The sequence below is a fragment of the Cannabis sativa genome, chromosome 2, assembly GCF_029168945.1.
Source record: "Cannabis sativa cultivar Pink pepper isolate KNU-18-1 chromosome 2, ASM2916894v1, whole genome shotgun sequence".
NCBI lineage: Eukaryota > Viridiplantae > Streptophyta > Magnoliopsida > Rosales > Cannabaceae > Cannabis > Cannabis sativa.
This window is the reverse complement of record NC_083602.1, coordinates 69,552,784-69,624,872: the sequence shown is the minus strand read 5'-3', so window position 1 is coordinate 69,624,872 and position 72,089 is coordinate 69,552,784. Positions and strand designations below refer to the sequence as shown.

General features: G+C 35.9%; 4 protein-coding genes across 6 annotated transcripts; 3 read left to right on the top strand and 1 right to left on the bottom strand.

Annotated features, from left to right (window-relative positions):
* The first annotated feature begins 41,746 nt into the window (after positions 1-41,746).
* LOC115720754 (zinc finger protein GAI-ASSOCIATED FACTOR 1) lies at positions 41,747-45,492 on the top strand. The gene is made up of 3 exons (XM_030649931.2): positions 41,747-42,329; positions 43,477-43,876; positions 44,375-45,492. The coding sequence occupies exons 1-3, from the start codon at positions 42,080-42,082 to the stop codon at positions 45,381-45,383; spliced, it is 1,659 nt and encodes a 552-aa protein (XP_030505791.2). The 5' UTR covers positions 41,747-42,079; the 3' UTR covers positions 45,384-45,492.
* A 1,076-nt stretch (positions 45,493-46,568) lies between these two features.
* LOC115720755 (psbP domain-containing protein 7, chloroplastic) lies at positions 46,569-48,033 on the top strand. Its single transcript, XM_030649932.2, has 3 exons — positions 46,569-47,067; positions 47,177-47,390; positions 47,527-48,033. The coding sequence occupies exons 1-3, from the start codon at positions 46,725-46,727 to the stop codon at positions 47,837-47,839; spliced, it is 870 nt and encodes a 289-aa protein (XP_030505792.2). The 5' UTR covers positions 46,569-46,724; the 3' UTR covers positions 47,840-48,033.
* LOC115720752 (E3 ubiquitin-protein ligase JMJ24) lies at positions 47,973-54,305 on the bottom strand. Of its 3 annotated transcripts, none has more exons than XM_030649927.2 (14): positions 54,046-54,305; positions 53,155-53,744; positions 52,543-52,685; positions 52,365-52,464; positions 52,108-52,240; positions 51,954-52,008; positions 51,019-51,700; positions 50,529-50,858; positions 49,722-50,150; positions 49,554-49,626; positions 49,002-49,087; positions 48,565-48,684; positions 48,385-48,455; positions 47,973-48,296 (listed from the first exon to the last, which is right to left on the bottom strand). In XM_030649927.2, exons 2-14 carry the CDS (start codon positions 53,695-53,697, stop codon positions 48,197-48,199), a joined length of 2,865 nt encoding a protein of 954 aa, XP_030505787.2. In that variant the 5' UTR covers positions 53,698-53,744; positions 54,046-54,305; the 3' UTR covers positions 47,973-48,196. The 3 variants fall into 3 exon arrangements, with proteins under 3 accessions (XP_030505787.2, XP_030505788.2, XP_030505789.2); XM_030649928.2 differs by having other exon boundaries at positions 53,155-53,777; positions 54,046-54,257; XM_030649929.2 differs by having other exon boundaries at positions 53,155-53,747; positions 54,046-54,257.
* A 3,232-nt stretch (positions 54,306-57,537) lies between these two features.
* On the top strand, positions 57,538-58,043 carry LOC133034472 (uncharacterized). Its single transcript, XM_061109563.1, has 2 exons — positions 57,538-57,744; positions 57,846-58,043. The coding sequence occupies exons 1-2, from the start codon at positions 57,538-57,540 to the stop codon at positions 58,041-58,043; spliced, it is 405 nt and encodes a 134-aa protein (XP_060965546.1).
* Positions 58,044-72,089: the final 14,046 nt, after the last annotated feature.

The window sequence follows — 72,089 nt, the reverse complement described above, 5'->3', positions numbered from 1 at the left end:
ACTAACTCGGGACCCGGTACTTCCTTTCTCTGTCTCGTCCCAATGAATAGGAGAACGACATTTTCTACCATATAACATCTCATAGGAGCCATCCCTATTGTACTTTAATTATTTGTTGTTGTAGGAGAATTCAATTAAAGGCAAGTACTTACTCGCATGAACCACCGAAGTCCATGACACGGAGCTCGCAATAGGGTCTTCTAAAATGCAGCATAGTTCTTTCCGTGACCATCGGTACGAGGGTGAAAAGGCATGTACTAAACTTTAACTTGGTACCCATAGCCTTACGAAGACTCACCCAAAACTTCGATGTGAACTTTGGATCCTATCGATACAATAGATTTAGGGGCTCCATGGAGACGAACTATCTCCTTCACATTACAATTCAGCATATTGATCCACTTGAATATGTAACTTTCTTGGTAAGAAGTGAGGCGGACTTAGTGAATGCGTCCACGATGACCCAAGGAATCATACATTCGTAGTTCTAGGCAAACCCGATTCACGAAGTCCATTGTGATGTCCTCCCACTTCCATTCGGGAAGGACTAAAGGTTGCGATAACCTGCCGGCCTCGATGTTCGGCCTTAATACAACTGGCAAGTTAAACACTTGGACACGTAGTCCACCAGATCTCTTTTCATCCCATACCACCAAAAGTAGGGTTTCAAATCCTGATACATTTTGGTGGTTCCCGGATGCAATGAATAAGGCGTGGTGTGAGCTTCATCCAGTATTTCTTTTTTAAGCTCATCCACACTAGGAACACAAACTCGAGCTTTATATAGCAACATTCCACTGCTCGAGACTGTAAAACCTTTAGGCGTGAGCCGGCTACCACTTCATCTCGAACTTTAATTAGCTCGGGATCTTCCGGTTGTGCCTTTCGATTCTCTCCAACGGTCAGTTGGAGTGTTAAATTATGTAGTTTCCCGACCACGAACTCAATTCCTGCACTAACCATTTCCGAGGCTAGTTGAGGAGCTATCATAACCGTTGTACATACTTGACCGGGACCTTTTCGACTTAGAGCATCGGCCACGACATTGGCTTTCCCGGGATGATATAGTATTTCACAATCGTAGTCCCTAACCAACTCCAACCACCTTCTCTGCCTCATATTCAGATCTTTTTGGGTGAAAAAGTATTTAAGACTTTTATGATCAGTATAAATTTCACACTTTTCACCATAGAGATAATGTCGCCATATCTTTAAAGCAAAAACCACAGCAGCGAGCTCTAAATCATGAGTTGGGTACTTATTTGCTCATAATCCTTCGATTGACGAGAGGCATAGGCTATGACTACTGTCGGCTTACATCGAGAACACATCCGGACCACCGTACCGGATGCATCACAATACACAACAAATTTCTCTTGATGCGATGGCAAAGCTAACACGGAATGTTGTTATCAAACGGCCTTCAACTCTGAAAGCTTGATTCACACTTATCGACCACACAAATCTGCGATTTTTCTTAGTCAATTCGGTTAGGGGCATAGAAAGTTTAGAAAATCCTTCGACGAAACGTCGATAATACCTAACTAACCCGAGAAAACTTCGAATTTCCGTCACAGACCTAGGCCTCGGCCAATTCTTCACTGATTCCACCTTATTTGGATCGACCATAATTCCATTCTTCCCCACAATATGACCCAGAAAGGATACCTCGGACAACCAGAATTCAAACTTTTTGAACTTGGCATACAGCTTGTGATCCCTAAGTCGCTGTAACACCATTCGAAGATGATGCTCGTGCTCCTCATCGGCAGAGAGTATACAAGAATGTCATCGATAAATACTATAACGCGAGTTATCGAGGAAATCCTTGAATACTCTATTCATAAGATCCATAAAGGCCGCGAGGAGCATTAGTCAATCCGAATGACATTACCGAGAAACTCATAGTGCCCATATACGGTTCTAAAAGCGATCTTCGGTATATCCTCCTCCCGAATTCGAGTTGATGATAACCCGACCGTAAATCAATCTTTGAAAACACGAGTCTTTCCAAGCTGATCGAACGGATCATCGATCCTAGGCAACGGGTACTTATTCTTAATCGTCGGCTCTTGTTTAGTTCCAGATAATCAATACACATTCGAGGGAACCATCTTTCTTTTTTACAAAGAGAGCCGGAGCTCCCCGGGGCGATACAACGGGTCGAATAAACCCAATGTCCGGCACATCCCCTGAAGTTGCAACTTAAGCTCCTTGAGTTACTGCTGGAGCCATCCTATATGGAGCTTTAGAAACGGAGTTCGACTCCGGGTGCCAAATCAATAACAAAATCAATCTCTCGTTGTGGCGGCAATCCGGCAACTCCTCGGGAAACACATCGAGAAAATCTTTCACTACTCGAACTACCTCGAGGCCCAAATGTTTCGGTCTGCTTGGAGTCAAATACTACCGCTAGAAATCCTACACAACCATTGCATAGTAAATCCCTAGCTCTCAACACGAAATAACCGGGATCAGAGACCACGAACCGATCCCGAACATAAACAAATGGATCTTCACCTTAAATTTGAAAAGTCACCATTTTACGCCTACAATCTATCTTGGCCGAATACTTGGATAAGAAATCCATTCCAGTATAATATCAAACTCGGTTAGTTTCAATTCTATGAGATCGGTACTCAATTCCCTATCTTCGATCCTAATCGGCATAGACTAATGCGCCTATTAGAGATAACCAATTCCCGTAGGCATTAGGGTTAGAACCCTCTTTCTAAAATTTCACAAGGCCTACCCGAAAGATCAATCACTCTTGTAGCCACATATGAACGTGTAGCTCCCGAGTCAAATAATACGTAAATAACAAGTTGTTGACGGGAAGCGACTGTCATCTATGAAGAATTGTTTGCGGCGTCGGCTTGGGTAATGGCAAACACACGAGCGAGCAGGTTTCACCTCGGCTTTCGGCTCCTCTTTCTTTACTGCAGGGGCAATCTTTCTTGAAATGCCCCACCATGCCACACGGGAAGCATGTCTTCGGTTACACTCTCCGGATGGTGTTTCTTGCACCTTGGACACTCGGGATAAGAGTAACCCCCGGTGTCCCCCTGCCTTGATTCCCACGGGCCGCTTGCTTTGCCCCAGGAGCCACGGAAAATTTGGAACAACTTTTCTTTTCGCTCGGTGGTGGAGTCACCACCATCCCTACCATAAACGGGGAGTAGGAATAGTGGGGGTTCCACCAACACTCGGAGTCACCGGGCCTCACCGAAGGAACTTTACCGCACCCTCGGCTCTCAAAGCCTTTTCAACCATCTCCGCATAAGTGGTTGCCTCGGTAGTAGTAATAACCAAATCATGTCTAATTTTTGCACTCAAACCCGCCAAGTATTTCTCCTTCTTACTAAAGTCAGTTGGCACAATACCCGCTGCCAACTTGGCCAACCGGTCAAACTTTGTCGTATATTCGATGGCAGAGCATTCCCTCGGTTTGAACCGGATCGGTGAACTCTTCCGCTTTGCCTTTGCGGATTTGCTTCATTGTAATACTTGGAGTTAAACAACTCCTTGAATTCTTCCGAGTCATCGGCGTGACGTCTCGAGTGAGGGTTATTAACTCCACCACACGAGAGCGTCTTCCTGGCTTGGAAAGTGGCACGGGTTACCGGTCATTTCCAACCACTCCCATAAAATTGAGGATGCGTTCTATGCAGAAGCCCTTTGCTCGGCCTTCATCACATCGGGGCCTCCCGAAGCTCTTGAGGTGCACAGCTTTCGAAATCTTTCATACAACGGTTCCATACGGTTGCCAACGGCGGGTTGTTCTGCTGGCACGCGAGACAACGGCGCCTGCACCACTTGGGGAGGCACGGCGGGGAGGACCCTGCTGCCTCGGCCTTTGGATCTCTTCGTCTTCTTTGGCGGATTCTATCTTGCATCTCCCGCAAATCTTTGCTCCCAATCGGGAGGAGCTTGAGGTGGATTCTGAGGGCGACCACCACAGGCCACCGCCACGGCCACGGCGCGACCACGAGGATTTTGGGGATTCCTCGACCGCCTCGGTCTCGGCCATGCCACCACGACTTCTTGTATTTCGCGGGGCGTCCATTTAATAGGACTTAGCTGCGAATCCATAAACACGAGCGGAGTTAGACAGCGATCAAAATTAACACCGCTCTTAATAATTTAAAGGCAACACACTTTCTTTTCTTTTAAAAAAAACATATTTAATTTAAATCTAATATGCTTCCTAACATGCTTTCACATTCACATTTATTTAAAATACTAAACAAGTACAGGCTTACTGAACCGTGAACCGAGCTTTCTCTGATGAAGATTGTACATGTCATAGCAAGCTTCGGTAGACAAACCTGGCGGCTCTAATTTAAATCATGAGTTGGGTAACGCTGCTCATAATCCTTCAGTTGACGAGAGGCATAGGCTATGACTGCCCGGCACATCGAGAACACATCCGGACCACAATGCCGGATGCATCCTAATACACAACAAATTTCTCTTGATCGATGGCAAAGCTAACACGGGTTGTTATCAAACGCTGCTTCAACTCCTGAAAGCTTGATTCACACTTATCTGACCACACAAATCTCTGATTTTTCTTAGTCAATTCGGTTAGGGGCATAGAAAGTTTAGAAAATCCTTCGACGAAACGTCGATAATACCCTGCTAACCCGAGAAAACTTCGAATTTCCGTCACAGACCTAGGCCTCGGCCAATTCTTCACTGATTCCACCTTATTTGGATCGACCATAATTCCATTCTTCCCCACAATATGACCCAGAAAGGATACCTCGGACAACCAGAATTCACACTTTTTGAACTTGGCATACAGCTTGTGATCCCTAAGTCGCTGTAACACCATTCGAAGATGATGCTCGTGCTCCTCATCTGACCGAGAGTATACAAGAATGTCATCGATAAATACTATAACGCAGTTATCGAGGAAATCCTTGAATACTCTATTCATAAGATCCATAAAGGCCGCAGGAGCATTAGTCAATCCGAATGACATTACCAGAAACTCATAGTGCCCATATCTGGTTCTAAAAGCAGTCTTCGGTATATCCTCCTCCCGAATTCGAGTTGATGATAACTTGACCAGTAAATCAATCTTTGAAAACACAGATCTTTCCACGAAGCGATCGAACGCAGATCATCGATCCTGAGCAACGGGTACTTATTCTTAATCGTCGGCTTGTTTAGTTCCAGATAATCAATACACATGCGGGAACCATCTTTCTTTTTTACAAAGAAACCGGAGCTCCCCGGGCGATACAACGGGTCGAATAAACCCAATGTCCGGCATCCCACGAAGTTGCAACTTAAGCTCCTTGAGTTCTGCTTGGAGCCATCCTATATGGAGCTTTAGAAAGCAGTTCGACTGCAGTGCCAAATCAATAACAAAATCAATCTCTCGTTGTGGCGGCAATCCGAGCAACTCCTCGGGAAACACATCGAAAATCTTTCACTACTCGAACTACCTCGGGCCCAAATGTTTGGTCTGCTGGAGTCAAATACTACCGCTAGAAATCCTACACAACCATTGCATAGTAAATCCCTAGCTCTCAACACGAAATAGCAAGGATCCAGAGACCCACGAGCCGATCCAACATAAACAAATGGATCTTCACCTTCGTGAAAAGTCACCATTTTACGCCTACAATCTATCGGCCGAATACTTGGATAAGAAATCCATTCCCAATATAATATCAAACTCGAGTTAGTTTCAATTCTATGAGATCGGTACTCAATTCCTATCTTCGATCTAATCGGCATAGACCTAATGCGCCTATTAGAGATAACCAATTCCCCAGTTAGGCATTAGGGTTAGAACCCTCTTTCTAAAATTTCACAAGGCCTACCCAAAAGATCAATCACTCTTGTAGCCACATATGAACGTGTAGCTCCCGAGTCAAATAATCTTGTAAATAACAAGTTGTTGACGGGGCGGCGACTGTCACTATGAAGGAGCTGCGGCGTCGGCTTGGGTAATGGCAAACACACGGGCGAGCCGGTTTCACCTCGACTTTCGGCTCCTCTTTCTTTGCACGGGGGGCAATCTTTCTTGAAATGCCCCACCATGCCACACGGGAAGCATGTCTTAGGTTACACTCTCCGGATGGTGTTTCTTGCACCTTGGACACTCGGGATAAGAGTAACCACGGCGTCCCCCTGCCTTGATTCCCACGGGCAACGCTTGCTTTGCCCCGAGCCACGGAAAGGCTGGAACAACTTTTCTTTTACTGCTCGGTGGTGGAGTCACCACCATCCCTACCATAAACGGGAGTAGGAATAGTGGGGGTTCCACCAACACTCGAGTCACCCCGGGCCTCATACGAAGGAACTTTACGCACCCTCGGCTCTCCAAAGCCTTTTCAACCATCTCGCATAAGTGGTTGCCTCGGTAGTAGTAATAACCAAATCATGTCTAATTTTTGCACTCAAACGCGAAGTATTTCTCCTTCTTACTAAAGTCGGTTAGCCTGATACCATGCCAACTTGGCCAACGGTCGAACTTTGTCGTATATTCGATCGCAGGCATTCCCTCGGTTTGAACCGGATCGGTGAACTCTTCCGCTTTGCCTTGCGGGCTGCTTCATTGTAATACTTGGAGTTAAACAACTCCTTGAATTCTTCCCGAGGTCATCGGCGTGACGTCTCGAGTGAGGGTTATTAACTCCGCCACACGAGAGCGTCTTCTGGCTTGGAAAGTGGCACGGGTTACCGGTCATTTCCAACCACTCCCATAAAATTGAGGATGCGTTCTATTACCGAAAGCCCTTTGCTCGGCCTTCATCACATCGGGGCCTCCCGAAACAACGGAGGTGCGCTTTCGAAATCTTTCATACAACGGTTCCATACGGTTGCCAACGGCGAGTTGTTACTGCGGCACCGCGGGAAGCACGCAACGACTGCACCACTTGAGGAGGCACGGCGGGAGGACCTGCTGCCTCGGCCTTTGGATCTCTTCGTCTTCTTTGGCGGATTCTATCTTGCATCTCCGCAAATCTTTGCTCCCCGATCGGGAGGAGCTTGAGGTGGATTTACGGGCGACCACCACGAGCCTGCCACGGCCACGGCCGCGACCACGAGGATTTTGGGGATTCCTCTGACCGCCTCCGGTCTCGGCCATGCCACCACGACTTCTTGTATTTCGCGGGGCGTCCATTTAATAGGACTTAGCCTGCAGATCCATAAGCCGAAGCGGAGGTTAGACAGCGATCAAAATTAACACCGCTCTTAATAATTTAAAGGCAACACACTTTCTTTTCTTTTAAAAAAAACATATTTAATTTAAATCTAATATGCTTCCTAACATGCTTTCACATTCACATTTATTTAAAATACTAAACAAGTACAGGCTTACTGAACCGTGAACCGAGCTTTCTCTGATGAAGATTGTACATGTCATAGCAAGCTTCGGTAGACAAACCTGGCGGCTCTGATACTAAAATGCCCTTTAGACTTAAAACTAGGGTAGTTTTGAAACTAGGGGTAAAATGGTCAAATTCCATAACCCCGCTCAATCCCGATAATTTATTTTCTCAAAAATATTTCCCACTATGAAATAAGGTTCTAAACTTACCCATGTGATCAATCTAGCCATCCATCGCATTTTCCGTTGTCGCCAAACAAAAATTACAAAAATAACATATTGCACATACAAGCTAGATAATACCCCTAGAGTTTAATAAAATCTCCGAAATTGAGAAATTATAACTCTAATATTTATTTCTAAATATTGGGGTCCACATTTAAATTTAATTCACAAATAATAATAAAATAATAAAAATTAGTGCTAATTGCCTTTTCTAATCCATATTACTAGAGCGGTCATTACACCTTACAGTGGGTGCAGAAGAATATTAATGGCTCCTTCCACTCAGATCTCTAACCCTTGTATCCTGTCTGTAGCAGGGTATCACCAAGATCTGAGCCCGAATGTCCTTCTCTTGATTCTTGATTCTTCACAGTCTTACACACTATGATTGAGACCACTTGATGTGTGTGGGCACTCACTCTATCACTCAAGGTATGAAAATATGAAGAGAGAAAAAGAGGGGCTGGTTCGAAAATAATTGAAGAAGAAGGCTCAAGAAATTTTATTCTGAAGGTGACTTTTCATCATCTTTAAGTGTGAGCCATCACTATCTATTTATAGGAAACCACCTAGGTTTAGGTTACGAATTATTAGGCATTAAAATAATGAAGAAATTAAATGGGAATTCCTTCCCTAGTGGCCGGCCATATGATGTTTAGGCCCCACTTGGAATTTTTCATTTTATAACAATCTTTCCTTATTTTCTCAAAAATATCATTTTTCCAATTCTAACCACTTAAATGCCAAAACTATTTATTTAATAATTAAAATTAATTATCAAATAAAATTTTTATTTAATATATTTATTAATTAGACTTAATAAAGTTTCTTAATTAACAAATAAAACATAGAATCTCTTTTCTTCACAATTAAGCCCTTGCTTAGTGAAAATTCATAAACTAGACATAATCTAATTTTAGAATTATAATTGATTAATTAAAATCAATTAACTGAGTCTTACAAGAAGTATGGTCTCAACTAGTATGGGGACCATGGGCCTATACAACCGAGCTTCCAATAAGCAGAACTAGAATTTACCAACTAAATTACCTAACTTAATAATTCCTTATTGCATCCAACATAGAACTTGGAATTTCACTCTCAGTCATATAGAACGCTCTATATGTTCCACGATATAGATACGCTATAAACATTTAACCATCGTTCTAATCTCAATAATCAAAGATCCTCTATAGATGATTTACACCGAGTAGGGATAAATTTACCGTTTCACCCCTCAATGTATTTTATCCTTAAAACACTTAGCTTCCTATAAATGATGTTTCAATGAGCTAATATCATCACTGAAACAAGAGCTCTTCCATTTATCTCTATTAAGCCAAGCTCGAAGGAAATCATCGTTTCACTTCTATGTCATGATAGAAGCTATAGATTCCATATCTATGTTTAGCTCTCCCACTCAATTGTACTATCATGTTCCTAAAATGTACGTATCACCCTGACCAAAAAGTAGGCTTAACTAACAAATTAAAGAACATGAATAGCACTTCTGAGATTGAACATAAGCATGTCAGGATTAAGATCTTTTGATCTAAGATCAACCAGTGATATTGACTCAGAAAGATACAACTGTAAGATTATAATATCTTTACCAAGATCAATATCGGTCTCAGTCCAATGTATACTCCATACATCCGAAACTAGCATACTTTGCCAATGTTCTGGAAAGAACATAACACTTATCCAAGGTGTAAGTATACTTTATCCCTGATTATCACATCAGTGTAAATTCAGTGCACTGATGAATCAAGGGACATTAACCTTTGAAGCATATAATCACAATTACCTTCCACTGTGTTGACATCACTGTAATTGTGAATAACTATATTTACTTAACAGATTTTGTACACATTAAACCATAAACATGAATTTGCATAAAATCAGATTTTGTAAACATAAATGATTTCTAATCTTATATTGATAACAAATCATATTAAATTGAAATGGGTTTTATTTAGAGCATAAAATCCCAACAGTAAGTATTGGGAAGATCCACTTGGTGAACTTTAACGAACAAGTCAAAGAACATGAATAATACATTTAATCCAGAACCTAACCATCTCAAGATTAAGATCTATTCATCTAAGATCAACTAAGTGATATTGACTTAGGAAGATACAATGGTATGTTTATGATATCTTATCCAATATCAATATTGGTCCAGCCTGATGTATACTCCACACATCCGATACTAGCATACTTTGCCAATGCCCTGGAAAGGACAAACCACTTATCCAAGGTGTAAGTAAACTTTATTGCTGATTATCATGTCAGTGTAAATCCAGTGTGCTGATAAATCATGGGACTAAACTTTGAAAGATGTAATCATTATTATTTTTCACTGTGTTGACAACAGTATAATTATGAATAACTATATGTTCTAGATTCAATAAAAATTTATACAATAAACATATAATCATGAAAGTAATCATGTGAACCATGCAACATAAAATGATTTCTGATCTTTTATTAATTAGCAAATATGATTATATTGAAATAGATTTTATTTAGGGCATAAAATCCCAACAAACTCCCACTTCCACTAATATAAAATTAAAAGTGCATTTTAATTAATTGCACCATCTTGATGTCCAGATCAAGTGTAGTATGCAGTACTATCTTTGTATTAGGATCTGACAAGTTGTATTCAATACAAACTTTCTCCACCATTACATCTCCTTAGTCACAAAATCTTTGATATTGTGAAATTCCTTTCTATATGTTTACTACTCTTAGGGTATTGCATTCTTTACTATTTGGCAACTAAATCTGTGTTATTAGGAAGTAAAACTAGCAGTTAATCCATGACTGGAATAACGCCAAAAACTATGTAGAACTTTCCATAGGTTGAATAATTATCTAGTAGCCTTCTGGGCCACTCTAACATTCAGTCTCACTGGTAGAGTTAGAGACTTTAGAAAGATTTTTAGTCTTTTCCAAAAATTACTGATCCACCCCCAGAGTAATTTGGTGTAGTCTAAGAGTATTAAAATACCACCATTATCGACTTACATATAATTTCTCTTTTTATGGTAAGATTTATTTGAATGTCCTCCAATGTTTCTCTCCTAACTAATAATTACTCATAACTCTCACTCAATAGCACGTGTCTCGTCTAATGCATACCAAAGCATACATGAGACCTCTCACTGTTGATACTTAAAGAATTCTTTTCATGACTTTTATCTTTTCTAGAATAGTTGAAATTGTTCCTTAGATAAACTCTATGTCTAGGAGCCAAAAGGCTTCCTTTAGAATTAGCCATTAGAAAAATGCTTCAATATTTTACTAAAGTAAGTTGCTTGCACTAGAGTAAATAAATTACCAGACATACCACAAGCATAGGTTTAGATAATCTCAAACCTATGATACTAGGATCAGAAAGTTTTGTCAAGTCCATTGAATAGACTTATTATCCAAAAATTTATTTCGTGTCCTTGTAATAGAAAACTTTTTAGTTACTCCATATGAATGGTTTTAACCATTGTTTTCTCGGCTTTACTTCTTAGTTCCTTATTCTAATTATCCATTACTTGTTTAAACTAATAATGAACATAACACTTATCCAAGGTGTAAGTATACTTTATCCAAAGTGTAAGTATACTTTATCGCTGATTATCCCATCAGTGTAAATCCAGTGCACTGATGAATCAGGGACATTGTCTTTTGAAGCATATAATCACAATCACATTCCACTGTATTGACATCACTATAATTGTGAATGACTATATGTTCTAGATTTAACAGATTTTGTATATATTAAACCATAAACATGTAAACATAAATGACTTTTAATCTTATATAGATAACAAATCAGATTAGATTGAAATGGTTTTTATTTAGGGCATAAAATCCCAACAGGTTCGACCCCTCTCTCATCAAAAAGGTTTGGTCAGGGAGTTATAACGGTTCGACTCCACTTTTGTTAAAGAGGTTTAGTCGAGAACCTTTGAATTTCAAAAAAAAAAAAATTAAAATGACGGGTTTGCATTATACAATGTATTTCCAAATGAATTACGGTTAATCATACATAAATGCCCCTTAAGTAATTTTTAAAGAATGAAACTTTGTAATTACTTAATATAAATGATTCTCTTTATTCATAACTGAAGTTTAAAGTTTATATCAGTAATGCGAGTTACATCATTTATTTATTGGTAGTAGGGTCGCAAATGTTCTACGTTCCAGTAGTTTTTTATTAGCGAGTCGTTGAGTCGAGCCAATTTATAGACTCTGACTCCAACTATTGCTTCAATGACATATTGACCCTCCCAATTCGGATTGAACACTCCAGCTGATGCATCTCTCGTATTTACAAAGACTCGTCTTAGCACCAGGTCTCCAACATTGAATAGTCTTTTCTTGACTTTTTTGTTGAAGTCTCTTGTAACTCGGTGTTGGTATGCTGCGTTAGTTATTTGCGACTCAGTTTATTTTTCCTCAAGTAGATTCAAGGACAATTTTAAAAGTTCCTGGTTTTCTTCTTGATTATAAACTCTTCTGTGAGTCGATATGTTCACTTCAACAGGCGGTATTGCTTCCGAGCCAAATGCTCGCGAGAAAGGAGTGTGTCCCATAGCTGTTTTCTTGGTAGTTCTGTGGGCCCAGAGCACCTGAGGTAGCTCGTCAACCCATCTGCCTTTGGCAACGTCTAACTTCTTCTTGATAGTATCCTTTAGGGTTTTATTAACGGCTTCCACTTGTCCATTTGCCTGAGACCTGGATACTGACGAGAAGCTTTTGATAATTTTATTTCTCTCGCAGAATTCAGTGAACAAGTCACCATCAAATTGGGTTCCATTATCAGATACTATCTTCATGGGAATTCCAAACCTACAGATAATGTTCTTGACGACAAAGTCAATGACTTTCTTGCAGGTTATGGAGAAGATGGGCTCGGCCTCCGTCCATTTAGTGAAGAAGTCGACTGCTACTACTGCATACTTAGCTCCTCCTCGCCCAGTGGGTAATGCCTCAATTAGGTCGATCCCCCATATAGCAAATGGGTAGGGTAAGGTAATCATTCTAAGTTCTATTGGCGGTACACGAGGTATATGTGAAAACCTCTGACACTTATCAAATTTCCTGACAAACTCGTGTGTGTCCTTATTAATCGTTGGCCAGTAATATCCTTGTCTAATGATCTTTTCAGACAGACTTTGCCAGCCTGCATGATCCCCACAGAAGCCTTCATGAATTTCTCTAATGATTTCATTTGCTTCTGTAGGAAGAACACACCAAAGTAGGGGCATTGAATACCCTCTTCTATATAGTTTGCCTTCGATCATTGTGTAGCGAGGCACTGAATACAATAGTTTTCGCGCCTCGTTTTTGTCATTTGGAAGTTGACCATCGTGTAAATAGTTGATAATAGGTGTCATTCATGTTGGAGAGCTATCTATCATCTCAACGTCTTCAATTTCACATATACTTGGCTCGCTCAGCATCTCTACCGGAACTAGATTCAATTCATCCAGGTCATTCTATAAGGCCAGTTTTGCTAAGGCATCGGCATTGGAGTTTTGTTCTCTCAGAATTTGTTCTATTTTAAAGTAATCGAACCTTTCCAAGTTCTTTCGAACTTTCTCTAAATACTTCGCCATTTTTAAGCCTTTTGCCTAGTATTCCCCGAGGACCTGGTTTACGATTAACTACGAATCACTATGACAAATGAGATTTTTGACTTTCAATGCCTCTACTATCTTTAAGCCAGCAATTAAGGCTTTATACTCAGCCTTATTATTGGATGCGTCAAATTGGAACCTCAGAGCATAGTGAAACTTAAAGCCTTTTGGCGATATTAATATTACCCATGCATTCGAACCTTGCTCGTTGGATGCGCCATCCACGTATAACCTCCATGTTTCTGCGTCTCGCTGATCAGGTGGAACTTCTTCTGGAGTTATACCTTCTATCAAGAAGTCAGCCAAAGCTTGGCCCTTGATGGATGTTCGAGGATGGTATGTTATGTCTAACTGCCCCAGTTCAAACGACCGAATTATCAATCTTCCTGTTATTTCTAAATTTAATTATGAAAAATACCTAGGTTGTTCAAAAAATTGAAAGTTAATTATTTAGGGCTTAATACAGACTATTAACTGTGTTAGAATGGTTAGATTTGGTTTTCGATCATTTTTGTATTTTTCATGAATTTATTTAGTTAATACTTAAAATATTTATGAAAAATAGTTAAGTGATTCTAAAACAGTAAAATATATTTTTGTAATGCTATTTACTATCTATGGAACGAAACAAAAAGAGTTTTATAATTTATTGGTTACTGTAGGTATTTATTATAATTATTTGTGACTAATTAACTATTTAATTAGGTTTTAAATAGAATAAATATTAAAAATTGTGTTCACTGTTTGAGAACTGTCAATATGATGTTACAATATAATTCTAGTCTATGAAATAAATTTTAGACTAGGTTGAGATGTTTTGTTGTTTTAGTTATTTAATTAGTTAGAATTTTATATGTAATTTCAAGTGAAAATTAGTACATAAATATGGATAATAAATTGTACATGTTTCTAGATGGATTTAATTACTTTTATAATTTGTATAAATGATTAAGAAATATGCTAGCTTCTGATTTTGGTAAATAATTACATATTTGTATATTTTATTAATAAATGATATTTTATTAGTAAAATTTTACGTAAAAAGTGTTTGTATGAGGTCATGTTTTACGTTGAAAATATTCATGTGAGTACATGCAATGTGTTTGTGTGAATCAAAATGATAAATGATTATGTATGGTGTGGCATGCAAGTAAAATTGGCTTATGTGTTACGTATTTTTACATAGGTTTCTGTATGAGTACAAAGATTCATACTTGAATGTATTTTGAGTGTATTGTTGTGTTAATAAATATTTAGGATCTTATTCTCAACAAGAAAATTCATTGAGGTGCTTGAAGTAGCAAAAAGGTGTTCTCAACAACTGAGGTAAGAAGAGTGGACATATGTGCACAGGCTGTATGTTAAAACATACAACTGCATTATGGGATTGTATTTACATGTTTTATGTGAATTGTCATTTTATGCTAATGTTATAGTGTGTGATAGTGATAAGGCTTTTGACTGTTTGTGTGAAAATAACACTTATAGGATAGGTTTTCTGCTGCTGGTATGAGCATAGCACTGTAGGATATATTTTTGGCTGCTTGTATGGGTTTACTTGCAGGTTATCCTATCATGGGTGGGTACAACTTGTGATAAGGGATTACCCTATTGGATGTCGAGTGTGAGAACAGCACAAGGCAGGGTAGGTTACACTTCATGTCTGATCAACATGAGTGGGAGTAGATTATCGTATGTGAGGACAATGTGCGATAAGATACTGTGTGTTATGTGTGTGAGTATAGCATGCATTAAGAGTACACTGTGATATGATGTTATATTGTATGTGAGAATAATACGTGATATGATATGTTGATATATGTATGTTAGCATGGTATGAATTGATTTAATGTTGTGATATTGTTATACTTATGATTATGTTATCTAGTTGGGGGTTATGTCCTACATAGCTCTTCTTACTAGGCATTAGCTCACGGGTACTCTGTGTGCAAGTAAAGGAAAAACTAAACAGTGAGGATAGCAAGCTCGAGGCATGAATTACATGTTAGGGGATTGTCACGATGTTTTGGTTTAAAAATATTTCGTTAAAGATTATGATTCAAATAATTTTGTCAGGCTTTATATTTTTAAAGGTTATGAATAAATAAATGTTTTGTTTTAAAAATAATGAGATCTCATGCTTAGTTATTTTTATTAAAGAAGTCTTTTATTATTTTTATCTTAAATGGTTTTAAACGGACTAGTAAGTGTGACGTCTCAGGAAATTGGGGCGTTATAATCAGTACATTTCAATTAATCATAAATTCAATCTGTGCTTTTCAAACGTAGTTGCAGTCAATACTTTGGTGAATGGATCAGCTAAGTTGTCTTCAGTGTCCACTTTCTCCACCAGTACGTCCCCTCTTGCCACATATTCTCTGTTGATGTGGTATTTCCTCTCTATGTGTTTACTTCTCTTGTGGCTTCGAGGCTCTTTACTATTGGCTATAGCACCAGTATTGTCACAAAGTAAAACTAGTAGTTTTTCCATTCCAGGAACAACACCAAGTCCTGAGAAGAACTTTCTTAGCCAAACAAGTTCCTTAGCAGCCTCAGCGGCAGCTATGTACTCGGCCTCCATGGTAGAGTCTGATATTACAGTTTGCTTAGCGCTTCTCCAAACAACTGCTCCACCCCAAGAGTAAAAACCATCCCAGATGTAGACTTTCTGTCATCAAGACAAGCCTGAAAATTTGAGTCGGTATAGCCTATAGGATTTAAAGCACCACCCTTGTAGACTAACACATAATGCCTAGTACTTTTCAAATATTTCAGAATATGTTTAACTGCAGTCCAATGTTCCTCTCTTGGGTTTGTCTGATACCTGCTCACAATTCCTAGTGCGTAGCATATGTCAGGTCTAGTGCATATTATTGCATACATCAGACTCCCAACTGGTGAAGCATAAGGAACCCTTCTCATGTCCTCTATCTCTTGAGGATCAGTGGGACACCATTCCTTAGATAGACGGATACCAAATCTAGAAGGCATCTGTGCCTCTTTGGCATTGCTCATTGAGAATCTCTCCAAAACCTTATCAATGTAGGTTGTATGAGAGAGAGCAAGGGATCTGTTCTTCCGGTTTCTAATGATCTGAATACCAAGAACATAAGCAGCTTCACCCAAATCTTTCATTTCGAATTGAGTGTCAAGCTATTCCTTGATGTCAGTCATTTTCTTGATATTGTTGCCAATAATCAAAATGTCATCAACATAAAGGACTAGGAATACTACCACTTGATTATCCTTGAGTTGGTAAACACAAGGTTCATCTTCATTTTTTTGAAAGTCGTAGGTCTTGATTATTTAATCAAACCTTTTGTTCCAAGAGCGAGAAGCTTGCTTAAGTCCATAAATGGACCTATTAAGTTTGCAAACTTTTTTTTTCTTGCCCTGGAAGAACATAGCCTTCTGGTTGCTCCATATAGATGGTTTCTTCAAGAATTCCATTAAGGAAAGCTGTCTTGACATCCATTTGCCAAATTTCATAATCGAAAGCGGCAGCTATGGAGAGAAGAATTCGAATGGATTTGAGCATGGCGACCAGACTAAAAGTTTCCTCATAGTCCACACCTTCTCTTTGGGTATAACCCTTAGCGACCAGTCTAGCTTTGAAAGTTTCGACTTCGCCTCCAGCACCTCTTTTCTTCTTGTAGACCCACTTACATCCAATTGAACGATAATCATCAGGTGTGTCTACATATTCCTAGACTTTGTTCTTTTTCATGGAATCCATTTCTGAATCCATGCCGGCTGACCATTGTTTCTGTTCCGGACTTGCCATTGTCTATTTATAGGTTAATGGATCGTCATCAATACCGTCACCAACGACCATATTGATTTCACCATTCAAGCCATAACGAGATGGTTTTGTGGAAACCCTCCTACTACGACGAGGAGCCCTGATCTTCTGAAAAGGAACATTAGTGGTAGATTTCTCGGTTGTATCAACTTGCAAAGGTTCAACCGAGGAAGTGGGATTGCCCTCTACTTGAGTAGAAGAGGATGGAACATTAGAAGGAGTTATATCTAAAAGTATTTCCTCCAATACTACTTTGCTTTGTGGCTTGAAATTCTTAATACAGTCATCTTCAATGAAAGGGGCGTTCGTGGAAACAAACACTTTATCATCCTTGTGACTATAAAATAGTCCACCCCTAGTCTCTTTAGAATTTCCAACAAACATGCAAACATCAGTTCCTTTTCAAGTTTGCCATCTTTCTTTCTTAAGACATGAGCAGGGCACCCCCAGATTCTGTAATGGCGTAAACTATGTATACGACCATTCCATAATTCTGAAGGTGTCTTAGGAACTTATTTAGTTAGAACAACATTTAAAATGTCAGTTTCCATCTAAATAGGATATCCCCAGAAGTACGTAGGTAGAGTTGAGTAGCTAAGCATGGACCTAACCATTTCCAAAAGTGTGCAATTTCTTCTTTCTACAACTCCATTTTGTTGTGGAGTGCTAGGGGCAATCAACTGGGATTCAATGCCAAGTTCAATAAATGATCTTTGAACTGCATATCCATATATTCTCCACCCCTATCAGTTCGCAAGATCTTTAAAGTTTTACCCAATTGGTTTTGTGCCAATGCTAGAAACTCTTGAAACTTTTCAAACGTTTCAGAATTCTTATGCATAAGGTAAGTATGACCATATCTAGAGTAATCGTCGATGAAAGTGACAAAGTACTCATAACCACCTCTAGCTTTGACATTCAGTGGTCCACAAAGATCTGAATGCACTATGCCTAGTGGTTCCTTGGTTCGCTCTCCCTTTGCAGAGAAAGAATGTTTTGTCATTTCTCCTTCTAGGCAAGATTCACAAACTGGTAATTCACTTAAGGTGACATTTTTCAATGGACCACCTTTGGTTAACCTGTGAAGTCTTTCATAGCCTATATGACCAAGACGTAAGTGCCATAGATATGTTTCATCTTCATTATCGATCTTTTGCTTTTTGTGGTTTCTAGGTTTAGCTACTTTAAGCAATTCGTTGTTCAGCGCAAATGGTTCATCTGGTCTTAGAACATAAAGCCCATGTTCCATAGATGCAACACAAATTTGAATGTCATTTCTAGAAATGATAGAACTAGAACTCAAAAAATCTAATTTGTATTGTTGCAACTGTGAGCATGAAACAGAAATAAAGTTTCTACTTAAATTTGGAATAAATAAGACATTGTCCAAATCCAAAATTCTGTTCTGAAACTTGAGTTTGGCTTTTCCTCTAGCTCTAACCGATACCATTTCGCCATTACCAACTTTAAGTTTCAACTCTCCAGATTTTAAATAATTCCAGTTTTCAAGCAAACAGACATGGTTTGTAGATCCAGAATCAAGAATCCAGATGGATTTATCATTCTCTAGAACACATGATTCAAAAACTAAAGCATCATTGCTTAACTGTTTTTGGATTGTTCTTATTGCTGGTTCAATCTGTTGTGAAAGATAATCTGAGGAAGTGGAATCACTTTCTCTATTCTTCTCAACAGAGTTTGAAGTAGTAGGATTGTTGGAGGAATTATTCTCAATATCTTAAGCTTTCCTTTTGCCCTTATCTGCATTGCTGGAGAAGGATCTCCATGCAAGTGACAATGTCCATTCATAAGCATGCAATTCAGCTCCCAGCTTGTTTATGTCGGGTGAGTTCTAATTGTTTAAAACAAATTGGTTAAACTCAGGTGATAATTTGTTGAGAATAAAATGAACTCTCTGCTCTTCAGATAAAACAATTCACAGCTTAGCTGCTTTCTGGAATTTCATGTTCATCATGAGCAAGTGTGAAGTGATACTCTGACCGGGAGTCATCTTCACACTTTTGAGTTCATTCCTAAAGGCATATTTTAGATGAGGATTGGGGTGTGGGTTGTACAATTTTGACACTACAAATATCAATAAACAAAAATAAATTATTGGTTCAATAAATTCATACACAAGTTCAGAAAATAACAAGTAAAGCAAATATGTTTGCAAAAATACCAAAAACTAAACATATTTATTATTTTCCAAGGTTTCCAACATAATGAAATACAGTGTCCCGGTAGGCGAGAGTCAAAGATAACATTAGTTGAATAGAGTATTCAGTTCATCTAAAATGGACACCATTTTAGCAATCTTTTATTCGATTAAAATGAAAATCCAAAGTTGTCCCGGTAGGCGAGAGTCAAGGTTATTCTTATTTTATGAGGTTCCACCATTGTTTCATATTTTGTAAGTTTATCTCTAAGTAGTCACCGTAGGGGAGAGTCTAATAGAGACGAAAACTTACAAAATACTTATCATATGAGATCTTACGGTGTTAAATGCTTTCAACGAATAACCATTCATAAGGGGGACGAAGTCTAGCGTCTCGAGGTTATATTGAAAACATTTAACTATTGCAAGACCAACAATGGAGATCGAATATCTCTTGATTAAAGCTCATTATTTAAAATAATGTATTTTTAATTAATCATTTATTTTAATCCATATATTTTAATAATGAAAATTACTTAATTTAAGTTGATCCAAAATTAATTAAATAATTAATTTTCAACTTAGCTCAATTTTTGAAAATCATATATAAAAATATAAAATTTCAAAAATAATTAAAATAATTAAAATATAATAAAATAAATATTTAAAAAATATCTAATTTAAGTTGTTCTAAAATATTAAAATTTTCAACTTAAATTATTTTTCAAAATTTAATTAAATAACAAATTAAGTATCTTGAACAAATCACTTTAATTTGAAAAATATTCCATTTTTAACTTAAAACAATATTTAAAGAATATTTTAATAACTAATTTCCTAGAATATCTCAACTTAATTATGAATTTCAAAAATATTCAAATTCAAGTTGATCCAAAATTAGTTATAAATAACTTATTTCCAACTTAAATATATGTTATGAAATATTCAATAACTAAGTATCTAGAAGAATCTAATTTGTTATAACTTCTTTATTTAATTAAATACAGAAAATACATCTAGTTTATCTTGAATTTGAATTTCATTAAACTAAGTGTGTTTTTCTAAATTAATTTCAAAATAATCAAATGAAAATTAATTTCATATATTTCAAAATTAATTATGTTGCTAATCAATTTTATTAGGTTAAACTAGTTTAATTAACCTAGTACAGTTATTCAAATCAGGCAAATGGGTCTTCACAGTTGGGGTTATTTATGTGAGGGAAGGCTGGGTTCAGTATGTCGTACCCACTACTAATGGCCCCCTAACTCTCACACAAGGCCCAAAAGAGAGGTATTTAACCTTAATTTAAACAACTGTTATTAATTGAATAGGCCCAAATACTAAATGGGCCTAAATAAAATCTGTCATGTGTGATAATTTTAGGGAAATTACGTGGTATACTAACTTTTACCATTTTTTTTACAAAAATACTGTCAGGCGATCACACGGTGTGATCACTCCTGTCCTAATGCGCGTGCACACGGTGTGATCACCCGTGTCCGCGCACGCACATGGGGTGACACCACCTCCTCATTTTTCTGATTTTCAAAAATTCATAACTAATTCAAATAAAATCGAAATTAAGTTCTGTAAAAAAATAAATTGCTTAATTTTTTCCATACTATCCAATAAAAATAATTCCAAAACAAAAATTCAATTATTTTATGTAAAAAGTTTGCAAACATCAATCAATCACCAATAAACACATAGATCAACATGAATCACATCCAAATCACACATACATCATTTTAAATCCATATTACTTGAAAGTAAATCAATTACCATGGCTCTGAGGCCAGTTGTTGGAATATATTTTACCAGGATCTAAATTTACTAACAAGTATGTTTTTAACATCCTAATATAAATTTCTAAAACGATGAAAATAAACAGATAAAAGGTATGAGAAACCTTACAATGGTTGCAGCGAAATTAAATGACTCCTTCCGCTCAAATCTTTAATCCTTGTATCCTTTTTGTAGCAGAGTATCACCAAGATCTGAGCCCGATTCTCCTTCTTGTTGTTTGGATTCTTCACAGTCTTACATACTATGATTGAGGACCAACTTGTTATGTATGGGCATGCACTCAATCACTAATGGCTGAATTTTGGTTTGTGAAGAATAGCCATGGTATTTTGAAATTAAGAGAAGAAAAGGAAGAGGTCTCATCAACCTAGAGAGAAAACTGAGTTTTTAGCTTTGGAGGCATTAGTTGGATAATGAGACCATAGCCTTCCTTTTATACTAATTTCCAATAGGGTTAGGGTTGAATTATCTGGAATAAAAAATTGATAAAATTAGAGTAAAATAGGCACCTAATGGCCGGCCATATAATGGGCCCTACATTAGTTTGGTTTTTGCCATTTTTCTCAACTATTTTATCTATTTTTCACAAATACCACTTTTTTGCAATTTCAACCCTATAAATGCCAAAACTATTTATTTAATAATTAAAATAATTATCAAATAAAATTTTCATTTATAATATTTATTAATTAGACTCCACAAAGTCTCTTAATTAATAAATTAACACCAAAATGCGATTTCTTCACAATCAAGCCATAACATAGTGAAAATTCATAAACTAGACATAGTCTAATTTTAGAATTAAAATTGATTAACTAAAATCAATTAACTGAGTCTTACAAGAAGTTTGTCTCAACTAGTATGGGGACCATGCGCCTATATAACCGAGCTTCCAATAAGCAGATCTAGAATTTACCAAGTAAATTCACTAACTAATTAATTCCTCGTTGAACCACTATAGAACTTGGAATTGCACTATCAGTTACATCAAACGCTCTATATGTTTCAGGATATAGATACGCTATTAATTATCCATTGTTATAATCCCAATAATCAATGATCCTCTATAGATTATTTACATTGCATAGGGACAAAATTACCGTTACACCCTTTCAATGTATTTTATCCTTAAAATACTTAGCCACCTATAAATGATATTTTAGTGAACTAATATAATCACTAAAATAAGCACTCTATCATTTATCTCTATTTAGCCAAGCTCGAAGGAAATCATCGTTTCACTTCTACGTCCGGATAGAAGCTATAGATTTCATATCTATGATTAGCGCTCCCACTCAATTGTACTATCGTGTTCCCAAAATGTACGTATCACCCGGAGCAAAAGGTAGGTTTAACTAAACAAATCAAAGAACACAAATAACACTCTTGAGATCGAACCTAAGCATGTCAGGATTAAGATCATTTGATCTGGGATCAACTAGGTGATATTGAATTGAATAGATATTACGGTAAGATTATCATATCCAATCCAAATTCAATATCGGTCCCTTTCGATGCATACTCCATACATCCAACCCAAGCTTACTTTAACCAATGCCCTGGAAAGAATATAGCACTTATCCAAGGTGCAAGTAAACTACGTTGTAGATTATCATATCAGTTAAACCTTGTGTACTGATAAATCTAGGAATACATTTAATCACACAATCTTGTTTACTTTCCACTGTGTTGACAACACAATAAACAAGAATATCAATGTGATAAGGGTTTGGATGAATTTATTAATCAAATAAGTAAATAAATGATCACATTAACCAAATAACACATTAAACAAGTAATGAAATCAAATCTGTTTCTTTATTGATAATTGAATAGAAAAGATTACATTGAAATAGAGTTTTATTTAGGGCACAAAGCCCAATAGGCGCTAGATCCTGGAACCGAGAGTTAAAGAAAAGAATGGCTCTTAATGAAGCTCTTAGGCAAAAAGCTATTTTTTGGCAACAACAATCTCGCATTTCTTGGATTAAGGATGGTGACAAGTGCTCAAAATTCTTCTTCATATCGGCCACCATCCGCAACAGACAAAATGCAATAGAGAGTATCTTGAATAAAGACATGGTTTGAATTACGAAAAGAAAGGACATTGGTAAAGAATTCTTGAATTTCTGGGGGAATATTTACTAGCCCAGTTCAGGGCCCTCTAAAGAGTTTGGATTATCTGATCCATGAATGCTTAACCCTCGTGGAACAGGCTAATTTGGAGTTAATCCCAGGGCACGAGGAGATTAGACGAACGTTGTTCTTTATGGGAAGTATGAAGTGTTGGAAATTATTTTACCAGGATCTAGATTTACTAACAAGTATGTTGGATTAACAACCTAATATGAATTCTAAAACAATGAAAATAAACACATATAAAGTTAGAAAACCTTACAGTGGGTGCAGCGGAATAATATGACTCCTTCCGTTCAGATCTCTAGCCCTTGATTCCTTTCTGTAGCAGAGCATCACCAAGATCTGAACCTGGATCTTCTTTTCTTCTTCTTTGATGCAGAAATTCCATAGTCTTACATACTATGATTGAGATACCACTTGATGTGTGTGGGCACTACTCATCTCACAAGGATTTCGAAATTTTCTCTCTTTTTCTCTCTTGAATTTCGTGGCTTATGGCTTACAATGATGCGTAAGAGAAGAGAACAAGGGCTGCTATATATAGGGAGAAGGGAGAGCACAACTTTCCAAATAAAACAGTTTCCTTAATTACTGTGTAATCAATTAACTGTCTTATTTAGTGTGATCCACCACTTTCCTATTATTGCTAGGCTTTGATTAGCAATTACATGGCAATTAAAAAATAAAAATAATAATTGGGAAACTCAATCATGTGGCCGGCCATTGAGGGAAATGGGCCTCACTTGGATTTTGCAGTTTCCTCAATTTTATTTCAATTTCTCCAAAATGCCATTTTTCCAATTCTAATCATTTAAATGCCAAAACTAATTATTTAATAACTAAAATAGATTATTAAATAATATTGTCATTTAAAATAATTATTAATTAGACATACAAAGTCTCTTAATTAATAATTAAACCTAGAAACCCTTTTCTTTACGATTTCATCCTTAAACTGTGAGAATTCATAAAGTAGACATAGTCTAACTTTTAGAATTATAATTGATTAATTAAAATCAATTAACTGAGTCTTACAAGCAGTATGGTCTCAACTAGTATGGGGACCATGGGTCTATATAACTGAGCTTCCAATAAGTCGAACCGAATTTACCAAGTAAATTCCCTAACTTATTAATTCCTCATTGAATCCACACTTAGAACTTAGAATTGCACTCTCAGTCATATAGAAACGCTCTATATGTTCCACGATATAGACACGTCATTAGTTATCCATTGTTATAACCCTAATGTGATCAATGGTCCTCTATATAGATGATTTACACTGTACAGGGATTAAATTACCGTAACACCCTACAATGTATTTTATCCTTAAAACACTTAACCTTGTATAAATGATATTTCACCTAAGTGAAATGAGATCTCCACCATTTATCTTCGTTTGGTTAAGCTCGAAGGAAATCATCCTTTACTTCTATTTGCCAGATAGAAGCTATAGATTCCATATTTATGTTAGCGCTCCCACTCAATTGCACTACCGTGTTCCCAAAATGTATGTATTGCCCTGACCATAAATTAGGTCTAACTAACAAATCAAAGAACACGAATAACACTCTTGAGATTGAGCCTAACCATATCAGGATTTCGATCATGTGATCTAGGATCAACAGGTGATATTGAATTGAATAGATATTACAGTAAATTTCAACATATCTAATCAAAGTTCAATATCGGTCCCTTCCGATGTATACTCCATACATCTGATACTGGTAAACTTTGCCAATGTCCTGGAAAGGACATAACACTTTTCCAAGGTGTGAGAATACCTATCGCTGATTATACCATGTCAGTCTAAATCCAGTGTTCTGACAAATCAGGGAATCAACTTTTGAACATATAATTTAAGATTATATTCCACTGTGCTGACAACACTATAATCTTTAACCAACTCATATGTTCTGGACTTAAAAAGAATTCATACATTATATACATATAATCATGAAATAAATCATGTGAACCATGCAACATAAAATGTTATTTCTGATCTTTATTAATAATTAAAGCTGATTATATGAAATGAGTTTTATTTAGGGCATAAAACCCAACAAACATTCAGTCTCTCTCTGGTAGACTAAGAGGTTTCAGATAGGTTTTTACGCTTCTCCAAAATCACTACTCCACCCCCAAAGTAATCACCATCTCATCAGCAGACTTTCTAGCACACAGGCAAGTCTCGAAATCTGATGTGGTGTAGTCTAAGAGTTTTAAACAAACACCCTTATTGACTAACATATAGTTCCTCTTCTTAATCTTAAGATTTACTTGATTGTCTTCCAATGTTCCTCTCCTGGATTAATCTGATACTTACTCATTACTCCCACTCAACAGCAGGTGTCTGGTCTAAGGCATACTAAAGCATATCTGAGACCTCTCACTGTTGATTTAAGAAATTCTTTCATGGCTTTATCTTCTCCGGAATAGTTGAAACTTTTCCTTAGATAAATAAAATCTATGTCTAAGAAGTTGTGAAGCTTCTATAGATTTCCATTGGAAAGAAAATGCATCAGCATCTCATGCTTGCATTAGAGTAAGTAATTACCAGGTATACCACAAGCCATAGGTTTAGATAAACTCATACCTATAATACTAGGAACAGGAATTTTTGTTAAGTCCATTGAATAGACTTATGAACGAAAATTTCCTTTCATGTCCTTGTAGTAGAAAACTTTAGGTTACTCCATGTGAGTGGATCCAACTATAGTTCTCTTGGCTTTCTTCTTAGTTTCTTATCTTGACAATCCATTACTTGTTTAAACTCACAATGGATTTTAATCACTAGTGTCTTCCAAGTCATAAGAAGGTAAAGTTCCTAGAAACTCTCCCACTACAACAAGGTACCGTGAACTATGTCAAAGAAAACTAAATGGTATTGACCTCTTCGGTTGTGATAAGACAACAAAGGCAGTGGTATCATCTTATAACAAATAAGATGATAGAACACTTATGGAATCAAGAAAAAAATATCTCTTTTATTTGCTACTTTATTTTCAGACTTAGTCATTTTCTTAGAAAAGTAGTATTTGTTTAAACAAACACTTTCTTATCTAATGACTATGGGATGATCCACCCCTAATCACTTAGAATAGCTAACAAACATGCAAACCAAGGTTAGCAGTTCTAGCTTTTCTTAAGATTTCAATTAGGTCATCCATGAATCTAGTAATGATTTACATTAAGTATACAACCATTACATCATTCTGAAATTTTATTACCATAGAAGGATTTAGGCAACGACTAGTAACTAATCATCAATATGCAACTCGAATTTCTGGGGAGGTAAGTTTGGATATAATTCAAAATCAAATTAATGATCTTTGAACTGTATATCTACTAACTTTTTCTCCACCCCTATCAGTTCGCAAGATCTTTAACCACTTACCATTGCTAGAAATTCATGAAATTTTTCAAACATTTCAAATTTCTTTTGCATAAGGTAAAATCTAGAGTGATTGTTTTAAGAATACAACAAAAACTCATATCCACCCCTGAACGTACATCCATCTGCGAATGAGATGAACTTACTTTCAGTGGATATAGGCATATTAACTCTTTGCAGAGAGTGATCTTGTCAAAACCGCTATGAACAAGATACAAATGCCATAGATTTATAAAAAATGTGGTTGTATCTTTTGATGACTTACTTTAGTTACATCAAAGGGTTCTTAGAATAGTGCAAGTGGATTCTGGTCACAGAATACTAAACTCATACAGTTTAAATCCATTGATAGAAAATGGTTATTAAACACTTGTGAAAGTGTAACTGTATAATTAGTAACTCTTTCTTGGACCACCACTACTAATCTAACTCTATGATTTGCCTATACAAGTAGGAGATATCTAAGATTGAGGATTTATATCATTTTGGGATAGAATTCCGGGAATATAATCATATGCGTCATCTAATTTCTTAAGAGAAAATATGACTTTATATGATTTATAGACCATTCATCCAATGATATGTCATTAAGCTAATTCGAAATGAATAAGCTAAGAGGAATTAGGATAATTTCATTTTAAATAAGAATCCAACGATGCTCCGATTGGCGAGAGTCAAAGTAATCTAATTTATACAATCTTCTTGTTTCATATTGTAAAATACTAGTCTAGGGTATCATCAATTGATGAACAGCTAGATGTTGCATATACAATATTTATCTTTCGAGATCTAACACTATTATGTTAGTCTAATGGTGAAAATCCATTAGGGATTTATCTCATTAGAAAAACAAATCAAGTTAGACCAACAATGAAGATTCGAAATTAAACTACAATTTAATAACAGAAAATAACATGGTTCAATACAAATTCATACACAATTCAGAAATTATGAAGCACATAGCAAGTAGGAATGACAAGTGAAAATACTAAAACATACAATCCTAAATAATTTCCAAGGTTTTCAACAAACTGATATCAGTGTCCCGTTTAGGCGAGAGTCAAAGCTACCATCCATTGAATAGAGTTGTCAGCTCATCTAAAATGATCAACATTCTAGCAACCTTTTATTCGATCAAGATTGAAATCCGCGTTGTCCCGTTTAGGCGAGAGTCAAGGCTATTCTATCTTATGAGCTTCCACCATTGTTTCATATTCTTGCAAGTCTTATACAGTCGCCACCATTAGGGTAGTCATAAACTATATAAAAAAAAAAACTTACAAGATTACTTATCTTTCGAGATTAAACGGTGCTAACTTGCTAATGAACGTTCCTCCATTAGGGAGGATTACTCACTAAAACAATAGCTATGTAAAACCAACAATGGAGATCGAATATCCTTATAATAATAAAGCTCATTATTTAATGAAGGGTTGTATTTTCTTCTAATATTTATTTTAATCCATTTATTTTAAATATATATTTATTTAATTAAAATTTCCAATTTAGAATGAAAAATTCCAAATATAAATTTTAATTTAATATTTATAAATTATACTTAGATGGATATGAAAATAACGTGAATTATTTCCATCTTAGTAATAATTTCCATAAATATTTAGAAAATTATTCAATTTAAGTTGTTTCAAAATTAATTTAAATTAATTTACAACTCAAATTTAATTTTCTATAAATATATATTGCATTTCGAAAAATGAACTGTATAAGAATACTACTTTCGAAAATGCTTTAAAATAAAATAAAATAAATCCTGGAAAATTACTCTAATTTTATGTTGGCCCAAAATTAATAAAAATTAATTTTCAACAAAAAATATTTTTCCTATTTAATTAATTATCAAAGAAAAATTTCAAATATTTAAGTATCATGATTAAAAAATCAACTTAAATATTAATTTTCTATTTAATTAAATACACTAGAAAAATACTTCAAGCAAAACAGATAATAACTATCGAGACTTTCATAGACTAATTAATCCAATTTCTAATTATAATATATTTTAGTTCATTTATTTTAATTAACCATCAAATGAAAAAGTCACTGATTTAAGTTGGTCCAAAATTAAATAAATAATTTTCAACTTTAATCTATTTTTCAAATAAAATTCGAAATTTCTGGATTAAAGAAATGCAATTTCGAAATTTTGGGAAATGATTAATAAAATAAAATAAAATATATTTTGAAAATTATTCAGCTTTAAGTTATTCTGAAATAAGATTCCAAACTTAAGATAATTTTCAACTTTAATTAAATAACATGAAAATAACAATATTTAAGTATCATGATGAAAATCAACTTAGATATTGAAATTTTCAATTTAATTAAATGTATTAAATTCAAGAAACAAATAATTAAGTAAAGAGGAAACTTAATTATTAATTCTAGTTTAATACTAGGAAAATATACTAAACTTAGATTGTACCAAAATTAATTAGGAAACAATTAATTTCACAATCAATGATATTTTCCTATTTAATATTAGAAATAATAACTAGTACTAGAAATAATTATCTAGAATATATCATTGACTAAGTGTTTTTCTAAAATTAACTTTAAAATATTACATGAAAAATAAATTTCATATATTTTAAAAGTTAATTATGTTGCTAATTCAATTTTAATTAGAGACTAATATAATTAACCTAATACACTTATTTAAATAAGGCAAATGGGCCTTCACAATTGGGGTAGTTCATGTGAGGGGGAGCTGGGTTCAGTATGTCGTACCCACTTCTATGGCCCCCAACTCTCACACAAGGCCCAAAAGAGAGGAATTTAACCTTAAAATAAACAATTGTTATTCATTGAATAAGCCCAAATCTAATTGGGCCTAAATAAATTTCTTTATGTCAAAATTTCTTTTAGCAACCTAGTCCATTTACTTAGTAAAAACTTAAATGGGCTTCCTATATGCATCTAAGCCCAAAAGCAAACATATAGGCTCACATAGGTCAAATGATTTGGATGGGCCCTATCATGTTACTAGGTTTACACAGATGAAAGAAGTACAAAATTTACCTGTTACAAATTATTTATAAGATCTATCGTCAATTGGACTATGATTAAAATCAGATCATTGGATCATGATCTGTCAACAAGTTAATCATAGCAATTTAGATCAAATAAATAATAGGTTTGTTAAAAAGTTTTGAATAAACAATATAAATAAACAAACATTGTCCATGTAACAGATGTGAATCAAGATATTAATATAATTAAATTATTATTCTTAAACTAACCAAATAAATGAAATTAATTTTAAAATATCTAGGTTTATTTGAATCAAATTAAATTAAATATCTAATAAGATCAATGATTTGAAAGGAAAGAATCTCCAATATCACTTTCAGATCTTATAATTTAATAAAATAAACCAATTTTAAAATAATTTGGTTAGATAATTATTATTTTAGGAATAAAATAATAAATGAATAATAATTACCATAATTATATGTCAAAATATCTCAAATTAAGCAATATTCAAATCTCTACAAAAATATCTATGTTATTTAAATATTTAAGATATGATTTATAAATTTCTAATAAGGAAAAAATGATATATATATATAGAAAAAATATCATTTTTAAACTTATAATTTATAAATAATTAAATATTTAACAAAATAACAAATTTTTGAATTTGAAAAACATTATGGTAAGTATATCTATAAAAATATCTATGTTAATTTCAAATTTATTAATTTTTTAATTTGTCATATAAGATAATTTTAATATAATATTTTAAATAAAAAGACAAAGTTATCTTTTAATTTAAAATATCTTAAATATCAAAATATCTAATCTTATAATTAAATAATAAATAAATATTAAAGAAGTTAACAAATTTTTAAATCTGACCATAATAGGAAATATTTAAAAATGAAAACATTCCAAAATAGAAATATTTAAAATTGGAAAAATTCCAAATTGAAAATATTTAAAATTGGAAACATTTCAATTTAGAAATATTTAAAATTGGAAAAATAAATTTTGGGAAACAATCCCATGAAAAAAATGGATTTTTGGGGAAAAACCCCAAAAATCGCAATTTTTGGGAAAGCGACCCGATGGCCGCATCTACAGCCCGGGGAGAGGCCGGGCACAGCGACTGTCACGCGCCGGATGGAGTGCTCACGCCGAGGAAGCTCGGCGCTGCGCAGGGTGCCCGACCGAGAAAACTCGGTCGAGTGCCGGGCAGGTGCACGCCCAGGCTTACGCGCGCGGAGGGGGAGGTTGATCCGAGGGTCTGGTGCGCATGAGCACCACCCTTGACAGCCTTGAATCCCGATTTTCCAAAATTCATATCTTTCTCAATTTTTATCGAAATCGAGTTCCGTAAAAAATAAAAAATTGCTTAATTTTTCACAAGGAATCCAAATAAAATATTTTCAAAAATCGAAAAAATATTTTTCATGGAAAATGAAACTGTACAACATCAACATTCATCAAACAACACATAAACCAACATGAAACCATCCAAATCAACACAGAAACATGCAATCATCGTTTTAATTCATATTACATGAAAGTAAATCATTACCATGGCTCTGATACCAGTTGTTGGAAATTATTTTACCAGGATCTAGATTTACTAACAAGTATGTTGGATTAACAACCTAATATGAATTCTAAAACAATGAAAATAAACACATATAAAGTTAGAAAACCTTACAGTGGGTGCAGCGGAATAATATGACTCCTTCCGTTCAGATCTCTAGCCCTTGATTCCTTTCTGTAGCAGAGCATCACCAAGATCTGAACCTGGATCTTCTTTTCTTCTTCTTTGATGCAGAAATTCCATAGTCTTACATACTATGATTGAGATACCACTTGATGTGTGTGGGCACTACTCATCTCACAAGGATTTCGAAATTTTCTCTCTTTTTCTCTCTTGAATTTCGTGGCTTATGGCTTACAATGATGTGTAAGAGAAGAGAACAAGGGCTGCTATATATAGGGAGAAGGGATAGCACAACTTTCCAAATAAAACAGTTTCCTTAATTACTGTGTAATCAATTAACTGCCTTATTTAGTGTGATCCACCACTTTCCTATTATTGCTAGGCTTTGATTAGCAATTACATGGCAATTAAAAAATAAAAATAATAATTGGGAAACTCAATCATGTGGCCGGCCATAGAAGGAAATGGGCCTCACTTGAATTTTGCAGTTTCTTCAATTTTATTTCAATTTCTCCAAAATGCCATTTTTCCAATTCTAATCATTTAAATGCCAAAACTAATTATTTAATAACTAAAATAGATTATTAAATAATATTGTCATTTAAAATAATCATTAATTAGACATACAAAGTCTCTTAATTAATAATTAAACCTAGAAACCCTTTTCTTTACGATTTCATCCTTAAACTGTGAGAATTCATAAAGTAGACATAGTCTAACTTTTAGAATTATAATTGATTAATTAAAATCAATTAACTGAGTCTTACAAGCAGTATGGTCTCAACTAGTATGGGGACCATGGGTCTATATAACCGAGCTTCCAATAAGTCGAACCGAATTTACCAAGTAAATTTCCTAACTTATTAATTCCTCATTGAATCCACACTTAGAACTTAGAATTGCACTCTCAGTCACATAGAAATGCTCTATATGTTCCACAATATAGACACGTCATTAGTTATCCATTGTTATAACCCTAATGTGATCAATGATCCTCTATATAGATGATTTACACTGTACAGGGATTAAATTACCGTAACACCCTACAATGTATTTTATCCTTAAAACACTTAACCCTGTATAAATGATATTTCACCTAAGTGAAATGAGATCTCCACCATTTATCTTCGTTTGGTTAAGCTCGAAGGAAATCATCCTTTACTTCTATTTGCCAGATAGAAGCTATAGATTCCATATTTATGTTAGCGCTCCCACTCAATTGCACTAACGTGTTCCCAAAATGTATGTATTGCCCTGACCATAAATTAGGCTTAACTAACAAATCAAAGAACACGAATAACACTCTTGAGATTGAGCCTAACCATATCAGGATTTCGATCATGTGATCTAGGATCAACAGGTGATATTGAATTGAATAGATATTACGGTAAATTTCAACATATCTAATCAAAGTTCAATATCGGTCCCTTCCGATGTATACTCCATACATCCGATACTGGTAAACTTTGCCAATGTCCTGTAAAGGACATAACACTTTTCCAAGGTGTAAGAATACCTATCGCTTATTATACCATGTTAGTCTAAATCCAGTGTTCTGACAAATCAAGGAATCAACTTTTGAACATATAATTTAAGATTATATTCCACTGTGCTGACAACACTATAATCTTTAACCAACTCATATGTTCTGGACTTAAAAAGAATTCATACATTATATACATATAATCATGAAATAAATCATGTGAACCATGCAACATAAAATGTTATTTCTGATCTTTATTAATAATTAAATCTGATTATATCAAATGAGTTTTATTTAGGGCATAAAACCCAACATGAAGGCTCCAGGCCTTGATGGGATGTCTGTCCTTTTTTTCAAGCACTATTAGCAAATTGTGGGTATGGATTTTTATGACGCAGTAATAGACTTCTTCCAGTCTGGGATAATGCATAAGGGAGTTCATGCTACAAATGTTATTCTTATTCCAAAGGTGCCTAACCCAAAACAAGTGTCCCAGTTTAGACTGATTTCCCTATGTAATGTGGTTTATAAGGTTATATTTAAGATCATTGCTAACAAGATTAGGCCGATTCTTCCCCGAATTATCTGTCCTACCCAGACTGCTTTTGTTCCAGGATAGAATATTTAGGATAACAATGTTTTGGTCCAGGAAATTATTCACTCGTTTAAGCTCAAGAAAGGTAAAGAAGGTTTATTTGCTATCAAGATTGACCTGGTCAAAGCCTTTGACAAGCTGAGCTGGAAATTCATCGATCATGTGCTCCGTAGTTTTGAGGCTCCTCCGAATTTCTACAATTGGGTCCGCCAATGTATTTCCACGTCATTATTTATTGTCTATCTTAATGGTGATAAAGTCGGTAGGTTTAACCTTGAGTGTGGGATCAGACATGGAGACCCTTTTTCCCCTTACCTTTTCATTTGGGCCGCTAATAATCTATCATGAATTCTTGAACATGCCTTATGTAATGGGATGATTAGGGGTATCAAGTTAAGCAAGAATGTGTTGGGTTTTATGCCCTAAATAAAATTCATTTCAATATAATCAGATTTACTTATTAATATAGATCAGAAATAACATTTAATGTTCCATGGTTCACATGATTTATTTCATGATTATATGTATATAATGTATGAATTCATCTGAAACCCTTTTCACATACTTGATCCTGTTTATTGTGCCGTCAACACATTGGAAAGTAAACATGACTATGTGAATAAAGTTTCCTAGATTTATCAGACATAGGGTTTTACTGATATGATAATCTACAACATAGTTTACTTGCATTTGGAGAAGTGCTATGTTCTTTCCAGAGCATTGGTTAAAGTAAAGCTCAGGTTGGATGCATGGAGTATGCATCGGAAGGGACCAATATTGAACTTTGACTTAGATTTATTAAATTTACCGTAATATCTATTCAAGTCAATATCGCCTAGTTGATCCTAGATCAAATGTTCTTAATCCTGTTATGATTAGGCTCAATCTTGAAAGGCTATTCGTGTTCTTTGATTTGTTAGTTAAGCCTACTTTTAGGTCAGGGTGATACATACATTTTGGGAACACGGTAGTGCAATTGAGTGGGAGCGCTATCATAAACATGGAATTTATAGCTTCTATCTGGCGAATAGTAAGCAAAGGATGATCTCCTTCGAGCTTGACCAAACGAACATAAATGGTGGAGTACTCATTTCACATAAGCTAAAATATTATTTATACGGGGTCAAGTGTTTTAAGGATAAAATACATTGTAGGGTGTAACGGTAATTTAATCCCTTTACAGTGTAGATCATTCATATAGAGGATCATTGATCACATTAGGATTATAACAATGGATAACTAATGATGTGTCTATATGGTGGAACATATAGAGCATTCTATATACTGAGAGTGCAATTCTAAGTTCTATGCGTGGATTCAACGAAGAATTAATAAGTCAGTGAATTTTAGTGCTAAATTCTTGATCTACTTATTGGAAGCTCGGTTATATAGACCCATGGTCCCCGCACTAGTTGAGATAATATTACTTGTAAGACTCATATAATTGGTTTTGATTAATCAATTATAATTCTCAAACTAGACTATGTCTATTTGTGGATTTTTCACTAAGTAAGGGCGAAATTGTAAAGAAAGAGTTTATAGGGGCATATTTGTTAATTATGATACTTTGTATGGTTCAATTAATAAATATGATAAATGACAATATTATTTAATAATTATTTATATTTATTAAATAGTTAGAATTGGCATTTAAATGGTTGAATTAGAAAATTGGCGTTTTTGAGAAAATCAAATGCAGAAAAGGTAAAACTGCAAAATTGCAAAAAGTGAGGCCCAAATCCACTAGTATAGGGCCAACCACTTTTGTAGGAAATTTAAACTGATATTTTCATTATTTTAATGCCAAATAATTCAAACCTAACCCTAGTGGAATGCTATAAATAGATAGTGAAGGCTTCAGGAAAATTACACTTAAATTTTCTATTTTTCCTTCAGAGAAAAACTTGAGCCTTCTCTCTCCCTATCTTTGGCTGAACCCACTCTCTCTCTCTTCCTCATTGAGATTTTGAAATTCTTAGTGTATGAGTAGTGCCCACACACAGCAAGTGATACCTCAACCATAGTGAGGAAGATCGTGAAGAAAGACTTTCAGCAAGAAGGAGTTTCAGCATCAAAGATTCAGAGAAAGAGATCCAGGTTCAGATATTGATAATGCTCTGCTACAGAAAGGAATCAAGGGCTAGATATCTGAACGAAAGGAGTCATTATATTCCGCTGCACCCAATGTAAGGTTTCCTAAACTTTATATGTGTTTATTTCATCGTTTTAGAAAGTTCATATTTAGGGTGTTAATCAACATACTTGTGAGTAGATCTAAGATCCTGGTAAAATAATTTCCAACAGAATGGCCCTGGTCTGACCCATCTGTTCTTTGCAGATGACCTTATCCTTGTGGGCAGGGCGAATATTGAGGATGCAAAAGGGTTGTGGCAATGCTTAGAGAAATTCTGTAGCTGGTCCAGGTAGAAAATTAATAAGCTTAAAACGTCAATCTTCTTTAGCAATAACATGAGTAATGGTATAAAAAGAGGCATAAAGCAAGTCCTTGGTCTCAACTATGCCATGGGAAACATTAATTACCTGGGACTTTTGTTATTTAAGTCTCATCTTAAGGATTTGGATTTCAACTTCATTCTAGAACATCTTGTCTCGAAACTTCACGGGTGGAAACTGAAGTCTCTATCCAAAGCTGGTCAGGCAATGTTGATCAAATCGATTGGCCTTGCCTTGCCAATTTATGCTATGCAGACCGCGAATCTGTCAAAGAAACTTGCCTCTAAAATTGATGGGATGGCTAGGGATTTTTGGTGGGGTTGTGAATAGGGCAATCGTGGTATTTTTTGTTGGGTTTTGTGCCCAAAATAAAACTCATTTTAATATAATCAGATTTACTTATTAATAAAGATCAGAAATAACATTTTATGTTGCATGGTTCACATGATTTATTTCATGATTATATATATAATGTATGAATTCTATTTAAGTCCAGAACATATGAATTTGTTAATGATTATAGTGTTGTCAGCACAGTGGAATATAATCTTAATTATATGTTCGAAAATTTATTCCCTGATTTGTCAGTTCACTGAATTTAGACTGACATGATAATCAGCGATAGGTATTCTTACACCTTGGATAAGTGTTATGTCCTTTCCAGGTCATTGGCAAAGTTTACCAGTATCGGATGTATGGAGTATACATCAGAAGGGACCGATATTGAACTTTGATTAGATTTGTTAAAATTTACCGTAATATCTATTTAATTCAATATCACATTTTGATCTTAGATCAAATGATCTTAATCCTGATATGATTAGGTTCGATCTCAAGAGTATTATACATGTTCTCTGATTTGTTAGTAAAGCCTACTTTTGGGTCAGGGTGATACGTAAATTTTGGGAACATGATAATATAATTGAGTGGGAGCGCTAACATAAATATGGAGTCTATAACTTCTATATAAATTTAGAAGTGAAACGATGATATCCTTCGAGCTTGGCTAAACAGAGATAAATGGTGGAGATCTCATTTCACTTCGCTGAAATATCATTTATACGAAGCTAAGTGTTTTAAGGATAAAATACATTGAAGGTGTAACGATAATTTAGTTCATATTCAATGTAGATCATCTATTAGAGGGTCATTGATCAAATTAGGATTATAACAATGGATAACTAATAGCGTATCTATTTCGTGGAACATATAGAGCGTTCTACATGACTGATAGTGCAATTCCAAGTTCTAAGTGTGGATTCAATAAGGAATTAATAAGTTAGGGAATTTACTTGGTAAATTCGGTTCGACTTATTGGAAGCTCGGAAATATAGGCTCATGGTCCCCATACTAGTTGAGACCATACTGCTTGTAAGACTCAGTTAATTGATTTTGTTTAATCAATTATAATTTTAAAGTTAGACTATGTCTACTTTATGAATTTTCACTAACCAAGGGCAAAGTTATAAAGAAAAGAGATTCTAGGTTTATTTATTATTTAAGAGACTTTATATGTCTAAATTAATAAATATATTAAATGACAATATTATTTAATAATTAATTTTTTAGTTATTAAATAATTAGAATTGGCATTTAAATGGTTAAATTTGAAAATTGGCTTTTTTGAGAAAATGGGATTGAAAAATAACAAAATGGGAAAGTTGCAAAGTGAGGCCCAATTTCCTTATATGGCCGGCCACTATGCAAGCCTTTTACCATTTTATTTTTCCATTATTTTAGTGCCATACAATTCTAACCTAAACCTAGTTGGCATTCTATAAATAGAAAGTGTTGGCTTCAGGAAACTATGACTTGCACATTATTTCTTTCAGAGAAAGCCATAGCCGCCCCTCTCTCTCTTTTCTTCTCTTCAAATTTTGAAATCCCTTGAGTGTTAGAGTAGTACCCACACACATCAAGTAGTATCTCAATCATAGTGTGTAAGACTGTGAAGAATCCAAACAACAAGAAGGAGAATCAGCATCAAAGGAAGGAGAGAAAGATATCCAGATTCAGATCTTGATAATGCTCTGCTACAGAAAGGAATCAAGGGCTAGAGATCTGAATGGAAGGAGTCATTATATTCCGCTGCACCCAATGTAAGGTTTACTAAACTTTATATGTGTTTATTTCATTGTTTTAGAATTCATATTAGGTTGTTAATGAAACATACATGGTAGTAAATCTAGATCCTGGTAAAATATTTCCAACAGTCTTGGCTTAAGAAAGACTTTAGAAATGAATCAAGCCTTATTGGCAAAATGGGGTTGGGATCTGATTAGCGAGGACCAATCTCCGTGTTGTAAAGTGTAAGAGCTAAATATTTGAGGAATAGACCTTTTTTGAATGTTTTGTTAAGAGTTTGGACTCTTAATTTTGGAAGAATGTGGTAAGATCCAAAGCTATCCTTAAAAAAGGTGCTTGCAATCTCTCTACCCGAAGCCTATCTCTACTAGCACTGAGGGTGTGGAGAAACTAGCTAACTTGCTCTTGGAAAATGGGGATTGGAACATTCCAAGGCTCCAATCTCTCTTTGACCCTCAGACAATCAGGAACATTTTGAAAGGTGGCAAGCCAAGTGGTCAGGGTAAGTATGGATGGGTTTGGACTAAAGAACTGAGTGGTATTTTCTCTTCTAAATCTGCCTAGCTGATTCAAGTTTTGGATCGTGCTCTTTTGTGCAATGTTGCCCCTGCCTTATGGAACAAACTTTGGAACTTGAAAGTGTTGGAGTGGCATAAGGTTCTTTGGCCAAGCATTCTCTCTAATGCTTTGCCTATTCGTGCCCTCATCGCTAAGAGGATGCATATTGAGATGGTTACTTCAGCGATCTGTGGAAAGGGAGAGGAGTCAATGAAATATCTTTTCCTCTATTGTAACTTTGCTTACCATCTGTGGAGATCATTCCCGAGGGGGATTATCCTTGTTCAGGAGTCAGGAGGTCGAGTTTGAGATTGGGTCAATTTCTTTGGAATCTAAAGTCTAGAGGAGTCGATGTTGAGAGATTATTTCTTTACACCTCAATTGTGGTTGATACGATCTGGCGAGCCCGTAATGACAAAGTACACAATAATTCTCAGAGTAACATTACACATTATATTGATTTTATTTCTACTTGTTACGCAGGTTATGGATCTTGTTTGGTTACCTCGACGAAGGTTGTTGTGTCCCCCAATTGGTCTCCACCACCGGAAGATTAGATCAAAGTCAACTGTGATGTTAAAGTTGGTGAAGGTTCAATGTGTGCGATGGCCCTAGCTCGGGATCACTTTGGGACGGTTTTGTGGGTGGCGTCAAACATGCTCAAATTCGTTGATCCCCTAATTAGAGAAGTTGTGGCAAGTCTAAGCTTTGAAAACAACTATTTCGTTGAAGCACCATTTTGTAGTAATAGAGAGCAATTCGAAAACGGTTATCAAGACGCTAAAGGGAGCCTGCTCTACTTGGGGTATTGATAACTATGTGCATCAATGTAAAATACTCTCTAACCTTTTGATAAGTTGTAATTTTTCTTTTGTTTTGAAAACTTGTAATTTTGCTGTTCATAATGTAGCAAAGTAGGCATTTGCCAGAGGTGTGTATGGCTTAATTAATCTGTCTTCTATTCCAGGCAACATCGTTTGTAATGATCATGAGATCTAACTCGTATGTTTTGGTTTCTTCGATCTATAAACGTCTTAGGGTGATTCTACAATGCACCCCCTTAAAAGGGATATATTGATGCACCCCCTACTTGTTTCGGTATCTAGAAAATTATTTTAGTCTAATTTTTTTTCATATTCATGTACGTTATAGCTATTTAAGATATCCTACAAAATTTTGAGAAATTCAAAATAATTTACAATATAGAAAATGATGTTCAAACAATCTATTTTACACGAGTATAAAATAAAATAGTCACGCGTGCAACACACTGTTTGAACGTAATTTTCGGCGTGTTAAACTTTTTTAAATTTCTTAAAATCTTGCAGAATGTCTTAAATAACTATAATTTATATAACCATGAGAAAAAATTTGACTAAAAAATTATTTCGGATACTATAACAGAAAGAGATGTATCGGTGTATCTCTTTTAAGAGGGTGCATAATAGAATTTTCCAACGTCTTATTAAAAAAAAAACAAAACAAAACAGAACAAAAAAAAAAATTGTATATTTAAGGAATAAAGTAAAGAAACCATTGAGAGGTCTTATATGAAATCTAAATTTTTAGAATTGAAATAAAGGCTATAAAAAATATTTTTTTAGGAGCCAAATATAACAATGGAAAATTCCATAATGCACACCCTTAAAATAGATATATTGATGCACCCCTATCTGTTTTAGCATCCGAAATAATTTTTTAGTCAAATTTTTTCTCATGGTCATGTACGTTATAGTTATTTAAGACATCCTGCAAAATTTTAAGAAATTTAGAAAAGTTTAACACGCCGAAAATTATGTTCAAACAGTGTGTTGCACGCGTGACTATTTTATTTTATACGCGTGTAAAATAGACTGTTTGAACATTATTTTCTATATTGTAAATTATCCCGAATTTTTCAAAATTTTGTAGGACATCTTAAATAGCTATAACGTACATGAATATGAAAAAAAATTAGACTAAAATTTTTTTCTAGATGTCGAAACAAGTTAAGGGTGCATCAATACATCCCTTTTAAGGGGGTGCATTGTAGAATCACCCTATAACAATTAATAATAAAGAATGGGACCACTGGCGGAAAAATAAGATAAAAAATAAAAATAGATAAAATAAGAAAGAAATTGGTGAGATGTGAGAGGGGCGTTTTGGGTATATTATTATTTGATTATAAAAAATGCTTAGAAAGCGACAAGTTCAGAACTAGACCCCCGGTTTCTGCCGTCTGGCAGAAAAGTTTGAAAAATATTCAAATTGTGGAAAACCCAATATATGTATCCATTAATAATAGCCCCTAAACTTCCCAAAAATAACAAAATTGCCTAAACCAGATTCTTTTTCTCCTAATTTTCACTCTGAAAAAGAACAAATGCAATTATGACTACTCTCCAATATTTTGGACTTACGGTACTTGTGTGATCATTGGATTAAGAAAATCACTGAACCAGTTGCGAAATTTGTGACTTACTCCATTTTTCCTTTTACATTTAAGATGGGAGAAATTTAACTTTCAGAATCTACGAAATTATTATTAAAAAGAATTTAGTCTATACCACATATGATAAATTAATGTTACTACTTACTATACTGCTTGAGCTAGTGTGTCGTGAGTTTTAATTTAGGTATATTGCATAGAATCGCATCATATATTTTTCAAGTTATTTACTAATAAACAACTTTTCCCCTAACAAATGAACATTGGTCAAGACAGCCACTTTGTAAGGTGGGGGGCTGTAGCCCTCCAAACAAAAAGAATTATATGTATTTTGTATACATTAAATTGGTAAAAAGAAAAAATTATAGTTAGTTATTTATAATTTGCCCCCAAATTATTTTTTTCTTACAATTGCCCCTATTGAATATTTCTCCCTCTCACTAGCTAAGACACATATTATATTATTTGTATATATTGGATCAAATATATTAAGTTATAAGGATCCTTACCAAATTCATAATTTACATACGAATACAAATTATTATTAGTACATTGATGTGATCACATCATGCATGCATGGCTGAGTTTTTTTATTTATTTTTATTCACGTGGTAATAATTTTTACTTAAAACAAAATTCAAACTTAACAACTTATGATAAAATTATTGTATGTAATAGTATATTCATGATAATAAATAATTAAATTAATGAAAATATTCAAAACACCATCATCCATGCTGTCCAAAAGTTTTATAATAATATAATAATTAAAAGGGAAAAAGATTAGTGAAATGGCACTATGATTAATAACCCAAATTGGCAAGGGTATTTCCAATATTTCATATATACACATAAGAATAGCCAACACAGTATCTTAAGATAGACATATATAATAAATGTGAATATATTACAACACACAGCCAAAGTAGACCAAGTTTTATCTTGTTCTTGTGTTCATCTTTTATAATGACTACAAGAAACCCTCTTCCTTCACCATAAAAAAATAAAAAAAGGAGAATTTTCTGGGTTTTGTCTTTCTATAGTCACTACAAAACTCATCTTTTCGCTGTTACAATTTTATCTCTTTCTAAGCAAGAGAAGAATATTAAGTGAGAAAGAAACAAAGAGTTTTTGGCAAGAAAAAAAAGACAAAGACAACATATATAAATATATATATATATATATATATATATATATATTAAAAAAAACAAGTGTCTTTTGTATTTTATCTTTTTGTTGGCTCCAAAAATGTCAATTATCACAGGTTGTGAAGATCATGGTGGTAGAAGCAGCTTTTCTTCAGGGAATTTTGGTAGAGAATCAGGAGCAGGAGTTGAAAAAGAAGAAGTTCTGGAAAACTTGAATAATAATAATAACAATAATGGTTCTAACTCTTTTTCTTCAACCACAACCAGCAATGGCTCTTCCACTCATCAAGTCCTTGAACAACCTTCCCCACTAGCTAATAAGAAGAAGAGAAACCCTCCAGGAAACCCAGGTACATACATACATATATATTTATATATATATACATACCTACCTAAATTACTGCCTCTCTATTTATATATATAGTATAATTTCACTCTATAGAATCACTGCAGTCACACAAAATTCATAGTTCTTTTTTTATTATTATTATTTAAAGAAGCTAGTTCATTAGTATGTTAATAATAACTTCTTTTTTTTCCTTTTCTTGATTATTATTTTCAAACAAAGTAAATTAAATGAATACTTCAGTGGAATTCTTGCTCTATTTTGTGCTCTTTTTCTTTTCATGCTTAAAAGTTGAGAATTATGATGTATATTGAGCATAAAAATGAGTTATTATATTCTTATTTATGTTAATTACATGCTTATATATATAAGCTAGAAACTAATTTGTTCCAAAAAAAAAAGCTTGAAATTAATTAATAATTTTCAGTTCGTTGAATCAATTATTATGTTGTTGGCCGACTGCAACTGATCATATGGCCATTGTATATAGTTTATAGCTATATGGAAAAGAGAATAGAACAAAAAATTTATTACTCTAACATCTTTCCTTTTCTTTTTTGAATTTATAATTTTTGAAAAAAAATCAAAATTAAAAATAATGAATATTCTTGTAAGCTTTTTCCCAAGCTTATAAGCTCACGTGTTACTGGGCCTACTACTGTTCATATTTTTGGTAGGAAAATAAATTAAGATCGTGAGAGGGGGGTAGCTAGCTCAGCTCAGCTGATCACCTCATGATCTTGATTCAGAAGTACAATTCAAAAACCATGTAGGATATAGCAAAATACAAAAACTTCTCATCAGATTTTTGTTTTTCTTCCCGTTTCGGTATAAAAATAATTGATATATATTTGTATTTTCTCATTTAAAATAAAAATTAAAAACAAAAATGAGATGAATTATTGATGGTCTAAGTAGTTGAAGGAGAAGGGGGGAGTTCAATTATTGGCTTGGCATTGCAATAATTGCCTTATACTGTATCATTTTCTCTCTCTTTTCTTTTCTTTTCTTTTCTATTTTTTTTTTTTTAGTCCAAAAATACATTTCAAGTTTCAACCAAAATCATCACAAATTTATTAATTAAGATAATAATAATAATAATTATTATTATTATTATTATTATTATTAATATTTGTAAGATGTACGTACAGATCCAAGTGCGGAGGTAATAGCCTTGTCACCAAACACTTTACTAGCGAGAAACCGATTTGTGTGTGAAATTTGCAACAAAGGGTTTCAGAGAGACCAGAATCTGCAGCTTCACAGGCGAGGTCACAACTTGCCATGGAAGCTTCGGCAGAGAAGTCCGAACGAGGTAATCCGAAAACGGGTCTACATCTGCCCGGAAACATCGTGTGTCCACCACAACCCGACCCGGGCTCTCGGGGACTTGACTGGGATCAAAAAACACTTCTGTAGAAAGCATGGTGAGAAGAAATGGAAGTGTGAAAAATGCTCTAAGAAATATGCTGTTCAGTCTGATTGGAAAGCCCATTCTAAGACTTGTGGTACTAGAGAGTACAAATGCGAGTGTGGAACTATCTTCTCCAGGTAATAACAATAATAATATAATTAAATCAGATTCATATATATATATATACTCTCACCCCATGCATATATATTTTATCATCTTTTAATTATACTGTTAATAATTAGCAATGAAAAGATGTAAAATATTGGTTAGCAGCTCTTAGATTATAATTAATCACAAGACTAGCTTTTTTTTCTTTTTCTTCTTCCATGTGATATAATATTAATAATGATAATTATTGATCAGGTAGCATTGTCTTTCCTTGTTATTAGGCGTTGTTAAATTATAATATTTAATTAAACATTTGGCTTAGCAGGAACTTTGACTATTCAACTTAAATACAATATATAGAAGATTGTTGTTTCGTCTCTATCACTAAAGTTTGGATAAAAATATAAAAAACACTTGCTTACTAAACAAAACAATGTTATTCATATAATTAATTAAATATATATATATATATATTGGGAGTAAAATATTCTAGTTTTTATTTAATGGAAAATTAAATGTACTGACAGGAGAGATAGCTTTATAACACATAGAGCTTTCTGCGATGCCATAGCTGAAGAAAACAACAAAACGACAACTAATACTCTTCAACGACAGAATATTAATATGTCGTCGTCCAACCAGCCTGAGCTCATGTCTTCAATAATATCATCAACCATCAACGAAGAAAACGAGCTTAAGTACGCCATCCCACAACCAGAAACGACATCACCATCGGATCATCATCATCATAATCATCAATTCAAGCACATGATTATGATGAATATGAAAACCCCATTAATCCTAGACCATCATCAATCCTTGAACAACAACAACAACAACAACATGGCTGCCGGAACCTTCTTCTCCGCAAGACCGACGACCCTCAACAATAATATGATTCCTCCTCCTCCTATTCCTACTACTACTACTGCTAGTACTATTAATACCAACATTTCATCATCACCTCCACTGTCGTTTGATCATAACGACCACCATTTTGGCGGCGGAGGAGGCGGAGGAGAGTTTTACTTATCAGCCACTGCCTTGTTGCAGAAGGCAGCCCAAATGGGAGCAACCACGGTAAGCTCCGCTAGCTCGGCCATGGCTCCCTCCATCTATGCTACTACTAATTTGGATCATGACCAATTATTCATCGATAATAATAACAATAGTAATAATAACAAGAATAATGTAGGCCTTTTTAGTGGACTACTTTGTGGTGTTGATGGTGGTGGTGGTGGTGATAGTATTAGTAGTAGTACATTTCTGAAAGAGATGGAGCTGAGTATGAAAAACGACAATACTAAGAATGCCGTTTTGCATGGTGGTGGGAATAATAATACTTCTAGTAGTAGTTTGACTAATACTACTACTACTACTGGTGGTGGAGATGTGATGACTGTTGACTTTTTGGGGATTGGATCAAGATCAGCTAGCAGCAGGCAAGGAAACTTTATTCACCATAGTATGCAGACTACTCTGACTCAGCTTCAGCAACATGCAGCGTTGATGGAAAAGCATGCTTGGGAGGTTTAAGAGGCAGAATCTTCGTGATGCTGGAATAATATGTTGCTTTTATTTAATTTTTTTTTTTCGAATTTTGTATCGATGTTTATTGTTATTATAGTTCAATTGGTCCCTTTCAGTTTTAGATTTCAAAATTTTCAGTTACTATAAGAGTTAAATTAGTTCCGCTCTATAAACAACATGTCGTTTAAGTAGAGTGCGTATCGTTGTCGGCGAGTTAAACGCGGTCGTTTAGTGGATGTTTGATGTGATTTGGTACATGGAAAAACGTGAACCACCAACAACAGATAAGCATTATCACTATGAGTTAGGAAAAGAGAGCTCGAGTACTCTACTTTTTCATGATTAATAATAAACCCAACGCAAAAGTAATGAAAGAAATAAAAAATAAAAATGAAGTGACTTATCACCATTCTCCTTTACAGAATCTCTTGCCATTATAAGATACCCATTACACATGCAATTATTAATGTAAATACAAAAAATATATGCTTATTATTATTAAGTGAAAAAAATTCTTTTTAGCTGGAAAACATATTATTAGAGAATAATAGTACTACAAGCATGCTTTCTTATGATTTTGTATGAGAACCATGTAATGCCAATATTTAGCCAGAAAAAGCTTACAAATTGTTATTATGGGATGTGATTCTCATATAGTTATCAAAATTGTTATTGGATTAAATTTAAGGTAAAAAATTGATAATTATGTAGTTCATTGTAGGCGTCTTAAAAAAAAATGAGGTGTAATTTTTAGAAGATTACTAAATTTTTTAATTTTGTTATTCATAATTTGGCTAAATAGATTTTTAAATTAAAATGTAACTTGTAAGATTGAAGCTTCCTAATACCAAATAATATTGTTTGTAATAGTTAAGAGGCCTAATTTATTATTATTACATCTATATAATTATGTTTCTTTTAGAAAATAAAATGTCAATGTGTCAATAGTTTTATTTTAACCCTTCGTCGTAAAACTAAATTACAATTAATTAACAAAACGACTTGTTTTCATGGAATTACTTCAACTTAACAAAAGTTAATAGTAATACATTGTAATCATTATAAGCCTAATTTTTTTTTTTTTTGAGAGTTCACAATTCAATTTTACTTTTGGGATCCTAATCCTTATAATAATGTATATTGAACTGAGTCAGCATATAAAGTCTCCTCTAATATAATAACAGCATATAATGCGAAATCTAACCCTTCAAATAAATAAATAAAGAGAACTTTTAATTCCAGCACAAAAAAAAAAAAAAAAAAAAGAGGATAATGTGCTTATGAATGAACGACATAAAGGCAGTGCTTTAAACAAAAAGAGAAAAATCATTGAAAAGAAAAGTAAGAATGGCATTATTATCACGCTGTTTTTATACATGCAAAACTGCATGCTTTCACCACATATGCGTGACGCAATCTTCCGGTGACCGGAAAGATAGTTTTGAGCAAGAGACGGCATCCCGGCGGGAACGATCTCCGGCGGTGCAATTTGCCCCGCTAGAAATGACTTTTAGGAGGCGACTCTTATTGGGTGTTGGCTCGGCTTCTTTGGTAGCCGTTGGTGCAAATTTTTTGGGAGCTACTAGTTTTCTTTTGGGGTTGTCCCCAGAAACTAGTCGTAATCTCAAGCTTGATGTCGTTTATCCTATTGGTGGCTATAATAGGTGCATAGACACAAATGAAGGATTTGGTTCGTAACCCTTTCTTTCTTTAACAAGTACTGTTTTTTCTTTTAATCAATTTGGCAATATTTTAAAGTTGTTGATTTTTTTAATAACGAGTAACGAACGCCGGGACAGAATTCATATACCCAGCAACTTGGGTTGGAGATCAGAGACTGTTATACAGAGCAGCAGAGAGAAAAGAGTTGGAAAGATCACTTGATCCTCCTTCATTGAATACCAGTCGAAGACTTAGCAATGTTAATGAGCCTGTTGTTGCATTTGGGCCTCCTGGTACCAGCGGCGAGCTTAATGTTAGCGTTATTGTTTCACCAGTTTCTCTTGATTTCAAGTACACCTCTCTCTTTCTCTCTCTCTCAATATATAAACTTGTATGTATGTTCATTTTCTTTTTTTTTGAGAGATATGTTCATTTTTTATAACGTGTCGGATAAAACTTGTATGTGTTTTGTGTTGTTTGTTCATAGAATTGAGGCATTTGGAGGACCAAATGAGGTTGGAGAAACTATAGTTAGAACCATCACAGGATCTGGGAAACGACCTGAAGTGAAAGGAACTTTGGTAAAGTCGAATTTGAGAGAGGATTCGTTAAGAAATATAGCTTACTATGAGCTGGAATTCAGGGTCGAGAGTCCTTCGTTTCGCAGGCATAATGTTGCGGTTTGTTGCGTTCGGAATGGTAGATTGTTTACTCTGAATGCTCAGGCACCAGAATCTGCTTGGCCAGAAGTGAAGTTAGACTTTCAGAGAATTGCTCAATCCTTTAGTCTGACCTCTTGATACTTCGAAGAACTTTGCTTTGCTTTAATACTGTTCTGCCATTTTGCCTACAAACAATGGTCTCTAGGTCCCCAATAATTTTTCATTATTGCTGGTTTAAGAATGAAAAGGCTATCCTTTGTAAACAAGAACAAAAAACCAAAAAAGAAGCACATTCTAGTATATAAATTGATTAGACAGATTGTTTTTCTTGAGATGACTATGAGGTACCAACACCTAACTTTGTGAGTGCAAAAAATTAGATTTATACATGACTAAATTTACATATTGAATATAAATCCGAGCCTCATGGCCATCAGGGTGACTTGAATCTTCCTATATTTTTAAGTGTGTGATTAGGTACATATATAGACTAATTCAAGCACAAGTTATCTGTCTTCGCTTGATCATTTTCTCTAAGTTATCAGAAACTGCGGCTGTCAAATTAGGATCTTCGAATCCCAGCTCTAAGCCAAGCCTGCAAAGAGGCACAAAGCAAGATTTTCCCAGTTAATAGATTGAAGTGTTTTAAGAAATCAGCAACAGAATGTTAAAAAAATTCTTACTTTGGATCAAGCACCAGTTTCTGGACTTCTTTAATAGCTGCACTAGCAGCATAAAGTGATATCTTCCCTACCTGAATTAAAAAGCTCAGTAATCAGACATACATCTTATCCAGACACAAAATTAAAGGAGCGTCAAAAAAGAAAAGAAAAAAAAGGTAGAGAGCATATAAAATAAGGCACCTCCAATACTTGAAGTTTTGCTTCGTGCTCATTCGGAAGACAGCGAATTTCTTCAGCTAATTTTACAGCCTCCCCCAGGCTTTCAGGAGATAAGAAATCAAGTCCTAACTGAACATTGGACTGAGGAAAAACGCAAAAAAATTAGTGTAGGTAATCAAAAGATCTCAGACCAAGCAAACATGGACTGGAGAGTTAAAAATCAAAAGATCTGAGACAAAGTAAACATGGACTGGAAAGTTAAAATAACCTTGTAAGATGTGAATTCCTATAACATGAACAAGTTTTGAAGAACTAAAAATTTAGTATATTCTACTGTAGGAGGCTCAGGCAGTCGAAAGTGAAATTAAATTTCTGGTATAAACTTTCACAATCCCAGTAAAATGCTACATAGAATTTTATTTTAACATTATAAAAACCACCATATCACACCCACTCACCTGAAGATTTCTTACTTGAAAAGGACACCCAGCTGGGACAAATACAGCTTGCCCCAGATGCTGTTCAAAGGACCATGGCTCAACTCCTGAAACACAAGCCAAACATTCTCTACCATTAAAAAATTTAATTCAGAAACATCAATATTCTACATTATCAAAACCAAACAAACAGAGATAATAAACAGAGCCATATTTGTTAACAAGGTAAAAATGAAAAACAAAAGAAGAACCAATTAGATTCAGTTTCAACAATCATCTGTATCTTAACAAACACAGTTAATTACTTGCAATGCTTTCCTAACACATAAATTGTGCAATTTCAACAAAATAAATTTTAACTGTCAATCTTTCTGGCTCATAATCGCAGCCAAGGATTAGATTAAATTTATCTCTTCTATATCTCCAGTTTATTACCGAAAATTATCAGTAGTATCAGTAAAGAATTTTACTTACTAATTGCAGAAATGATAATCGCAGAAGGAAAAATAATTGTACCAAATGCAGTTCAATTAAGAGTATCAAACTAACTAAAACATAAGCTTGTATACGTACCAAATTCTTCCTTCAGTTTTTGTTTGTGATACACATTCAAGAAAAACCTCTCATCATAAAGTGGCCTTGTAACCTATAATTTAAAATGTACAATCAACAACAATTACAAAATCCAAGCCTTAGCTAACAGTTGAAAAGTTGTTTTAGAAAATACTAGCTAAAACTTACAAAATCATATGATTCACAGTCGAGCAACCCAAACTCCTCCTGGTGCATTCTCAGGTACTCAGATACTTTTGGAACATCTTCACGGCGAAAAACATCCCATAAAACTCCTGGACGAGTCTTTTCAGAAACATCTCCACCATTCTGGTTTGAGTGTTCCCCAATGGCAGCATCTCCAACACTACAAGTATTATCAATCCCTTGATCCATCATCTCAACATCTCTATTTTCATCCAAATTTGCATGATTTTCAATTTCCAAACTGTGTTCCCCAAGTGATATATCAGGTGACCTACCCTCGTCCCCACCTACTTTTCCATCTCCTTCTGTATCTTTCTCCTCAGATTCCTCAAAAGCTTGAGGCATCTTCTCAATCTTTGTTGTTGGCTGACCTTTTAATTTCACCTCACATGTATTCACCAAAAGATACACCTGATACATGCACAAAGTATCATTATTTGCATAGAATATGAAACAGTGTTAAAACCCAAGGGATGGTCTAGTGGTAAGGAGTGCTGGTAGGCATTTGTTCCAAGGTTCAAATCCCCAAAGACTCAAAAATATTGAAGCCACTGGGAGGTCCCCCAGTCAAACTGCCAGGACCAAAAATTCAAATATATATGTATATGAAACAGTGCTTAAAATATCAGACATTAACAATCACTATTTGCATAGATCAGGTGAGAGTTATGAAGCTAAATTAAAAGGCAATTATGACAACTGGCTAAAGAAGAAGTACAAAACATCTTCACTAGATAAATAAATCTTTAAAATCAACAACTTTGGGTCAACAAGAAGAATACAACTAACCATGTCTCTTATGTTGAAATGAAGATTGGTGACAGAATTGCCCTCACTAAGTTCATCGTATGTCCCATAGGAAGTAAAAATCTTAGGCCCCACATCATTCTGCAAAGAGTAGTGTGGGAGTTTTGCTGCAACATTGAGAAGACCCCACTTGGAGTGGATATACTCAAGTAAAGGCAATTTACCAATAAATTCAGGTCTCTGGTACAATAAGAACTCCTCAGCTGCACTTGGGCAAGGCCAATCATTCAACTTCAATAGCTCTTGCTTACCATTTTCACGGAGCCGTCCCTCAGAATATCCTTCTAGAAACTGACCAAGTTCAATATCAATCTGCCATCATATCAAAGCCAAAAAGGTTTATTTCAAAGAATTTGATAAGACGTTAATCAATCAACAACTAGTTATTCAATGAAACAGGAATGAGTTCAATGCAAATGAAACATGATACTTAAGATGCTATGGAAGAAGATAAAAACAATAGAGAGCTCACCTCAGACCAATCAAGACAATCTATCGCCTTTACCATTCTGTTCTCATCTTTCAATTTCTCATCCTTAGTCTCCTGTATCCCTCTCCATATCACCATTGGGTCCCAACTTGAAGAGTATGAACTATCAAAAACCTGATTAACAATGATGGGCTCACCTCTAGCCCAATGCTTTCTAAAGTCACCAACCCCACTAGATTTAATATCTTCTGACGTAGGGCAGTACAAGAAATTAGCATCACCATCCTCCCGATGAGCATATTGGCAGTGCCTAGGATCATTAAACATGATTTTCTCCATGTTGGCATCCCTATAAACCCTACACCCACTTACCATTTCCTCAACATTTTTCACCAATTTTGCTACCCAATTCATCTTAAAAATGCGACTTAGATTCAATGATGAATATCCGCAGCCACCGTACTCCTTTGGGGGGCATGGAATGCTACTATCACTGTTGGCTTTCCACTCAGGAAATTTGTCTGAAAAGTTCAGTTTGACCCTAGGCAGTAGCTCCACCACAGACTCCTTATCTTCACTTTCTCTGCCAATCTTACTATCTGCAACTCCATTAATACAAGCCACAGATGCTTCCCTTAAATCTCTAGAGCAACTAAGACAAAGGTCATAAGAGCAGTTTGCACAATGCCGATGATAATCAATGATGGGAATTCGACAGAAATTGCTGCAATAAACCATATCAAATTTCAAGCCTCCAAAAGGATGACACTATTGTACGCTAAAGACTAAAATCATAAATGTGATAGAAATTAACAAGATAATCAGAATATTACATACAACCATACATAAAATTGAGAAATCTAACAACCATAGAAGGCCTAGTCCTAACTCCTTATGTGGACAATTTAAGAAAGTCAATACATGGAGACTGAAGTAAAGAAAATCTAGATTACTATATTTTAAGGGTATCACCATACCAGCACATTTGCTCATCTACATTCAATCGTGTCCTTGAAAGATCAATGTCAGTTCCTGAAAAAATACAGAGTGACAAAATAGTTAACAGATTTCTAGGTGATCACTAAATGAAAGCAAAATTAAAATACCATAGAAGAATCAAAAGTATCTTACCACGAAGCCTTTTCTCCAATTCTACCTCAGAGCACTGCTCATGATGGATTTGCTTGACAACAGGAAGCACCGAAGATAGCAGACAGTGGAGATATTGTAATTTATCCAGGGCAGGGATCTCCTTTATTCTTACCTAGAATAAAAGAAGCATTTGAGCATAATACGAAGTGATTAAAAGGTTATGCCAACTTTCAAATATAAAATTCTTGTCTATAATTAACTTCTGAAACAAAATGATGAAATTATCTGTAGCGCACCTTTAATAAATTATCTCCACGTAAGCAAACTTTACAGTTACAATTACCATGACACGCGGGGCATATTCTTTGAATATCTTCCACTGAGGTGTCCGGGTACCTAAAAGTAAGCCTCTTTATTAAGCATGCACATCGGCATTCAAAAATATGTATGTTCTCCTAGAGAATCAAACCTCACCATTTAGATATACAACTATCGCAGTATCCTCTTCGATCACATTTGAGGCACCAAATAACTCTTTCTCGGTCATTCCTTCGACACTGATGGCATGTTTGGCCACCAGTCTCTTCAGATGATTCTGTGCTTTGATCAGAGTACTCCTGAAGAATAAAGTGTGTTCACTTTAAATTAGAATGATGCAGTAAATATAGAATATAAAATAATCATAATAAAGGGTACCCGCAACCAATCATCTTCAACGAGAAAAGTAAAAGAAAAACACAATCTGATGATCATGGTTATTCGCTTTTAGTTCCCTTAGGCTTAGAGATACAATTCACTCTTAAGGATAAGAACACAAAGACTATCAAAGAGGTATGCAGTGACCAAATAATGAGTTGTTTCCCAAGGGGTCAAAAAGGGGGATGCCTTTGGATTTCGGAACAATGCTCTCTATTTTAATTAAGAAAAATTAATAAAAGAAATTCTTATGAACTGTCATTACTTGGGATCCAACTTTGAGACAAAAATCTTCTGTATATTACAACAGCATCACAGTAATTATCCTGAGTATAGCAGCAGAGCTCAAAAACTACATCAAGAAGTAAGCTTGCATTCAAGTCAACATACCGAAACTGTCGTCGCATTAGCATCAAAGCTTCTCTGTGATCTGTTTCTGGATGAGTCCACGGCAGAATTAGGCGTTGTTTTATATGATCTGAAATTCTCTTCATACTGCGCTAAGTCTAAATGTGAATCATCATCTAGCTTCGGAGAATTTCGTACAGAAAAACTTCTCACTGGTGGAGTTTCAGGAGAGTAGCGAAACTGATTCTTGGATACCTTCTCAAAGTACTTTTTCCTATGGACAGGAGCAGAATACTCCTCAACTTTCGGAGTCACAAGTGGCACATCAAAATCATCACTCTTACTCTCTAAGTAAATATCACTTTCACCCAAGGACTTTCGCTTGGCTTTCTTTAAATTAGCTCGCATTGCAGAATTAGCAGCCCTCTTCTTTGCCTGAATATAGTGCTTTTCACATACTGTCTTATCTGGCATGGACATGGCAGTGCATCTCCACTGTTTCCCATCTGATCTCTTGCAACGCAAATCATCTGGAATCCCAACATTATCTTCACCAATCCCGGAGACTGATCGTGAATGATCCATCACAAAATGATCAGCAACAGTTCTGTATTATGCAGAATCTTGTGCTGCTGCTAAAACCAGACTTCAAATAAGTCGTTTAACTAAAAACAAACACAATTTAAGCTATGAATGACACATAATAAGGTTCAAAGTGCCCAAGATTATTTAAAAGATAATTTTCATATGAATCTCTCAGTTAATTTTCAACCAACCCAGTACGAAAAGAAACTAAATTTACATAAAGTTCAATTAAAAAAGAAAAACTCATTCAGATATTTCAGTTCTGTTTTTTGGTTTTCTATATAGTTAAAACAAATGTATCCCTAAAATCCTAATTATGAAAATATAAAATTAACTAATAGAAGGTACCTGGTCGCGATGAAATGTTAAGAACCGGCCAAGAGAGTTGGCCGGAGTGCCCAGCTGGAGCTTTGGCAGAGATAATTGGGTTTTACGGTGAATTTGTTAATGAAACCGTAGTTTCGCCGGAGAAGCACTGCCCGATGATGAATTTGGCGAGAATGAAAGAGAAAAATAAATGGGAACTGAATTTTAAAACATTAACAGTTTAGGGTAAAACTTAATCTCCTCTCCAACAAAAATATAGCATAAATAATCTTCTTATTTTCATTTAAAATAAATAAATGTATGAAAATATATGGTAAAATATGATTTTAGATACTCTAATTTATTTTTCTCAAAAAAAAAAATACTCTAATTTATTAAAAATTAATATGTATACTGAAATTTATCAACAATTAATAAAATTAATTTAAAATTTGTTAATTAATTATTAACTTAATTAAGTTATTTTAGAGAAAAATGAAGGAAAAAAATAGGAAAATACAAAAAAGGAAAAAAATTACAAATATACTATGGGCTGGCCCATTAAACATTTAGTCCACACCCAAATATTTACAAAAATATCACATACTCTAAACCTTTAGCCGCACGGAACGAACGATGAAGATGAACATACATCCATCATTCAAATCAGCAACACAACCAGAATGAAACTAAAACGAGTGAAATACAACCATTAATTCTGGCGAAATCAACTGGAAAAGAAAACCTGCAATGATCTAAACAGAAAATTACGAAAAAAAAAAAAAAACCAGAACAACTGGGAAGAAATTAAAATTACACATTTGTTTTCGGTTTTACTCATTCAAAACAACTCCCCCTAATATCGAAATCCAGATTCATGCAATGTAGATCTGTAACAAACAGATCTGGAGCTCCCCTCGAATCAAAAACAAGGTATGATGTGAAAATTTTTTAAAAAAAAAAAAAAAAACCTCATGAATAATATATCTACGTTATATACAGTTGCATTTTGGTTGATTACTGGTTTCCAATGTAGAATTCATTTTTTTAAAAACATAAAAAGAAGAGCAAATTCGAATTAAGGGACAACATGTTACGTATAAATATGTTTATTTTTTGTTTTGGTTGCCTTATAGTTGCATTATCGTTTTATGATAGTTTATATATTATGCAGAAATTTCAGTTGACGGGTACCAACAAATAACAGTTATACATGGTAAGTTTTATGCAAATAGTTGCATATTAGTTTTATAATAGTTGGAAAAAAGATCTGATTCAAATAAAACTGATGAAAAGCACAGGGTTCGCAATTGGTAACAATTGACCTGAAATAACGAAAAGATCAGGAGCTCCTAATCAATCCAAATCAGGTATAACCAATACATATAAGTTATATTCAGTTGCATAGTCATTTTTTTATGATTTCAAAATAAAATCAAGTAACAATTATGTTAATTGGAGTTACGTTCCATATTTTTTCAAGTTAATTTATAGTTGCATCATCATTTCATAATAGTTTTATTCAATATTGCAGGAATTTATTTTGGACAGAGGGAAAAGAGAAAACACTTGGACAAATGGTTAGATTGTGTAATAAATTTAAAACGTTTTGTAATAGTTGCATTGCTGTTTTTCATAGTTTCATAACATTAATAAAATAAAAAATGACAAAAACAGGGTTCAGAACTGGAAATACAAGACTTGAACAGATGAAAGGAAATAGAAGTAAGTTTCTATTCTATTTCATAAATATAAATTTTTTTTGTTACAAAAATCAGTGTAAAAAATGTTCGGATACATTACTAACATTAGCAATAACAGAATCAAAATAGTTTCAAAATTATTGCCTTACACTAATAATAATTTCAAAATCACAGGAAAAAGAAGACATTCCATTCCTAGTCTTTTGCAATGGACAATTTGATGATCGAATGAATTATGAAAATTATGAAGCTAGTGGACATTACATTTCAATCAATTGTAAGTATGAAGAATTACAACGGAAGTTGAAAGAGGTCCTGGAATGCAACCAAGAAAACACTGTTCTACAACTGAAATACCAAGTGAAAGAAGGATACCAACCATTGAGGATAAAGGATTATCAAAGCCTGCACTTCTACATACAACTAAAACTGAAGGAGTTCGACTTTACAACATATCCATTGTGTGTGAATGTCATTAACAACCCACCAACAACCATCAATTCATCCTTCTTGGAAAATAGTAACGCATTAGTTGCACAGAAAAACGCATTTGAAACGATAGAATACAATGCAGCAACAACAGAAAACTCAACAAATCAACAACATACAATTGAAGATACAATACTGGAAGATGGGGGAGAAAATTTTGACTTCATGGACTATGCAAAACTTGTGGCAGAGGAAATGGTTGAGCAACTGGAAAACAACAAAAATAGGGAGTCAAAACTCACAAATTATGACGAACTACTAATCACAGATCCGCAACATCTTGAAATAGAAGAAGCACAAATATACAAGGACAAAGAAACACTCCAAAGTGTGGTTGGTTTCTATGCAATTAGAAATAACTTTCAATTCAAAGTGAAAAAGTCTTGCGCAAGAATATACAAAATTGGTTGCTTGGATCCAAAATGCAAGTGGGCACTAACGGCATTTAGAAACGGACCAACGAAGTCATTCATAATGCGAAAGTATGACAGAAAGGTGATACACACTTGTGATCTAAACATAAGATTTGCAGACAAAAGACAAGCTACAACGAAGTTGATTGGAAACTACATCAAGCCACGATTTACCAACATAAAAATAACTCAAACGCCACAAGACATCAGAGGAGAAATGAAACATAAGTATGGGGTGAGAATGAACTACATGAAAGCATGGAGAAGCAAAGAGCACGCGCAAGAAGAATTACGAGGAAAAGCAAACGAATCTTACAAGCTGCTGCCAAGTTTTTTGCACATGCTGCAGAAAACTAATCCCAGAACTATTGTACACATGCAAACAGAGGAAGACAACAGCTTCAAGTACTTGTTTGTGGCACTAGATGCTTCAATAAAAGGATGGAAGAAGTGCAAACCTATAATAGTTGTTGATGGAACTTTCTTTAAATCAACATATGGAGGTACATTACTCTCTGCTTGTACCCAAGATGAAAACGAACACATTTTTCCCCTAGCTTTTTCTGTTGTGGATTTAGAGAACAACAACTCATGGCAATGGTTTTTCACAAAACTAATGGAAACATATGGGATAAGAGAGGAACAGTGCCTGATCTCAGACAGACATGAGAGCATAATTAAGGCAGATGCTCAAGTATTTCTAGAAATAACGCATGGCTATTGTGTATACCACCTGTTAAGCAACCTTCAAGAAGAATGCAAGCAAGCTCGATAAACCATTCTCTGCAGCAAGAGCATACACAAAGAAGAAATTTGAATACCATATGAGCGAGCTGGACAACTTGGACATTCGTGTTAGACCATATTTACAACAAGTTGGATACCATAAATGGTCAAGATACCACAGCAAACACAACAGGTATTCAACTATGACTTCTAACATTGCTGAATCTCTAAATGCAACAAACTTAGCAGCTAGAGAACTACTAATCACAACACTAATGGAGTCATTGAGAGCTTTGATACAACAATGGACATACACAAACAGGAAAAAAGCACAGAAAACCACAACATTTTTAACACCTACAGCAGAGAAGAAGCTAGTCAAAAACTTTGTGGACTCATTGACAGAAAATGTAAAATCTCTTTAAACTTTAAGTTGCATTACAGTTTCCTAATAGTTGTTTTTCAATTTTCTGTACTATTTGACGATTGATTATATCGACCTAATTTGCAGGTAAAGCCAATAAACGAGAGCATGTTCGAAGTGGTAGAACTAACAACATCATGGGTGATCAATCTAAAGGAGAAAACATGTTGTTGCAACAGATTCCAAATTGACAAATTACCGTGTGCTCATGCGCTTGCTGTGATAAAAGAGATGAACTTGAATGTTTACAACTACTGTTCAAATTATTACATGACAAGAACATAGCTTGAAACATATAGCGGCCCAACATATCTGGTACACAATCACAACATGGGATGTACCACAGAATATAAAAGAAATCCTTGTTCTGCCACCAAACCAGAAAATAAGATCTGGAAGACCAAGGAAAAGAAGATTTATAGCTGATTGGGATACAAAAAAATAGAACAGGTGCAGCAAATGTGGTCAACACGGTCACAACCAAAAGACATGCAACAATCAAGCAATAAAATAGATACAACATAATTATTTGAATTGTTTAAGTCTCTATGAGAATTTACACAGGATGAAATGTTATATTTGATAGATTGCTACTAATTGGCAAAGTTTAAATAGTTTGCTAGTAGTTGCATAATAGTTTCAGGACAGTTTTGACACTTATTAAGGATTTATTACAAAAAGAATTTCAATAGAAATATTTTTTAAAAGTCAGATATGATTTTTTATAAGTTGTATAATAAGGAGAAGGAAAAAGTTGCATAACAGTAAGGAATATATTGAGATAAGATGTCAGAAATTAAATAACAAGTATGTTGAATACTAAAAATAGTTTGTATACAGTTGCATAATAGTTTATCTATAATTGGACGACTTAAAAAAACAAACATAATTAAATGTAAAATCATAACACTGTTGCTATTAAAGTTTATAACCAGTTCCAGAATATAAAATGAATATGGTACCTATAAACATAAAAAACTAAAAATTGCCTGAAATGAAAATCAACCAAGACCAATAAAGTTTCCCTAAAAATTGACCCTACTTTTTCAATTTAGAAGCCTTGGAAGACTTGCTTTGCTTCTCATCCTCGCTATCAATACTTTCATCATTTTTCCTTTGACCGTACGAGAAAAAGAGGGCAGCAAGTCGAGTACGATAAACTTCAATGTCAAAATCACTAGGAACATCTTTCCCATGGATGAAGAACTCGGCAAATGCAGCCACAAATGCTCTGCAATCACTATTACCCAGAAAGAAAAACAAAACAGTTAAACAACTATTATACAACATAAAATAAACTTAAAAACAACAACTCACTTTTTCTGCTGAGATGGAAGACCAGCAATCTCCACAATTCTTAGAGGAGCTTTAGGGTCAGAACCTAAATCAGAAACATGAGACCTATTCTTCCAAAATCCAAGCAGATCAAAAAACAAAGGGTGTAAAACAGAATAAGCCTTCATTGCATTCCTAGTTGCAAAATTCATTTTGGCAGTCCTCAAAGAATTATAAAGAAATATAATCCCCTCATTCAAATCAAGATGGCCAAAAACCCAATGACTTTCCTTCCTAAGATTTATGATGAGTAGGACATGATCGGCTTCATACCAAGGCTTAGAACACGGAATTCGCAATCCTTTTATATAATGCGCTATTGGGTGAGCAGCATGTATGTGAGACATCTTTGTTTTCATTGCCTTAGCTGTTGGAATTATTTTACCAGGATCTAGATTTACTACCATGTATGTTTTTAACATCCTAATATGAATTTCTAAAACAATATAATTTAAACACATAAAAGTTATGAGAAACCTTACAGTGGGTGCAACGGAATTAAATGACTCCTTCCACTCAGATCTCTAACCCTTGTATCCTTTATGTAGCAGAGTATCACCAAGATCTGAGCCCGAAACTCCTTCCTTGTGTTTGGATTCTTCACAGTCTTACATACTATGATTGAAGACCAACTTGATGTGTGTGGGCACTCACTCTATCACTCAAGGTATGAAAATATGAAGAGAGAAAGAGAAGGGCTGGTTCGAAATTAATAGAAGTGAAGGCTCAGGAAAATTTGACTGAAGGTGAATTTTCATCATCTTTAAGTGTGAGCCATCACTATCCATTTATAGGCAACCACCTAGGTTTAGATTAGGATTTATTAGGCATTAAAACAATAGAAAATACTTACAAGTTACTGGCCATGGATATGTGGGCCCCCACTTAAAATTTTGCCACTTTTAACAATTTTTCCTTATTTTCTCAAAAAATGCCATTTTTCCAATTATAACCACTTAAATGCCAAACTTATTTATTTAATAATTAAAATTAATTATCAAATAAAATTTTCATTTAACATATTTATTAATTAGACTTAATAAAGTCTCTTAATTAATAAATAAACCCTAGAATCTCTTTTCTTCACATTTAAGTCCTTGCTTAGTGAAGATTCATAAACTAGACGTAGTCTAAATTTAGAATTATAATTGATTAATTAAAATCAATTAACTGAGTCTTACAAGCAGTTTGTCTCAACTAGTATGGGGACCATGGGCCTATATAACCGAGCTTCCAATAAGCAGATCTAGAATTTACCAAGTAAATTCACTAACTTATTAATTCCTCATTGCATCCACCACAGAACTTGGAATTGCACTCTCAGTTACATAAAACAATCTATATGTTCCACGATATAGATACGCTATTAATTATCCATTGTTATAATCCCAATAATCAATGATCCTCTATAGATGATCTACATTGCATAGGGATAAAATTACTATTTCACCCTTTCAATGTATTTTATCCTTAAAACACTTGACCACCTATAAATGATATTTTAGTGAACTAATATAATCACTAAAATGAGATCTCAATCATTTATCTCTATTCAGCCAAGCTTGAAGGAAATCATCGTTTCACTTCTAAATACATATAGAAGCTATAGATTCCATATCTATGTTTAGCGCTCCCACTCAATTTACTATCGTGTTCCCAAAATGTACGTATCACCCTGACCAAAAAGTAGGCTTAACTAACAAATCAAAGAACACGAATAACACTCTTGAGATCGAACCTAATCATGTCAGGATTAAGATAATTTGATCTAGGATCAACTAGCTGATATTGAATAGAATAAATATTACGGTAAATTTATCATATCTATTCCAAGTTCAATATCGGTCCCTTCCAATTTATACTCCATACATCCGATACTGGTAAACTTTGCCAGTGCCCTGGAAAGGACATAACACTTATCTAAGGTGTAAGTATACCTATCGCTGATTATCATGCCAGTCTAAATCCAATGAACTGACAAATCAGGGAATTAAACTTTTGAACATATAATCATGATTATATTCCACTGTGTTGACAACACTATAATCATGAACAAATACATATGTTTTGGACTTAATAGAATTTATACATTAAATATAATCATGAAATAAATCATGTGAACCATGCAACATAAAATGATTCCTGATCTTTATTAATGAGTAAATCTGATTATATTGAAATGAATTTTATTTAGGACACAAAACCCAACATTGGCTTTGTAGAACTTGGGGTATGACGATTGAATGGAATCATCGAAAAGGCAGTCAGTTGTTGCGAAATTTAGTGTAACAGTAGAAGAATATTTCCTTTTTTCCTAAGGTAATAAAAGATAGTGTTCATATGCTGAAACAAAACAACAAAGAAACACAAAATAAATATTTTAAAAATATTTTAAAAACTTAATAACAGTAACTAAAATAAAAAACAATGATAAAACAACTATAAAAAGTTTTAAAAGAAAAAAGAAATTTTATCGAGTCATTGATAAACATGTCACAGCAAGCCAAATGATAAAATCAGGTTTTATCTTCAACATAATCAACACTTAATCTAAACCCAGGGGAAAATTTCTTTGCAACATCCTCATAACAATTGTAAGCCCTAAAACAACAAAAAAATAATATTGAATTCCAATAATTGCAAAAATAAAAACAGAATTCAAACAAATAAAAAATACAAAACAGAATAAAAAAAATAATCACCTAGGATGTTTTAGCAAACCTTTGCCAATCCAAGCATCAAACTTTGCCTCAAATTCAAGAAAGACGGGATATGTACATGTATCGTTAAGAGTGTAAAGGTCCTTCACATAAGTAACCATCTTAAAATCTCTCTCATCTCCTCCAGATTGAGAACCTGATGACATTACCTCCATTGGAGTGCTTCTCACATCAGCTGACCCAAAATCAACAAAATGTGATTTCAATGCCGGTGCACGCTTTCTGTTATCCAAAAGAGGAGTATAAGTAAAAGTGTCATCAGCTTCTTCATCAGAAGGAATGGCAGCTGCCTTTTCAACAGCAACACTTGGATTGGATTCTGGAACCTGAAAAATAAAATTTGAAAATCAGAAAAAACAAAAGTTGCAAAACAAACACAAAACTGTCAAGCAACTAAAATAAAACATATTTTTACCAACAAAGAATATAAACTACACTTATATTGATTTTACCAACAGCCTCTAAATCAGCCTACACAACTTGCTCATCATCAATTTCAAGCTGGCTTAAACCATCGATCAGCTTCAGTCCACTTAGTAAAGTAGTCGACTGCTTCCACTGCGTACTGCACTCCGCCTTTACCTTTAGGTAATTTCCCGATTAGGTCAATTCCCCAAATGGCAAAGGGCCACGGACTTTGCATCTGTGTCAGCTCGTTGGGCGGAGCTCTTGGTATCTTTGAAAATCTCTGGCACTTGTCGCACTTCTTAACATAGGCTCTCGAATCTTCAATCATCGTTGGCCAGAAGTAGCCTTGCCTTAGAATTTTCTTTGATAAGCTCTGTCTGGCTGCATGATTTCCACAGAATCTGTCGTGAATTTTAAATAGAAGTCGTGCAACTTCATCTTGTGTGACACATCTGAGTAATGGCATCGAGAATTCTCTTCTGTACATGACCCCTTCCACTATGATGTACTGTGTCGCCTTTCTTCTCATTTTTTGAGCTTCATTTCGGTTATCTGGGAGTTCCCCAGAATTGAGGTAGGTCGCTATTGGCGTCATCCAGTTTGAGGATGCGTCGATCATTTCGATTTCTTTCGTGCCAGTGATGCTAGACTCTTCAAGGAACTGGATAGGGACCAAGTTTGCCTTGTCACTTACATTGCTGCTTGCCAATCGAGCCAGCGCGTCTACAGTTGTATTTTCTTCTCTTGGAATTTGTTTGAGACCGTAGCTTTTGAATTGTGCGAGCAGGTCATGTATTTTGCTCAGATATGCTATCATTTTTTCTCCCTGAGCCTCGTATTCACCGGTAGATGATTTACCACAAGTTGTGAATCACTGCAGATCTCAATGTGTTCGGCCTTCATTTCCTTGGCTAGCTTAAGTCCAGCGATTAGGGCCTCGTATTCGACTTCATTGTTAGAGGCCTTGAATCCAAACTTGAGTGCAGCGTGCAGGTGTTGCCCCTAGGCGTGACTAGGGCAATTCTTGTACCAGATAATTGATTTGTTGCCGACCCATCCACATGTAGTTTCCAGGTCGGATTGTCTTCAATATTACTTCGTTGTGGTACTGGCTCGAGATTGCTTTTTGGTATGGTTTCTTTTTTACCTGTGCATTCTACCATAAAGTCGGCCAAGGCTTGGCCTTTAATAGTTGTTCGGGGTTGGAAGTTGATTTCGTACTTACCCAATTCTACTGCCCACTTGAGTAACCGTCCAGAGGCATCTGGCTTTTGCAGTATTTGTTGTAGTGGTTCGTCGGTATACACCTGAACAGGATGAGCTTGAAAATAAGGCCTTAGCCTCCTTGTTGCTAGAATAAGGCAGTAGGCGAGCTTTTCAATCAACGGATATCGGCCTTCGGCCTCGACGAGTCTTTTACTGATGTAATAGACTGGGTGTTGTACGCTGTTCTCTTCTCTGATCAGCACGGCACTCACGGCATGCTCCGTAACCGCTAGGTATATCCCCAGCTCCTCACCGTCCTGAGGTTTAGAAAGCATGGGAGGTTTTGCGAGCTGTGCCTTTAGATCTTGAAAAGCTCTTTCACATTCTTCTGTCCACTCAAACTTTTTGTTTCCTCGCAGGATGTTGAAGAATGGAACACATTTATCCGTTGATTTTGACACGAATCAGCTAAGTGCAGCGATTCGACCAGTTAGGCTTTGCACCTCTTTTGTTTTTATTGGCGAGTTCATCTCCAGGAGGGCTTGGATTTTTTCTGGATTGGCTTCAATTCCTCAGGCATTGACGATGAAGCCTAGAAACTTTCCCGAGCTGACTCATCCAAAGGAGCATTTTAAGGGATTTAGTTTCATGTTGTATTTCCTGAGGACTTTGAAACATTCGTCTAGGTCGTCTATGTGCCCCCAACCTTTCTGGATTTGACGAGCATGTCATCCACGTACACTTTTATATTTTTGCCGATCTGGTCTTTAAACATCTTGTTGACCAATCTTTGGTATGTGGCTCCGGCATTTTTAAGACCAAACGGCATGACTTTGTAGCAGTAGAGACCCATGTCTGTCCAGAAACTTATATGCTCTTGGTCTGGCGGATGCATTTTGATTTGATTGTAGCCCAAATAAGCATCCATGAAGCTTAATATTTCGTGCCCGGCTGTTGCATCGACGAGCTGATCGATTCTTGGAAGTGGGAAACAGTCTTTAGGGCATGCTTTGTTGAGGTCTGTGAAATCAATACAGACTCGACATTTCTTGTTCGGCTTGGGCACGAGTACGGGGTTCGCTACCCATGCCGGGTAAAAAGCTTCAATTATGAAGTTGTTGTTGCCCAGCTTTTCAACTTCATCTTTCAGGGCTACTTGTAAAGCCCGCTTAGTTAATTTGGAAATCATCAGTTAATTATGATTAATTATGAAATTATTTATAGCTATTTAAATAATTTATTACTGTTATTTATGGAATTCAGAAATGCATGGTTATGTTATTCAGTAGTTTTCATATTTTGCATTTCCGGTGTCCGGTATTTTGGAACTCGGCGTTTGGCTCAGTAGAAATCACAACTTAGTATGTTAGTAGTTTGGGACGGGTTTTAGACATTGGGAATGTCGGGAATGGCCGGGAATTTAGAATGTCCCAAAAATACCCCTTTAGTGATTTTTTATGTGATTTTAGTATGGATGGGCAAAATGGTCTTTTTGCCCTAATGACTTTTTGCCTTTTTGTGAATTGATTATTTGATAAATAAATATTTATTTGAGTGTTACTTGGCTGAAATAATGTGATATATGCCTTAAAACTCCTTTTTCTCTTAATTTCCACACTTAGTCAAAATTAGAAAGAAAATTTCAAAATTCACACTCAAAGCTCTCTCTCTCTTTTCGGCCAAAGCTTGGGCTGCTAGGGCTGGGATTTTTTCTGCTCAAAGCTTGTGATTTTCATCTCCTCTTTGTGTAATCCTAGTCAAGGTTTGATCACTTGTAACTTCCCCTTTGTGTTTCTTGAGTTTTGAGAAAATTTGATGAAATGCATGCATGTATTGTGGCTGTTGTTATTGCTGTGTTTTAGTATTAATTTCTGGGATGTAAGCATGTTAAATTGAGGTGATTTAAGCTGTTAGAAATGCATGTAGGCTACCTTGTTTCAAGTTTGGATTTTCTAGCTCAAAAATGTAAATTTTGAAGAAATTGTTGGGAATCTGTTGCTGTATTGTTGTTAATGTTTTTGTTTGTTTTCAGAGATTATATTATGCTAGTTTAAGAGGTTTTAAGCTAGTTTGATTGCTTGTTAGGTGGTTTTGCTCAAGTTTGAGTTTAGAACTCAAAGCTTGAACTCCAATGGCATTTTTTGTATCTGTGGTTTCTGGGTGGTTTTAATGCCTTGGATATGTTATTTGGGATGTATGGAGTAGGTCTGGAAAGTTTGAATCAATTTGGGGTTGAATTGGTTGAGATATGAATTTTTGAAATTCTGTCTGCGAGGAACCGGAATTCCGGTTGTGCATCCGGAATTCCGGATGGGCTTCGAAAATTCCCAGAACTGGAATTCCGGTTGGGCAACCGGTCTGCTGGTTGGGGAATTTTCAGAACCCGTGTTTTTCCTCGTTTTTATGTTTTAAGGGGTATTGCCATGCTTTTTATCGATAGGGAAACTTTTAGTTCCTAGTTTAAGTCCCCGGGAAGTGATTTAGCGTGTCACTTATAGTGTTGTGATTTTTATGGTTTAGGAGCCTGTAATCCGCCGCTCAGCTAAAGTTCCAGTCAGGTTGACCGGCACACCTGAATTCGGAATCCAGGTAAGATTAGTATAACAGTATGCATATGTAGATTACATGTTTAGCGTGCATGTAGGAAGCCTATTAGATTACATTAGTTATGTATGTTGGCTTCGAACCATCCAACCCTGTCACGTCGGTACAGGCTGGAGTATGACCAGCAGCCGGAGTATGACCGGTTTGACCGATCAGGCTGACACTTGGTTGGTGGTTCCGTACTATTGACGTATCCCGTCGGTACAGGCTGGAGTATGACCAGCAGCCGGAGTATGACCGGTTTGACCGATCAGGAGGATATAGTAACACGTCGGTACAGGCTGGAGTATGACCAGCAGCCGGAGTATGACCGGTTCGACCGATCAGGTTGTTACGTGTCAGTAGTACCGTCCCCATGAACGTTCAGAACTCAGTACCATGTTGGACATGGCAGTAGTGGCTCAGTACCATGTTGGACATGGCAGTAGCGGGACTCAGTATCGTGTTGGACACGGCAGTTAGCATTATGTATGAGTATTATTATGCTTTTCTTACTGAGTCTGTCGACTCACAGATCTACGTTTATGTGTAGGTAAAGGCAAGGCTAAAGCTGATGGACCGTGAGCGAGCTTATGAAGATTGTACATGTCGGGGCGGTTAGGCCTGGAGCGTACGATCATCGGGGCAGCGAGGCTGATTTTTGTAACTGGTCGTTAGACGACATTTATTTTATGTATCAGTTAATCAGTTAAATCTTTTGTAAATGATTTTATAATCGGGATCCCGAGTCTTTTGTAATATTGTTTTATAAGTTTAATTAAAAAGCAAAATTTTAATTAATCACGTTTTTCCATAAACCTCGTTGATTAGCAACGAGCTGCACAGTATGTTTAAAAATCACGTAATACGCCTATTTTAGTTAGGGTGTTACAAATTGGTATCAGAGCCGCCAGGTTGTCTTCCGAAGATCGTCACGACATGTACAATCATCATCAGCAGTTAGCTCGGTTCACGGTTCAGTAAGCCTTTATTACTTTAGTAGTTTATTTTATTCAGTTATGAAAAAGAAAAGCCTGTTAGGAAGCATGTTAGTAGCCTGATAGTAGAATAGGCACATGTTTTGTTTTTAATTTCCAAATTAAGCGGCATTAGTAAGCTCTCCTTGAATACGACCTGATATGCCAACTCTTGGTTTCGCAGGCGGTTCTAATTAGATGGACGCCAGGCGGACCACCAGGAGTCAGGGCAACTCAGTGGGGTCGAATCAAGGTCAGGGAGCTCAGTTTCCCCCACCTGTTACGGGCCGAGGTAGAGGTCCCCGAGGCAGGGCTCGTGGTCGGGGTGATGAGAACCCACCACAGGCTGCCCAGGCTCCCCCAGCCGATCAGGGAGCCCAGAATTGGGAGTTACGGTTTGCGGAGATGCAAGCCCGGATAGAAGAACAAGACCTCGAGATTCAGAGGTTGAGACAGCAGGGTGCTCCTGCAGTTCCAGTGCCCATAGTTCCAGTGGCACCTGCCCCTGCTGCCCAGGCCGAGATAGTGGTGGCGGCCCATAGATTGGAACCCCTGTATGAGCGGTTCCGGAAGCAAGCACCTCCGGTTTTCCTGGGAGGTCCGGACGTGATGAAAGCCGAGCAGTGGTTGACGGTGATCACCAAGATTTTGAACTTCATGGGTGTCACCGGTAACGACAGAGGTGTGCGCCACATTCCAGTTCCAGGAGGACGCTTTGGTCTGGTGGGACATGGTGTCTCAGATCCATGACGTCACCACCATGACCTGGGAAAGGTTCCAGGAACTCTTCAACGCGAAGTACTACAACGAGGCGGTCAGAAGCGCCAAGAGGAAAGAGTTCGCTCACCTGACCCAGCGTGAGAACATGAGCGTCATTGAGTATACGACTCAGTTTGATCGGTTGGCAAGGTTAGCCTCGGGAATTGTGCCGACCGACTTCAGCAAGAAGGAGAAGTATCTTGACGGGTTGAATGCCAAGATCAGGCATGACTTGATGATCACCACGGACGACAGCACCACCTATGCTCAGATGGTGGAGAAGGCACTGCGAGCTGAGGGCGCAGTTGGGTGTATGTCAGAATCAGCCAGTACTCCAGTGAGTGGCGGGGCTCCTACCCCTCCTGCATCAGGTTTTAGCAGGGGGAGTAGTGGTTCGGCCATTGACCAGAGGAAGAGAGCACCCACTGCTTCCGGTGGCTCGAGTCAGAACAAGAGGTTCCGGGGGAACCAGAACAGAGGGAGTCGTCCTGGTGGTACTGAGACCCGGTTCTCCTATCCCGAGTGCCCTAGCTGCAAGAGGCATCATCGGGGTGAGTGCAAAGGTCAGGGATGCTTTCACTGTGGCATGCCCGGACACTTCAAGAGAGACTGTCCCCAGCTCCGATCAGAGGCACCGCGAGCTCCAGCGATACCCACTCCAGCCAGGGTGTTCGCTATCACTCAGGCTGATGCAGATGGCAGCCCATCAGTTGTCACAGGTCAGCTTTCTATTAGTAACTCGCTATATTCAGTGCTGTTTGATTCTGGGGCTACACATTCTTATGTGGCGGCCAGAGTCTTTAGTAAATTGGGTAGACCGTATGATAGATATGAATCAGGATTTGGAACCCTGTTACCTGGCGGAGAATTGGTTATCTCCATTAGGTGGATTAGGTCTATGCCGATCAGGATAGATGGTAGAGAGTTAAGTGCTGATCTGATAGAGATGAGTTTAGTCGAATTCGATATTATTTTAGGAATGGATTTCCTATCTAAATATTCGGCGAGCATTGATTGTAAAAGGAAGATGGTGGTCTTCCAACCGGAAAGTGAAGAACCATTTGTGTTTGTTGGTTCAGTTCAGGGATCTCGGATCCCGGTGATCTCGGCTATGTCAGCTAGAGAATTGTTGCACGGCGGTTGCTTAGGGTTTCTGGCCGTGGTGGTGGACACCACTCGGCCAGATACCATTCGGCCAGAGGACATCAGAGTGGTTCGGGAATTTTTGGACGTTTTTCCCGAAGAACTTCCAGGGTTACTACCTCAGCGGGAGATTGATTTCATGATAGACTTGGCACCAGGGGTGGAACCGGTTTCCAAAGCCCCGTATAGAATGGCTCCAGCTGAACTTAAGGAATTAAATATTCAGCTCCAAGGGTTGCTTGACATAGGGTTCATTCGGCCCAGTGTGTCACCCTGGGGAGCCCCGGTTTTATTCGTCAAGAAAAAAGATGGATCTATGAGGATGTGCATCGACTACAGGGAATTGAACAAGCTGACGGTGAAGAATAAATATCCATTACCTAGGATCGATGATTTGTTCGATCAGCTTCAGGGGAAGACGGTCTTTTCTAAGATTGATCTCCGTTCGGGTTATCATCAGTTGAGAATCCGAGAGGAGGACATTCCAAAGACGGCTTTCCGCACTAGGTATGGACATTACGAGTTTCTGGTTATGTCATTCGGACTAACCAATGCTCCTGCAGCATTCATGGACCTGATGAATAGAGTATTCAAGGATTTCCTCGATATCTGTGTGATTGTGTTTATCGACGACATCCTCGTGTACTCTCAATCAGAAGAGGAGCATGAGTTACATCTTCAGATGGTACTACAACGGCTTTGAGAACATAAGCTTTATGCCAAGTTCAAGAAATGTGAGTTCTGGTTGTCTCATGTGTCCTTCCTGGGGCACATTGTGAGCAAAGATGGGATCAAGGTGGATCCCGGGAAGATCGAATCCGTCAGGGATTGGCCGAGACCGAAGACAGTGACAGAGATCAGAAGCTTCTTGGGTTTAGCTGGGTACTACCGTAGGTTCGTTGAAGGGTTCTCTAAAATTTCAATGCCCCTAACCGAGCTTACAAAGAAGAATCAGCGATTTATTTGGTCAGACAAGTGCGAAGCTAGTTTTCAGGAGCTAAAGCAGAGGTTGATTACCGCTCCAGTACTAGCTTTACCTTCGGACAAGGAGAAGTTCGTAGTATATTGTGACGCATCCAAACAGGGTTTGGGATGTGTATTAATGCAAGCCGATCGGGTCATCGCTTATGCCTTCCGTCAGTTAAAGGATTATGAACAGCGATACCCGACTCATGACCTAGAGTTAGCCGCGGTGGTTTTCGCATTGAAGATTTGGCGGCATTACCTTTACGGGGAAAAGTGTGAGATCTATACCGACCATAAAAGTCTCAAGTATTTCTTTACTCAGAAGGATTTGAATATGAGACAAAGGCGTTGGTTGGAATTAGTGAAGGATTACGATTGTGAAATCCTCTATCATCCCGGAAAAGCCAATGTAGTGGCAGATGCCTACGAGCGAGAAAGGGTCCGGGCAAGTAGCTAGTATGGTTCGGATCTCACCTCGCCCAGCAGAGGATATGGTTAGATCCAGCATTGAGTTTGTGGTAGGTCAGCTTCACAACTTAACGCTGCAATCTGATCTGTTGGAAAGAATAAAAGTCGCTCAGATGACGGATCCAGAGTTAGTGAAAATCCGAGATGAGGTGTTGGCTGGTCAAGCCAAGGACTTTTCAGTGTCAAACAGTGGGATGCTATTGTATAAAGCCAGGGTTTGTGTTCCGAACAGTGTGGAACTCAGGAATGAGATCTTTGAGGAGGCTCATTCTACCCCGTATTCTCTGCATCCCGACACCACTAAGATGTACCAAGATTTAAAACCGTACTTCTGGTGGAACGGTATGAAGAAGAATTTGGTAGAATTCGTATCGAGATGCCTCACTTGTCTGAACATCAGAGACCAGCAGGGTTGTTGCAGCCTCTAACCCTACCAGAATGGAAATGGGAGGATATTACGATGGATTTTGTGGTCGGGTTACCTAGGACCACGGGTTTATTTGATTCCATCTGGGTAGTGGTGGATCGATTTACGAAATCTGCTCATTTTCTGCCGGTTAGAACAACATCTTCAGTGGATCAGTTGGCAGAACTGTATGTCAGAGAGATAGTAAGACTTCACGGAGTACCGAAGTCTATAGTTTCGGACAGGGATCCGAAGTTCACCTCCAAATTTTGGCAAAGTTTGCAACGGGCAATGGGTACCAAGCTGAAATTTAGTACAACATTCCATCCTCAGACAGATGGTCAGTCCGAAAGGACAATTCAGATATTGGAGGACATGTTGAGAGCCTGTGTTATGGACTTTGAAGGCTCATGGAATAAGTATCTATCGTTGATAGAATTTTCTTACAACAACAGTTATCAGAGTATGATAGGGATGGCTCCCTATGAACTGTTATACGGTAGGAAATGTAGATCCCCTATCCACTGGGATGAGACAGGGGAGAGGAAATACCTAGGTCCAGAATCAGTGCAGCGGACCAATGAGGCAATAGAGAAGATAAAAGCTAGAATGCTTGCCTCACAGAGCAGACAGAAGAGTTATGCAGATCCGAAACGTAGAGATGTTGAGTTCCAAGTAGGGGACCATGTGTTTTTACGGGTATCTCCGATGAAGGGGATTAAACGTTTCGGGAAAAGAGGCAAGTTATGCCCTCGATTTACAGGACCTTTCGAGATTCTCGAGAAGATAGGTCAAGTGGCATATCGGTTAGCATTGCCTCCAGCCTTATCAGCAGTTCACAACGTATTCCATGTCTCGATGTTGAGAAAATACGTTTCAGATCCCTCTCATATACTCAGTTATGAGAGTCTTGAGCTACAGCCAAACATGACTTATGAGGAACAGCCAGTGCAGATCCTGGATAGAAAGGATAAAGTCCTTCGGAATAAGACCATAGCATTGGTCAAAGTTCTCTGGAGAAACAGCAAGGTGGAGGAAGCCACCTGGGAGCTAGAGTCAGATATGAGAGCTCAATATCCAGAGTTATTCAGGTTAGATTTCGGGGACGAAATCCTTTTAAGGGGGGGATAGTTGTAAAGCCCGCTTAGTTAATTTGGAAATTATCAGTTAATTATGATTAATTATGAAATTATTTATAGCTATTTAAATAATTTATTACTGTTATTTATGGAATTCAGAAATGCATGGTTATGTTATTCAGTAGTTTTCATATTTTGCATTTCCGGTGTCCGGTATTTTGGAACTCGACGTTTGGCTCAGTAGAAATCACAACTTAGTATGTTAGTAGTTTGGGACGGGT

Bases quoted from the DNA above. Each gene is read 5' to 3' on its own strand.
- LOC115720755 (XM_030649932.2), top strand. From the start codon at position 46,725: ATGGCATTATTATCACGCTGTTTTTATACATGCAAAACTGCATGCTTT. The intron at 47,068-47,176 runs GTTCGTAACCCT...ACGCCGGGACAG, and splicing joins AGACACAAATGAAGGATTTG to AATTCATATACCCAGCAACT. The intron at 47,391-47,526 runs GTACACCTCTCT...GTTTGTTCATAG, and splicing joins CCAGTTTCTCTTGATTTCAA to AATTGAGGCATTTGGAGGAC.
- LOC133034472 (XM_061109563.1), top strand. From the start codon at position 57,538: ATGACTTCTAACATTGCTGAATCTCTAAATGCAACAAACTTAGCAGCT. The intron at 57,745-57,845 runs GTAAAATCTCTT...CCTAATTTGCAG, and splicing joins TGGACTCATTGACAGAAAAT to GTAAAGCCAATAAACGAGAG.
- LOC115720752 (XM_030649927.2), bottom strand. From the start codon at position 53,697: ATGGATCATTCACGATCAGTCTCCGGGATTGGTGAAGATAATGTTGGG. The intron at 50,151-50,528 runs GTTAGTTGTATT...TGCATGTATCAG, and splicing joins ATTTCAACATAAGAGACATG to GTGTATCTTTTGGTGAATAC. The intron at 48,456-48,564 runs GTGCCTTATTTT...TTTTTAATTCAG, and splicing joins CAAAACTTCAAGTATTGGAG to GTAGGGAAGATATCACTTTA.
- LOC115720754 (XM_030649931.2), top strand. From the start codon at position 42,080: ATGTCAATTATCACAGGTTGTGAAGATCATGGTGGTAGAAGCAGCTTT. The intron at 42,330-43,476 runs GTACATACATAC...ATGTACGTACAG, and splicing joins AAACCCTCCAGGAAACCCAG to ATCCAAGTGCGGAGGTAATA. The intron at 43,877-44,374 runs GTAATAACAATA...ATGTACTGACAG, and splicing joins TGTGGAACTATCTTCTCCAG to GAGAGATAGCTTTATAACAC.